This window comes from Gossypium arboreum, chromosome 5 (genome assembly GCF_025698485.1).
Source record: "Gossypium arboreum isolate Shixiya-1 chromosome 5, ASM2569848v2, whole genome shotgun sequence".
Lineage (NCBI taxonomy): Eukaryota > Viridiplantae > Streptophyta > Magnoliopsida > Malvales > Malvaceae > Gossypium > Gossypium arboreum.
In genome coordinates this window covers 10,857,719-10,925,176 of record NC_069074.1, presented here as the reverse complement: position 1 = coordinate 10,925,176, position 67,458 = coordinate 10,857,719, and the positions used below count along the sequence as shown (strand labels likewise).

The window sequence follows — 67,458 nt, the reverse complement described above, 5'->3', positions numbered from 1 at the left end:
ATCTAGATTAAGTCTAATTTATTTTTAACTGTACTTTTAATTTTCGATGGTCTAGGGAAAGAATGCTGCTTGATCAAAATTTGTTTCGCTTTAGCTGGATTTTTTTGTCGTTTTGAAAATTTTACAATGCTTATATGATTTTTGTGGAACTTTAATTTATTATTTTTGCATTTTAGGGTTACTTTTTACTGGCTAGCTTTTGATTTTCTGACCTTTGGTTTGTGTGTAACTATGTAAACTTGTTGTGATCTTGTTTTTTAAGTTCTTAGTTTCCTACGGATTATGGAAATGTTAGTTGCTTTATTGGGGGGTTGCAACCTAGTTTAGCCTCATATTGGGTGGTTTTATGGGGTGGGTTGTGAATTTTCTTATATTGATGCTTGCATCTGATCTTTTCATGGTGATTGTGGGTTGCAATCTGTTATTTTATGTAGATTCATTTTGGCGGTGTATTGGCAGATATTTAGGTAGTTCTTATAATTCTGCTGGGCTTGCTTGTTCTTTATCTCCACTAGCCCCCTCCTGGCCTTTAATTCTGGACTTCTAGTAGGCCATGAGGAAGTTGGTTCTATCTGGCATCTGTTTTTTTTTTTTTTTTTTGTGTAATCTGTAGAATGTTTTGATGAGTTTGGTGTGCCTTAATATGTTTTCCTCAGATGTGCATATGTTCAATCTTAATAGACTTTCCTTGTTGGTTAATTTAGTATCTGATGTTTTAGGTTCTGAATTTGGTGATTCCTACTTTGAATATGATATGGCTTTTAAGTCCATGTGTACAAGATATGATAGGGGGTCACTTTAGGTAGGAGCAGTTGTAAAACATGTAAAAATGAAAGTTTAATGCAGGATTGTTCACATACCTAAACCTCTGAAAAAAGTATGCATTTGCAGAAAAGCAAGCAAATCTAGCCAACTTGTTTAAAATGATAGGCTATCACTGTCTACCAATGTTGGTAGTTCTTGCGTATCAACAAAAGGTTGTATCATTTGCATGGTCAGTTTGATGGTAAATAAATCCTTATATCATCAGCACAAGAATTTAGTTCAGGATGGATTAAATTTTATTTTGATTGCATTATATTTTCTGAGGCACCACCTTCATGACTCAATATTTTTATTGACTGCATTGGTGGCTTCTACTTGTATCTGGTGGTTTTAAAATTATGCACTAAATTCTCATTATTGATAGATGGCCTTTCTGGTCTGACAGTTAATGACTTGGACTACACAAAATATGGTTTAGGGCTTGGGAGTTTTGTGTCTTCTTGAGATGTCGCCAGACCAAAAATCTTGATTTGATTTTCTATGCTTATTTTTAACTAATGATTCTTCCCATTATTCATTTGACTTTTGGAGACTGAAGTTGCAAGTCTCTTTTCATTTACATTTATGTGTGGCCTCTTAATTATTAAAAATGTGGGCTTAATTGATCATCGCTACCGTAGGTTATTGATGTTGGTGGCAAGGAGTTTAGGTTTACTTGGTCACCGGAATTTGGTGATCTGTGTGATATATATGAAGAACGTCAAATGGGTGAAGATGGAAATGGTTTGCTTGTTGAATCTGGGTGTGCATGGCGCAAACTGAATGTTCAACGTGTCTTGGATGAATCGACAACGAATCATGTTAAGATGCGGTCAGAGGAATTTGAACGCAAGCTTAAATCTCGCAAGTATGTTATCTGGATGATTTTCACATCATCATTGTTTCTCTAAGCCTGCATATTTTCTTCCCTTTCTTTAATGTACTTTGTTGTTTATGTCCATTTAAGATGATTCAGATCTAGATACATATTCTACTACGGTTGTTTATCAAAATAGAGGCTCTCTTAGAATAACATGTTGGTAATACACGATATGTGAAGAGACACCTATTAACATTTACTTAGCTGGTTAACACACTACATTAATTGCTATTGTTTTTCTTGTTTTATTTAAGAGTATCTAGCTGGTTTACGTTTTCTGCATCTGGAGTTTCATTTAATACACTTCAGTTAGTTCGTTTAGCTGTTTTTGGGTAAATAAAGATACCATTTGTGGAAACCTCCTAAAATAGTACAAAACTCTGCAAATTAATTACGTAGATGATTTTTTCTCCACATCTTTGTTTGCCGATGAAAATTTGGCTGAAATTTTGTAATCTACTGAACCGGCCTTTTCAGCATTGCAAGATCTTTCCCATACTGAGTTCTATGCGAACCTGAAGAAATGGTAATAGTGTGATTGCTATGCATGAGTGCAATCTCTTGGTCCTTTTTCATTGTCCTCTAAGGAATGCAGTGGAAGGATGTAGGCTAGTCAGTTCCTAAAAAAGCAAGTACTCCATCATCTCTAGAATTCTTCAGAAAACCTCTATCCTCATCTTTTCTCTGACAGGGACTCATCATCATCGTATGTATCGTTATAACCACTGAGACCATGGATTACATTTGATCTTTCTCAGGTTGAAGCTCACCTCCCAAGTTCCAATTTTAAAAATAATAGCCTTAACCTATGTAACCCAATCATCAGCCTCAAGTTAATATCAATAAGTTTGGTGCAAACAGCTGTCTGAAATCTGAAATCGCCTTGTAAAGTATTGTTTCTGTCATCCTCATACCCCAAATTTGTTCATAATCACAGCATATATAATTCTTTTCACATTGCTTATTCTGAAATCAGCATTGCTAGAGTTCGCCATACTATCTTTTGCTGTGTTTCTGATGTTTTAGTGTTTCTTTAAGAATTCAGAATGGACAATAGCTGAAAAAGAACATTCACAAAGATTTGCAACACTCTCCATATTACAGAGACAAGTTAAACAATATTAGAAACCCTTCTAATTAAGAAGCTCTTTATCATATCGAACTTTTTACCGTTTCCTAGTTTGTATTAGAAATTTGAATTCTTCTCCCTGATTATGTTTCATGAAGAAACTCTGGTCATCGTTTTATCTTTTATGTGGTTGTTGTTGTTGATATGTTGTAAATATTTTATTATGCTACATTCTTATGTTCTTCGTCACTTTTGGTACTATGGTTAAGTTAAATGAACATTATTTTTGTCTTTTCACCTTTGGTGTTGATGACAGAGCTATTATATTAGACCATGGAAACCCATCAATGAAGAATCAAATCAAGCAAATGGTTGCTGCTGAGGGTAAGGTTTTCTTTGTGATGTTTGTGTTTGCACCTCAACCCCCTTTCTTCTTCCATACACAGTATATTTTTGTTTTTGCTGACAATAAACATCAGAACAGGGGTATGCCTGGACTTAGGTCTATTTAAGATCTCTTCCCTAGCATATTTCTTAGAATGCTTTATATATGCACGCAATTTTCATGTCATTGTCCTACTCCCAGATTCTTTGATGCCTGTGTTACAGAGATGATATCCAAAAGTTACTTTTTCAATCATGGAATCCCTTAGGAACGAGGATGATTCTTCTTATGTATATTTTTAGCCTTGATCCTCACTCACTTTAGGGAAAAAGGATTTGCATGCACAATACATACAAAAATATATAGAAGAAAAAACCCATTGAAAATGTTTTTCACTGAAAGTAATTGTTGGTAGAGAGCATTTAAGATTAGAGCACGTCAAGTTTTAAAGCATGAATGTTCACTGTCTTATATGTCTCTTGTGTTTGCAGCTAGTCCATGGAAGTCCCATTTTAAAAAAAAGGAGCTTGCTATTAAGAAGCGTAAAGAGACACCTCAAGGTAAATAATTTGGATTTCATTTAATTAATTAGTATGAAATTACCTTTTCTTTGGCATGGTCTCACTGAATCTGTACGAGGTATTGGGATTATACTTCTAATTAGTTGCAGTTTTGGCAGTTCTTTCCTCTTCTGTTTAAGTGTCTTGATATGTGTATTGCAATGTATGTTTTATGCACCAGCTGCTGTTGGAGGCCCTCCAAAATCTGGCTATAGACCTGGATTAGTTTCGGCTGCTCCTGCGAAGGGAAGACGCTCATCTTCACCTTTACCATCTCCACTTGAGCGCTCTGATGCTGCAGTATCTCCAAGTGGTCTTGGAAATACCACCAAGACTCATGCTGGCAGTGAGGATGTTATGCCTTCTCTTGTGAAGAGCAAAGAAAGTATTTCCATCTCTGATAAAGAAATACCAAGCAGGGCTACTAGTGCAGGACGTGAGATGCAAGAACGCAGGGGAAATTTTGGACCTAAGCCAACGGACTTAAAGAGTCTTCTGATCAGTCTACTGAAGGAGAACCCCAAGGGGATGAGCTTAAAGGCAAGTGCTACGGTTTAGTGGATGTTTTAAATTAATTGCCCCCTTTGCTACTAGTGCATGTAGTTGGCTTCAGTCAGCTGCTTTATTTTTTGGATTATTTTATCTCATAGTCTTTCTCTCCCTTCTTTATCTGAAATGGTGACAGGCCTTGGAGAAAGCTGTTGGTGATACAATTCCAAACTCTGCTCGAAAGATCGAACCCATTTTAAAAAAAGTACGTGATGGATACTTGATGCAAAGTATTTTTAAGAATAGCATGTAATCTTATGCCTTCCTTTAAATTTGTGCATCAGATTGCAACTTTCCATGCTCCGGGAAGATATTTCTTGAAACCAGGAGTGGAGTTGGAAAGCTTGAAGAAATCTTCGTCTGAAAGTGGAAGGTACCTGTCATTTTCATTTCCAGTGGGGTTGATTTGAATTGTCTTGTAACTGAATTGAATTCTCGTAATTTATATTTTATCTTTATATTTCATGATTTCTTAATTCTCATCGCATAACTCAGGGCAAGATTTCAGTACGAAAAGAACTTTAACTGAGCTTTGCCGTATATATAGATAGGTTAGCTGTAATTTGCTAGAAATAGACGACTTTTTCTCCTCTGAGATCTTATTGCAATTTTAACTAATAAAATTCAGAAGGACAATTCTTTTATACATTATTCAATATCTATTGTCTATTTAGCTCCTACATTTTAGAGAAATTATCATTTGGGTGCTTTCTGGAATCTCATGTTTTTATAACATACAAAATGAACAAGATTCATTTTCTTGTTTGGTAATCTCATGCCATAAGTCTTTTGCTTGATTATTCAGAACTAACTGTTGCTCTGGTTATTGTTGATTTTCTCATTAGTTTTTATTAATGATTATCTTACATAGTTTTCAGTGAGTATTAGTACATTCAAAGTTGGTTGGTGCCTCTTCTAAGTGTTAAGAACCCTGGGAACCTCATTCTTGGTTCCTCTGCTAAGTGTTAAGAACCCTGGGAACCTCATTCTTGGTTTAGTTTCTTGCTTAGATAAAAGCTTTCCTGTGTTTTATTTGTTGTAGTATACATAGCCTTCACGTTCTTTGTCTATATTTTTGCAGTTCACCTGAAGGCAACCGTCACGAGGCTCCAGCTCCTGAAGAAAACCAAGACCAGACACTGGCTCCAGTATCATTCTTGGCGGAGAAAATTACTCATGATGAAGTAGAGGAACAGACCCATTTAGACTCTAAACTTACGGTAGGATCTGATCCAATGGAACAAATCGACATCCAACAACTTTCACCTGATTTGGGTGGTGAGAGAAAAACTTCTGACAATAGTGAGGGGCAAGCAAATAGTGCTAGTGACAGTGGCAGTGATAGTGATAGTGACAGTGACAGCAGTGACAGTGGAAGCGACAGTGGAAGCCACAGCAGGAGTAGAAGTAGGAGTGCAAGTCCAGCAGCAAGTGGGAGCGGTAGTAGCAGTGATAGTGAAACTGATGCTTCTTCCAACAGCAAGGAAGGGTCTGATGAGGATGTGGATATAATGACAAGTGACGATGACAAAGAGACAAAGCAGGATATGCTGACCTCTGAACCTGGACTTTTGACTTCACCTATACCATGGCAAGCTGAACTTGACGGGTCTCTGCATAACGGAATGGATGGAAATCAAGATGATGATGGATCTTATGCTGTTGATATTGAGGGTCCTGGATCAGATGCTGTTGACATAGAAAAAGACTTGCCTGAAGATGAACAGGAAATTGGAATGGCTGCCAATACTAACAAAGAAGGTGAGAAACATAAGGAAGGAACGAAACCCTCTTCATTTGATCTTGATGAATTCCAGGAGCGCCAAAATTTCATAGGAAATTTGTTTGATGACACAGAAAACATCGTCAAGAATAGCGTCAGGAATGAACAATCTGATTACCCAGAGAAGTCTGGCAAAGCGAAATCTAAAAGGGGATCTGATCTGAAGCACATTGATGAGAAATCTGAGCGTTCTAAAAGATTGAAGTCCGAAAGCATGTCTCAACCACCTGTTTCTGGGAGTAGAGACGCCGAGTTCTTTGCGAGTAGCAGATCCGTAGATGACTCTTACCAAAGCTCAAATAAAGGTGATAGGGAGCATGCTGACTTTCAAAAAGAAAACATTCTGGTGTTTCCCCAAAAATCTAGTACAGATTTTCATCAATCAGGTCGTAGATCATCTGATCAAGGTGCTCGGGCTAAAGCTGTTAATACGGCTGAAAGGCCTTTGAAACATACTGAGAGCTTGGGACATGGTAGTAAGTTTGCTGAGAAGAATGTGCATGAAGGTTATATCATTCAAAAGGAAAACCCTACTAGGGATGCCCAAAATGAGGATGGTGTAATGAAGGAAAAGAAGTTATCAACAAATACTAAAAATAGTGGAGGTAAAAATGCTGTACCTTCTGATTTCCACCACAGGAAACATGGTGAAACTTTTGGAAAGCCCAAGGATTCTGGACAAAATTCAGGCTCTTATATTAATTCTTCCCCGAAGGATAACAGCAAGGTTAATGAAGATAGATATCCAGCTAATGGGAAAAGCAATGTTCTCCAACGAGAGCTTTCACACTTGGAGTTGGGTGAGATTCGTGAGCCGCTGATTGATGAAACTCCTGTAAAGAAGCAATTTGAGAAGAAAGGTTCCTTTAAACAGTCAGGTAGTAGAGCAAGCACCTCAGAGTATTTTAATCCCGATCTAAGCAGGGGAAAACCTGCTGGGAAGACAAACTGGGATTCGGGAAAACCACCTTCACCTAATCTAAGTGGGCTTAAAAGAACCCCAGAACATCATGTTGAAGATTCATCCAGATCGCATCATAAGGTTGTTCAGTCTCAACAGCAACAGCTGTCAAGGTTTGACCGTCCAGAAGTTGGGTCACAGTTTAACAGATTGGCAGATAACAGTAAAACCAAACAAACAGAAATTGGCGCAAAACTGGGAGTTCTCCTGGAGGAGTTTGGTGAAAGCCATAAGAAAGCATCGACTAGTGCACCACAACAGCAGGAATCCAAACGAGGATCAGTGTCTCAGTTCATAAAGGAAAGTAAGATACCAACGTCTAATAAAATGGCGGATATGACTGATTCACGTAAAGATGCATTTTTGAAAGAGGGCAATGTAAATGGTCGAAAGAAAAGGGGGTCTTCTTTGGATGAAGACTGTTTGCCTTATTTTAAGTACGAAAAAGATGAACCAGAGCGCAGAGGTCCCATTAAGGATTCATCTCAGTAAGTAGTCATAGTTGTAGATGCATTTGTTAAATTTAGAATGTCGTAGCTGTGTTGAAATTTAGAGGACTGTGCCATCTAATTCAAACTTTTATTGTACTTGCTAGGTATGAAGAGTATGTGAATGAATTTCGTGAAAAATATGAATCTTACAAGGACTTGGACAAGACCCTACAGACCTACAGGTATTGTTTGGACTTCAGAATTCTCTCTCTTTTATGAGGTTTGGTGGACTTTGTGTTTAATGAACTAACCTCTTACATATAGGAATGAATTCGAAAAGCTGGGTAAGGACCTCGAATATTCGAAAGATAGGGACAAGGAGAAATATTACAAGACCTTGGACCAATTGATGGAGTCTTATCACCAATGTGGAATGGTAGATATTTCTCTCTAATTTCTGTGGTATATCTTCTCTTATTCAGGGCGGAATGGTTTAAGACATGGTGTCCTCTCGAGAGATTTCATTTCACTACTGTTTCCTCATATATTGAATTTCAGTTTATTATCAAGTTTAGGTATTGATGCCTATTTAAAAGTATGGTTCTGCAATATGACTCTGACTTTCTTATCATCGTTTAATTAGTTGATAAATAGAAGTGAACAGTAATTTCTCATTTAAGCAGGGTGTTTAGAGTAGAGCAGAATAAGATCGAGGGATAAGATTTGTCTACTAGTGGCAAAATCACTTCATTATTTTATTGTCTGGAAGAAGTTATGCATATAATGATAATTGGATAATAAAAAGAAATTATTGTGGTAGGTCTCCAACAGTATCCAGTGCTTTGCATCTGTGTATGAAAATCTCAGTACTTGTATCGTTTAGAAATATGCATGGATGCTGAAGGTTTCTATCTGTAATATGCCTGGCTTCTGAAATGTTGCTAGTGTCCATCTTTTAATTGAAAATTTGAAAAAATTGCTGTAGGATTTATGTCCTGACTCAAGTACTGTTTCTTTTGGCAGAGACATAAAAGACTGAAAAAAATATTTATTGTGCTTCATCAAGAACTGAAGGTGATTGATAGTACTGTCAGTTAATCTCACTATCTCCTCTTTTCTTATGATTAGTAACTCAATAGTTTCTTCCTTATTGCAGAACCTTAAGCAGAGGCTCATAGAGTTTGCTGAGTCGCACTCAACGGATTGATAATGAATTTTTACTAACGTGTTATCCAACAGATTGGATCCTCCTTGTTCACACCTAAGGTGCCATCGGCTAGACCTTTCCCTGTTACCTTTCAGATAGACATTCTTACCAAAGTGAAGTGTTGCTTTGCCTCGTTATGAATGGAGCACTTGTAAATGGTTATTGTTGGTCATTCAAGGTGATCGGAATCTGTCGCATTGTGTCCATGGTCCTTGAAGAATTGAATGTGTGATGTGCAAATAGGCTGGTACCCAAATTGGGTGTGTATAATGTCTAGAAATTTGGCTTTTTGGCCCCAAATTTTGTTCTAGATGTTTTTTTGACAGCTTTGTTTCATCTTGCTTGCTACCAACAATTTATTTCAATGTGTATACAAATTATTGAAAAAATAAAAAAGAAAAGAAAAAAGGATTCTCAAGCATTGCTTAGACTTCGGCATAGTTTTGAGATGGGTCAGTGTTAGTGGTCTGGCTGCTGACCGGAGATCAAGACTTAAAGCTTTTGACAACAACATTAGCAGAACTATTGCCAGAAATGGTGTCCGTGTCTTATTTTTTCAAACTAGTTGGAGAGTTTCTCTATAGCACGGACCATAAGAAAATTCAAATTCAAAGTGATTGTCGTAGCAGATTTCTTTTAGGGTCTCTTAGTTAAAAAAAATTAATTGAGCTCTTTGAAAAGAGTTGTACTCAAATGAAAGATCACTACCATAAAAAAAATTAATTATGCCTGTCCATTAATAGAAATTACCATCGATGAATGCAATGAGAAGTCATGCTATGTGGATAAGCATGCAGATGTAGCTGGACTTGGCCACATGGAAATCCATATTTATCCTAAATTTGTTCAAATTTATTATGGATGTAGTTCATAATATTGTAAAAATTATTACAAAATTATTGACTACGGTTAGGACAACTTTGTAATGAAATCATAGCTTAAATATTACTTTTGATAATAAAAAATATTAAATATTAAAAATAGAAAAAGTTCAAGTCTTCAAGCCGAATTAATTAGTGAAGAAAAAGAAATAATAATTCTCCAATTATACTCATGATCTACCTGTAAGATTATATAAAATAAAATTTATTGGCTGCCTATTTTAATTTTTAACAATTATATTATTTATTATTCTAATAAATTTTTATAATATTTTAAACCACATTCAAAATTAATTTATTAATATGAATGTCCAAATTCATATAAACATAACACATTAGCTTGTCCAGGTTGATTATGACAATGTGTTTTTAATTATTTTGTAAGTATTTTTAATTGGTATGTCAACATATCAACTTCCCATTGTTTTTATTAGTCACAACAACATCTATTAAGGATGTAGTCAATCAATAACAATTTCAATTAATGAAATGGCTTAATTATTATTTTCCTTATATATTTGAGAGCCAACTGATTTTTTAATTTTTACTAACAACTTTTTAGATTTTTTAAAACCAAATTAAGGCTGATTTAAGATTATTAAAATAGTAACAATATCAACGAAAATGATAATATAGCTCAATCCTAAGTGCTGATGTACGCCAGTCAACCCCTGTTGACTCACCTTGCCATCATCTTCATTTAAGAAAATAGGAACAGATAAATTATGTAGCAGTCACGCAGACAGCTTTACCAAAGACCAAAATACACAGTGTTCCCCTTTCCCAAAGCTTCATTATTCATTTGGAAAATCCCCTCACATTCTACTCGTGAACCAGCAAAAGGGAAATCCTTGCAACCTCCGTCCAAGCTTCATCGCACCAACAGGAAGCAGCTCATCTTCATTCCAGCGCCCGTTTCATCAGTTCCATATACACAGCTCACAGCTGCTTCTCCTCGAACCAATTCGAACTTGCAATAGTCTGGTCGGTCAGTCCGCCACCTATCCGCCGCGCATATCTCTGCCACGTTTGCCTGAGCTTCCTCTACCCAGAACCGGCTTTCTTCATTATCAAACGCTTCCTTTGCCGGTTGACGTGCTTCCCGATTCCCATCTCCCAAGGTATGTCTTGCTATTTTCATTTCTTTTTTATCCCTTTTTATTATTTTTTATGACAATTAAAATTTGTTTAATCTTTAAAATGGTGTTAGTGACGTCTAATGTTAAAATATGCTGGAGTAAACTAGGAGTGGTAATCAAGCAATGAACAAGCGTATTTGGACAATCTAAAAATGGACCCAATGTGTTTTGCTCACACTGTTTCTATTTCAAGAAATCCCCAAACCCCATTTTTAATATTAGAGCTTTCTTCTTTCATAAAAAAAAAGAAAGGAGGAGGTTGCTTGTTATGGTAACCGCAATCCTCTCTTTGTAGGATACCATTAAAGCACTGGACCAAAGAAGCTTTATTCAAACCTTTAAAGGTACACAGTAAATGGATGTTTATCCCTAGAGATAAAAAATTCTAGGAAAACAGTGCAAGAGATGGAGCAGCAGAACAAAGTTCCTTGATGTAAAGGCCAAATAAGTCAACAACGAAGGGTGGAAATAAGCTATCCAAGCAACCTTGTTTGATCGCTGTTATTGATTTGCAACATGCTGGTCCAACGTTCAGCTCGTTAGTCAAAAACACATTGACAAGGTCTTGGAAGCAAGCTTCAACAGACTGCAACTGTGACTCACATGACTGAATTTCACTAGGCTCAGCAGAATAAGTGGAAAGCATTGCAAAAGGTGGAGATCCATTGGTAAGAGGAAAGAACGGAAACTGAGGTGGCGGCACCGGTGACTGTGTTGCGTTAGGAAAGTCTGGATGACGGTTGCATGTGAAGGGATCTGGTTCATAGTATTCTGAGCTACCACTAGCTGCATGAATGACTACCCCTTGTATTGCCCACAGAACTGAGCTGGCTAAGAAAATCAGCAATGAATCGGAAAGCATTTTCACTTCTTTAGCAACAAAAACCGTCAGAAGCATAAGTCTCAAATTAACGAAACCAGAAAATGTGGTTGGATTTTATGGTGTGGGATTTGAGAAGTTAGAGTTTGCAGCTGAAACTCTACCTGCAATGAAAATTGGTTACCATGAAAATGTTGTGACTCTTAAAGATCATGCACTCTTTTCTTTCCTAGTTGTTTTTCTGTCAAATGCATTGAGTGAAACATAATCTCTAATGTGATCACTCCGATGTTACGGTCCGTGGGCCTCATCCTCGGGTTTAAGAACCGTACGGGCTTAGAACTCAAGTCTCGACACATATCGTTAGCAGTGTCGCTTGACATATGTACATGCTTTTTTTTTCCCTAACACTTTTCTTGGTAAACGTTCTGTGAGTACTTACATTTGACGAATCAGGAATGAGCATAGAGTTTGCAATGCAAAACAGAAATTTGAGTTGCACTGCCAAATAAATAGAAGTTCATGACCACTAAAAAGACATGAAAATTCTGTTTTGATCTTTAATATTAAGCAAAATTGGGTTATATTTTACATTATAGCTGAAGCTTTATAACAGTACCTCAATGATGCAACATAAATTGCTTTCCTTCAATGAAGGTCCATCCTAGCTACTATAATTAATATGTAAAAGACGGCAAGTTTCTAATCAAGAAGCTATAGCTCCCACTCACAATCAAGTTTTCAAAGAGAAAAAAAAAAGGCCCAAAATACATAGAAAATGCAAAACTCCAGTTGCCAGGAATTGCTCCATCATAAGTTTTCAAATAGGAGACATTTTCTCTTAGGCAGTTCTCTTTGAAGAGAGAGAGGATGTATCCGGCTTCTCAGCTAGATAGTGATCAAGCATATCTTCTTCATCATCTGCAGTAATCCAAAGTGATCAGACAGTTTCTTTCTTCTAATTTGCTAACACTTCTGGCTTCAGTTTTACTTGAAAAAATCATAATTATGAAAGCATAAATCAAAATAATGTTCATGGCACAATCAAGTACTAAATAGTCTGGTCTGCCATCACCTTCAAAGTCATTGTTGTCCAAATCAATGTCTTCCTCGTCTTCCTCGTCATATCCTTCTCTCACTGGAGTTGCACCTTTCTGCAGAAGAGAAAGTCACTATATTAAAGATGCACCTTTTATGAATAAAACAGACAAATTTTATCAATATCACCCTGTATTCGTTCTTCATTGAATCATGACTGCTTTCCACCATTAATCCAGTTCATCTTTGTCTGAATAATGTTAAATAGACTTCTCATCATGCATATACATTATATTGTTTAATACTAACATGCCTTCATTGAGTCTCATGTTCTTTTATTATTATTATATCGCATAACTAAGTCTCAGATTCAACATAGGGGAAAGTTATGACTTAATACAGTTATTGATTATGTTATTTTCTTAACGTGGTGGACATATATATTAGAGAAAGAATTATCAATCAAGGGGTACAGAACTGGAAATAGACCATCCAAATCCAACCTTATTTTCAGAGATTATTAGCCAATTGAAAGGAAACAACAATGTTCTTTTATTTCCTGGAATCCCACAAAATACATGGTTACAATGTTTTGTTTCTACAATGTTATAAAGAGGAAAAATTAGGAAGTATAGTTACCGCACTAGCTCTTCCATTTTCAAACCACTGCCTGCCTATGAGCTTCTTCTCTTTGGGTGCCGTGAGAGCAGACTCGGGAATTAGCCTGAGATTTGATGCATACAAAAAATCAAGGAAACTCTTCGTTCACTGAACTATAAGAGAGAAACTAGCACAGGATTATTTCCTAGTCGAAGCTATATGGATGACCCAGTTATGATTGTTGCTATTGTTATTATTATCATACATATCAGAGAACTAAAGGCCCAAAGTGAATGTGGGTATGAGGCATGATCCTCAAAATATAAGGGAAAACTTAGCAAAAAGGCAAAATCTGCATGTTGCAGATGTACCCAAGTATTCCATTAAACCCAAGTTCAAGTAATGCAGTCCTAGAAAAAAAATTATATCAAACTATATGTCACACTCTAATCTAAGTGCCTTTGTTTTTAATTAACCATAAAGCAAGGTTATATGGAAACATCTCCAGGATTTTTTTTCTTCTTTCTCACGTAAGATCTCCATGACGCGAATTGTGTTTCTAAGTGTAGAACGAGGACAGAAACTGCATTTCAGTTATTTCCATTTTATCCCTGGTGACATGGAACCTTTTGTTAAGAACAGGCTTTTTCTATTCCATTTTATTCATAAGACATTACATAAATATTTATACACATAGTAAGCCTAACTTAGGAAACTCTATACTAGGAAATAGACTAACTCTAGGGATGCTGTCTAAAAAAACAGCCTTAAAGTTAGGGATAGTAATCAGTAAAATATTTACAGAATCCTATCTGATACACTTAAATATTCCTTAATTAGTAAATTGTAATCTGACACTCCCCCTCAAGCTGGGAAGTGGATATCATCCATTCTCAGCTTGCTTACTAGTTTCTGAAATAACTTTCCAGACAACCCTTTGGTAAGTATGTCTGCTAGTTGACCATCAGTGGACACAAATGGAGTGCAAATTAAGCCACTGTCCAGTTTTTCCTTTATAAAATGTCTGTCAACCTCAACGTGCTTCGTACGATCATGTTGAACTGGATTATGTGCAATATTGATAGCAGACTTATTATCACAATACAACTTCATTGGACCTTCCCACTTGATCTTCAAATCTTCCAAAATAATTTTTAGCCATAATAGCTCACAAATTCCAAGAGCCATCGCCCTAAATTCAGCTTCTGCACTAGATCTAGCCACAACATTCTGTTTTTTACTCCTCCAAGTCACAAGATTGCCTCCTAGGAAAGTGCAATAGCCCGAGGTTGATCGGGAATGAGAAGAAGTTGCCAGACAAAGAAAAAAAATCCCAGAATTTGAGCTAAAAACCTGGCTCGGATACCATGTTAAGAACAGGCTTTTTCTATTCCATTTTATTCATAAGACATTACATAAATATTTATACACATAGTAAGCCTAACTTAGGAAACTCTATACTAGGAAACAGACTAACTCTAGGGATGCTGTCTAAAAAAACAGCCTTAAAATTAGGGATAGTAATCAGTAAAATATTTACAGAATCCTATCTGATACACTTAAATATTCCTTAATTAGTAAACTGTAATCTGACACCTTTATGGGAACATCGAGTAGATGTACTAGCAAGCAAGACACAGGTACCATTTAAGTCCCATACTGCCAAGATAAGAAACTGACAGCGCATGCACATGTGCATGTACATCTTGTTCCAGGTCAAGCACTTCTTTAGCAAGGCATTTTTTACACAATACTGATAACAAGGAACTTTAACATGTTTACGGTGCCAAACTTGCAGATTTGAGAATAAAAACCTAAGAAAAAAGTAATGTGCGAGTGAACATCCACATATGCACAAAAAACATTCGGCTATCAAACTCACTTGGCCCGCTCTAGTGCCAACTCTGCCTCAAACCTTTCTCTCCATGCTGAAAATGTATCAACAGTAACAGGTTCTCCATGCGGAACAATTACCTGAAAGGAAAAGGTCCGATGATATAGTTCCTCCTGCATAAAGACTAATATTTACTATTAAGAGAAAACCTAGTGATCTCCAACTTGAAGCATTCTGATTTGTGATCATAAATTGTTTTATGTTGTTCTTATTGGGTTTACAAAGTAGATACATTAAGCCTGTATCAAACTGATCCAAACAAAAAATGGATCACAATGCAGCTTTGTTAGATAAGCTTGGGCATTCTTACAGGAATTGACCAATTGGCATTAAGCGTTCTATCTACAGACCTATGCGCGTACATGAGTCCATGGACATAGCATTGCGTGCAACTAGCAGGTGCACAGCAATATAGGAATGCAAATAGTTAGGTAAAATATGCTCAAAATTAAAAGTAATATTTTCTTGAAAACACGATAAATGGTCACACCTCATCTTTGGCAGCCTCTTCTTCTTCAGCATTGTCAGGACAAGCATCTTGGCCATATCTCTCAGATAACCATTCCTTGGCTGATGAGACCAAAGTGTAAATCATGGCCATTCCAAGATTTTCAGATGCATGAAGGCACGAAATGAAGTGAGAATCAGCACAACATGGACCAATTAAGCTGTATTGCCATAAGAAAAAAATTGATAAGAGGCATATGATCTAAAAATAACACTCAAGAAGCCACTAGAAAGGAACACTTGAGCTTCTTTAACGGTTCCCAATCAGTAGGCTTTACATTTATTGGTTTGTAATGACATGGGCTTGGGAAAGACATGATACTGACTCTAGAGAAAACAGAACTTATCGAAGAATATTTCCTGTAAGCTTTATATAGAATCAAAGAGAAAATTAAAAGTTCCAAGGTCACCTCCTGTTCAAGCTTTAGCTTCAAAACTTTCAGGTCACTGGATTGTATTCCTCGTATACTGAAACAGAAAACAGAAAATGCAGGTTATTTTATGAAGTTCATAAAAAAGAACAAGATCGTGAGGGGTAAAGAATGTGTCTTTCAAACAATACCCCAAATGATCAAGACAAAGCCCATTCAATTTCAGTAGATGGATTAATCAGAAAGCAACTAGGAAAAAACTGATTCAGTGCCTGATATCCATGATCATGAAAGATGTTAAACAACGTCAATATTCATAATTAATTACATTCAGAATATGGTTAGTGTATTTTAGTCTGAGTAATTGTATCAGTTAGAGTCCACAATAAAGAACGCACACAAGCTTGTCTGTAAGGATAAAATGCTTATATTGACATGTTACTGCAGCCATTTGCATAAGGTTGCTTGAAGCGAAACCGTGTTTGAAAATAGAAGGACAAAAGCCACTTTTGAAGAATTAATTTCATGGATAACAGAAGGCATGATTTTACAATTCATGAAACATGTAGCTCTAACTGAATATTAAAAACACAACTGAAGTTAGTAAGAAAAAGTCAGTTGTTTGCTGGAACAATCTCAGATCGGATAAGGGAACACCCATTGAGATCAAGGAAACATTAAGATTTTGCTAGTTATGGGAAATTTTAAGGGAAAAAGGATGGCAGACTGTTCTGCCTAATAGCTAAGATTCATAATCACCTTCCTAATTTATGGCACAATTATTGGATTAAAAACTTCTCCATACTCCCCGTGGAGCAATGCAGATATGAGCTTCAAACAAAAGGAACAAAAATTTCTCTCGGATCATTTGGGTGAACGGGGACAATCACAAACATGCTTATAAATGGAGGCATGCATATCAACACATTGCACTGAAAGGACATACTAAACTTTTTACATTCAGAAGTGGAGGCTCATCTGGATATTTTTCTGTATGCGAGAAAATCAAAGCCAGCTGAACTGCAACAGAAGTTTGGGCAATAAGTTCAGATCCCGAACAAAAGGCGGCAATTAAAATTCATAAAAGCAATAAATTGAATCAAATTTGATGTTATAAATTTATTTCTCCATGTCTGCGTATAAATGTGGCAGATGATAAATATCACAAACCACAATTTGTTGGATTATATCAAAAGAATAACCTGGTGTTGATTGATCTGTGTCCTCATCCTGTCAAACACAAATGGGACAATTAGTTGTCAAGTATAAGGATCATGGAAAAGAAATAACCATATAGAAGCAGAAACTAAGTATGCAAACATTCTTAATCATTTAAAGGTGCATTGTTGCCACTCAGCAAACAACTCTACCTCTACTAGTCCATGCAAGTTTAATGTCACCATAAAAGCCAGAATAACAAAAAAAGAAAAAAGAAAAAAATGCCGATGACTTAACGCACCTGAGGAGTTAAATCTTATTTGGAAGCATCTATTGGAAGTGCTTAGTCCACTCTCACCAGAGTGAATTTCTGATATAAAAGCTACAATCATTACAAGTCAGGAGATGATGGGAAGTTTTAGCAGGCGAAAAAAAAAAACATGAGTTCAACAAAGTAAAGGCAGAATGACCTTTTAATTCATACATAAGTATTGCTCCTAGGGGTTCAATTTCCATTTCCTGCTCCTGTACATGGTCTATAAACATAGATAAATGAATTAACGTTAAAGGAAGAATATCATAAACCAATCTCAACACAGCACCGGATTCTTCTATAAGTTGATCGAATAAGGTTTAATCAATATCACTAAACGTTAAGCCGATCATATTCCATACTTTCATGTCCTTAAAGTATTTGTTAGTGCCCTTACAGTTTTGATGGTTGATCGGTGATTTATAAGGTTGAGCAGCTATTATGTGCTTGAGATTCTCTGAAGTCTGTACTTTTACATTTAATTTGCTTCACTACTGATAGTAGCTTAGATTTTAAAACATCGATCATTATGAAGTAAATTTCATTACATCTTACAAAACCTAACCCCAAAACCTCCATATCAATTCCATCTCACCCAAAAAGCAATGCCATTGTTACAGCTGCTGGGTAAAAAAGAAAAGCTTTATCGCTTCGTATTACACGTTAAAGAAACAAAATCAAATTGCATAGATGAACACATAAAAAAAGATAATTGAATACTAAGAAAGAGGGGGTAAAAACTTAATTATGCAATTTGAGATCGTTGAATGAGCACTCTCAAAGACTAGATTGGCAACAGAATTGCAAAATTTTATTTTTTAGGCATTCTTATTGAATCAAAAAAAAAAAAAAAAAACAGTCATGGTTGTGAATTTGGGATAACATTCCTTTTATGCATTTTGTTTTTGGGTTTGCTTCTGCTTTTATGCCTTTGATTCAGCTCGGAAAAAGAACATTAAAATTTAATTGAATAAAAAAATTGTTTTACAACTCTCTTCAAAATATAAATTTTGTAGGAAAAAAAGGGGTAGGCAATCACTAATCAATGCTTAATTGCCTAATAAGAGCCGTTGATCAGAAAATCGGAATCATAAGTTCCTAATCATCATCAGCATGAAGGCACGTTCTTTTAGAGCCGTAGATTTGGGGGACCCACTACATGCAATTAGATTGAAGACGAATTGTAAGAAAAAATAACGTACAACTGTTTGTCCCAAATCAGAACATTTTCCTTTTTCCTCTTCCGGACCGGACATGACGCGGAGTTCAGGAAATGGATCCTTTTTTTTTTTTTTAGGAGGTTCAACGAGTTCAGGAAATGAATCGATGCGCTCACAAGTTACATGATTCATGGCGCCATAGCTTACTAGGCGCATTTCATCCCTTTAGAATAAAAATGTTCTTTATTTTTGGAAAAGTAGGTTTACAAATAAACTAAAAAGCTGGCCAGTGGCTACCCTCACATGTTGAAAACCCTATATATTTTTAAAACCAGACGTCGGATTGGTACCTTCCCACTTAAATTCGATTTTCATTTTTACGAGTACAACATATTTTATGATGAAAAATAAATGCAACAAAAAGATTAATACTATGACTAACTATAGATACTCTAGCTTCAACAAAAAATGTATATTATTTTCTAGGTAAAACACATTTACTCTCATATAGAATCAACAATATTTACTTCTCCTTTAGGTTGGAAGAAAATCTCATTAACCGTTATTATCATAATATCATATATCTATGTATTGTTTATTTTGTTTATGTACTTTTTCCATTTTAATTGCAAAATAATGAATTTTTAATTACATATTAAATTAAATATTTTGATTTTTTCGTTAAATATATATCTGAGTATTTCATATTTATGTTTAATTTAATTATTTTATTAAAGTTGAGTTGAAATCGTTAAATTAGTTTATATAAAACTAATTGATTACCATTATTATTAAACATAGAGTGAAAAAGAGATTGATGAAACATGCAAAAGAAAAAACAAAAAAGACATAAAATCATTTTAAAGTTATTATATATAGTCAACTTTTTTTTTAATAACAGCCCTATTTGTTTACTAAATTTTGGGTTGTTATATAGAGGTGATTTTATATACTTATAACAATATTTGATATTTAAATTATTTTTTAATTTCAAATTTTAAAACTATAATATAGTAATAATGATATTAATTAGTGAGATTTAAATTGTATCTTTAATAAACCTTACTAATGTAATTTCATTTATTAAATATATTTATTTAATAAAATATGATTAATATGTTTTTATATAAAATTTTAACATTTTATTGAAATAATATATTAACTAAATTTTTATATTTTTATTTCACGTAATAATAGAATTAATTTGACTAAAATTTGGGACAATAAATTATTATAAAGAACTAATTTAATAAATAATACACGTTATGGTTATTGTTGTCGATAAAAAAATTGTAATATAGAATAATATATTATTATAAAGAATAATTATTATAAAAAATTATACAATCAAACTAAAATTAATAAAAATATAATAATAATTATTATAAAATTCTTAACTAAATTGATGTTATAGATTAATAAGACATTAATTCAATTGAAAATTATTAAAATACCACATTCATTAGTAAAAGAAAAATGTGTAATTTATGTTTTTTATATAAATTTTAAAATTTTGTATATAAGTTTTAGCAATTATGTAGTAATTTTCACTACTCTTTCTTTTTTAACTGTAAATTATCAAAAACAATATCATTTTATAAGATAATAAATATTAATTGAAGATATTTTTATTCTTATTTTTACATTTTTATATAAAATCTAATAAAATACATCACAACTTAAATAATATTTTTATATTTAATTTTACCATTTCAATCAAAATTATATATTTTTATATTTAATAAATGTGTTGATAAATATATTGGGCCATCATTTAATCTAAATTACATGCCATCTTCAAATGTAATCATCACCGTTTGATTGTTCATTTGTAATGAACAAATCTTATCCCACGGTTAGAAAGATTCCTATGATGCCAATGTGCGTACAGTTACCAAAATAGTTCTTATATTTTATTTCTTAATATAATTTTCATATCTTTCCTCTCACAAGCTTCAACCCAAAACGCCAAGGGAAAAAAAGGGTAAGTTTTCTTATTTTTATTTTTATTTGATGATCCAAGCAGAAGCCTTTCTTTCAGCGTTTTTCTTCTCAAAGGCTCTCTTCTTCACTATTAATCTCATTATCTCTCGCTCTTTTCACTCTCCTCATACATTTTGCCAAATAAAAAAAAAAAAGCCCGTAAAAATCTTTGACCAAAAATGGATAAAAAGTGAACATGCACAAGGAAATCTTTCCAGAAAAGCCCAGAAAAACTGAAATTTATTTAAGGAAAGTGAGCAAGGAACCAAAAACTAATCTTCAAATCAGAATAAGAGAAAAAAAAATTTCCCCAGATCTTTTTTTTTTTTCTTTTTGGTTGTTTAACTGCGTCTGTCTTTCACTACACTTAGATCCTTTTTCGTTCATAAACCCCTTCAAGCGTAGGTTTTTAATCTCTCTTTTACGACTTTCTTTTATGGGCTCATCTTTGTTTGTATTTTTTTTTTCTGGATTTTAAGTTGCATGTGGGATTAAGTTTTTTTGTTCTTATTTCTAATTATTTTTGTTTTTTTTAATTCAGGGTTTCGAGTGCGTATACATTTGTTCAAGCAATCGATTATTTTGGCTGTTTTAGAGTATTGGGTCTGCTTCAAAACGGAGTTTAAGGATTGAATTTGAAAGATCGGATTTTTTTTGTACCATTTATTTTCTTTGGAGGATTTTGCTGGAGGGGGTTTCTGATGGGGAGCCCCGATGAGCCCAACATAAAGGGCATTGATGCGTCGGTGGGTGGCTTGGTTTGGGTCCGACGCAGAAACGGTTCTTGGTGGCCGGGTCGGATTATGGGCCTTGACGAGCTCTCCGAGGGTTGTTTGGTTTCTCCAAGATCCGGTACCCCTGTTAAGCTTCTTGGTCGTGAAGATGCAAGCGTGTGAGCCCCCTTTTTTTAATCTCTTAATAACTTTTCAGATTTCATTTGAAGAGGTTTAATAGCTTGCATTACTATTTATGATTCTTTATAGTAGTTTTCTTATATTCAAGCTTATTTGTTTAGTAGTTTTGACAGTTTTGTCATTTTTATATTGCTTAATCAATAATATGCTGAAAAAAGGGGAAATATTTCACACACAAAAATATATATTTATATATGGTTCCATTTTGAGGAGAAGATTGCAAGCTTGTCGTTACAGCCCATATCTTGCACTTTTATGTTGGTATCTATGGTTTTGGTGGTAACATAGGGTAGAAAGTGGAGTATACATGGTTCTGTTGCATTAAGCTTGATGTTTGTGCTTTTAGAGAACCATTTAACTCATGAGGTACTGTCTTTTGAATAAAATCTTGTGTCTCCTTTTTTACTAGTCAAAAATTTAGCTTTTGGTGACTTGAGACAAAGTTTTTGTCATTTAGCATTGCTGATTTTATGAATTTTACTCTCTAATAGCCATTTATAAATGTTGTAGCTAATAGGCATTGGTTCTCTGAAGATAAATTTCTTAATCAGTTCAGTAGTTGAGTGTTTGTTCTGTCACACTGTAGTAGAGTTTGTAACCATAACTTGTCACAATTGTGGTTTTGAATATATGACTGTTTTTTTCCTTTCTAGATAATGACAAATTAATTAGGTTGAGGGTTTTACCTTTATATCCCCATCATATTTCTTTAGACCTTGTTCCATGCTTTATGATTTATGAGTAAAGCACTGCTGCTGCTGCATTTTTCTTCTTCCAATTTCTAAATGATTGAATCCTCCTTCCATTAAATAAAAGATTTCTTCAGAAAGATTCATCTTTGAAGGCTACAATATGTTGCTCAAATGATCATCACCACGTAGAAAGAGATTACTGTGCTTGGAGCTAGTTTTATTACTTTTTTTTTTTTTTTACTATATTTCTTTCTTTCTTGGTTTTAGGGACTGGTATAATCTTGAAAAGTCCAAGAGGGTGAAGGCCTTCCGTTGTGGAGAATATAATGAATGTATTGAGAAAGCAAAGGCTTCAGCAGCAAATTCTAGCAAGAAAGCAGTGAAATATGCTCGAAGAGAAGATGCTATTCTTCACGCTCTTGAGATTGAGAGTTCACGTTTAGGGAAGGATCATCCAGGTTATTTCTCTAGAAAAGATAATTCTGGTGGTGACCAGGGTAGTTTGGCCAGAGAATCACCAACAAGCATGTCACATTCTGGGAAAGAAAATGAGGATACATCTGATGAAATGAGTGAATCTGAGGATAACTCAGATTCAGCTCCAGAATTATCACAGTCTGGCATATCCTTTGAAGAGCCTAATCACATTAATGGTACTAAGGGGCACTCTAAGCTGATCAAGAGAAGAAAAACCCCAAATGATTCTGAGGATGATGGATCTGAAAGAATCAAGCGCATGAGAGGACTTGAGGATCTAGGTATGGGTGTAGGACCAAAAAGAAAATCACAGGCTGCAGGGGCACCCGAGCTAGTTCAACAAGATAATGGTTCATTCTATGGACCAAATTCTGGACATTGCTTGTCTAATGGAGGTCCAATGAATGGTAGCAGAAATCATTCATTATCACTGAAAAGAAAGAGATCTCAAGTGGCAAATGTTCATGAATTCCTGAAAAGGAAAAACCGTCGCCGACCATTAACCAAGGTTTTGGAGAGTACAGCTGTTGTGTCAGTTCCAGTTTGTGATGAAATTCCAAGCTCAAGTGGTTCACCCCTTAGGGGACTTTCTGACAGCAAGGTTTCTGGAATAGATTCTAATGAATCACCCAAAAGTGCACCTGCAGTAATTAACAACGACAACAACAATAGTAACAACTCAGATAGTACTGGAGTTTCATGCGAGAATGGCATCTCCTTAAATGCTGCTGAACATGCTGCTGATGCTGATGTTGATGCATCTTTAACTAATAATAAGACAAAAGAGAGAGAAATTTCCAGCACACCAGGGTTAGCTGAGAATGAATCTTCTAGCAGGCTATTTGATGTGCCATTTGTTGGAGAAGATAAACCATCTGCAGGTATTCTTGAATTAAACATTTATAAACTGTAGCATTTCTAATTAGGACTGCATCATTCTTGTGTGCATAAACATAATCTTCTGCTTTCATTAACTGTGCTTGTATTAAGTGGGATTTTATTTATGCTTCTTTTGTGTTATTTTTTTTTTTGGAGGGTGGGGTGTGGTGTTGTTGCAGCTGATGTGTAATTTAGGTTGTTGTTGATTGTCTTGTTAAATAATTTACCATGTTCATCATATGTTTCAGAATATTGTTTTTGTCTTAATGATTATTTCTCAAATCCATGGATTTGTTAGATGTCTAGTTAATAGTGAATCGGAATTAAAATAATTTTGGATTTAACAAATTCAAATTTTTGTACTTTTCAAACCATTTTTATATTGAATTCCAACTAATTTGTCCATAATGTATGCACTTCATTCTTACCATTTATGTAAGAAATGAAATCCAAATCAAAATTTTCAAGTTCATGTTCCCAAACTGAGCATTAAGATATTCTCTCCGCATTTAGCTTTAATTGTGGCTTGTGGTGAGTTGTGAGTTACTCTGGTCTTAATAAATAATAACATTTATATATTCTATCTTTGAGAACTACATAACTCATTTTTTGTGTTTGCATGATTTTGTCTATTAATATGCATACTACATGGACACGGACTCATGTTTATTTTTGGTTGTGGTGATCATTTGCGGGCCAACTGTTTTGCCAACAGGTCTAGTCAGGTTTGTTCACCAACCAAACTATAGCTCGAATCCATCTTGTTAGACTCTTTAGGGCTTCTAAATAGCCATAACTAATCAACTGCAGGCAATATTTAGTGACCTGATGACTTGAGGACAGCTGCGCTGCCCTGGCACGACATGAAGTTGATGCTTTAAGAAACAATGAAGGATGAGTATCCAGACTAGAAGCAGCTAACTCTATCCATATGTGATTTCAGAAATACTAATGCATATATATTTTTTCTAGTAACAATTTGTTCTGATACTGAGGGTGTTGGTTAACTAGCAAATTGGACCAATCAGCAGTAGCCTGTTGTATGACTAACTGAGCTGAGGATTAGATGCCATGGATACGAATGTAAACTGTTGCTTCTGTTTACTGATATCATTGGAGATTAGCTGACTTAATCTTCTTTGGGTTTGAGGGTATTTTGTACCCATGAGAATTCTGTAAGTTGGTATTTAATAGGATTGGAAGTTTAACGCATTGATTTTTATGCTCTCACTCTATCAAAGGGTGATGAATTTAAAAACTGCATCGGCATTAAGGGCGTAATTTGGACCAATAACTTGAATGATCCTGCTAGTTCTTTTTGAACCACTATTTGCCTGAAGACTAAGTTGAAATAGAGTAAAGAAATGAGATTCTCTCTGTTTCTAAAGAACTCTTTTCCTTATTTTATCATGCACCTTTTCTACTGGAATTTGTTTCTTTCTCAACCAATAGAATTTGATATGCCTGATTGCTTCTGCATGGACTATGTTGTTATTTTTCATCATCATCATCATCTTTACTATTATGTCAATCTAAGCACATGGTTAATTCTGGTAATATTTCATTTTATGGATTTTTCTTGTAAAAGTTCCAGTTTGTGGTATAACTAGATGCATGCATGCTCTTCCAGCACTACTCTCTTTTATTTTTGCAGCTGTAGAAATTTTGAGCTTTTCCTACTGCTACTGATTAATCATTTGTTTCTGACAGATTTCTCTCCAATATTTGTATCTTGTTCATCTGAGATGCCTGAAGTTGGTGATTTGGGGAAGCAAGCTGAAATTGAGGGACGTAATGAGTCTGTCTGTACCAGATCAGTGGATGTTTATACAACTAGTATTAGCCAGAGGATAGAGAAAGGAACTGCAGAGTGGCAGTTGAAAGGAAAGAGGAAATCTAGACAAATAAGTAAAAATCAAATACACGACTCAAGAAAATACCTAATCGCAGATGATGAACCAAATGCTTCTGTGGCAGGTATAGAGCGTTTGAATGGATTGTCTCAGGGTTCCTATCAAAAAGTTGATTGCAATGGTGGTGTTGATGGTGGATCAGTTGCTCCATACACTTGCAGCTTGCAATCCAAGTCCAAGTCAGCTGTTCAAGTGCAGCTCGATGGTTTGCAGGACTTGAAGTCCATACCCCAGGAGCCTCGTGTGAGAGGGGAAATAGCAGAAGTAAAAATACTACCTGATGAGTCGCTGAGCCCTCAAAGGTCACTTCCATACCGTCAGTCTCGTTATACTGTTCACTCCAGATATCAGATGAAGGATTTTCCGGGCAAAGCTTATTCTGTGGATTCATCATTATACAATGTTAAGATTGAGGTGAAAGCTAACTACCGGCCACAGCATGTTCCATTAGTTTCCCTCATGAGTAAGCTGAATGGAAAAGCCATAATTGGTCACCCTCTAATGGTTAAAGTTTTGAGTGATGATCACTATGGCAATCTGACTTGTGAAGCCCCTATTAAGGGCACCGAAACGTCTGAAATTGGTCATTTAGTAAAGAGAAAATCAGCAGGTGGACGAGTTCCTAGAAAGCATATGAAACTGCAATCACATTTCCCGCCACGTAAATCAACAAAAGCAAAGAAATCTGGACTATTGTCTAAGAAGACTCGGAAGCTGTCTTCATTGACTGGTCAGAAGATAGGTGTAGGTGACAGGAAACCGGTAACAGGGAAGCCCAAGGGTCCTGTAATAGCTTGTGTTCCTATAAAGTTAGTATTCAGTAGGATAAATGAAGCAGTGAACGGCTCAGCACGGCTAACACACCGGCCTCTAACATCTCGCAATCCATGAGTTGGTGGTGATCCATCGTGTTGTGAAAGTGGTGGCTGATTCATTTTAAAACTATTGCCGCAGCTTGCTTGCATTCATTCTCTCCACAGGTAAAACAAACCCCGTTGTACAATTGAAAAATTGCATTGAATTTGTTGTAGAAAAAGGAAAACTGGTAGGAGTATGAATGAAGGACGATAAAGATCAAGAAGGCTTTCCTGGCTTTGTATATATGAAAAATGTAACATGAGTTTGGGTGTAAAGGAGGTAATATCCATGACCTGATATTGGTTTTTTTTTTTTCCTTTAATTTTAATTCATAAATTTCAGGTTGATTAGTGCCCTACTAACCTAAATTTTTGTTTGTGCTACTTGTTTTTTCTTTCTTTTTTTGCATCTGGGACTTTGTTAATTTATTCCTACTTCCCTTTCTGAACTTTGCTTAATATTATCGTTTTCGGTTAACATACTAAAAAAGCTTTTAAATTAGTATATTTTGTTAATGCAAGCTTTTATACACTTCTTTTTTTTTTTTTTAATTATCATTTGATTTTAATTGAAAGCATATAACTTTTGAGGAGAAAATTTAATCCCCAAATTATAAACAAATTTCATGTTAAATTACTAATGCAATAGAAGTAATTTTGGTTTCAATTAAAATTAAATACTCTATTTAATATATAAAAAGGATTATTTAATTAAGAAAAATTTAAGGTTTACTAGGCGTTTTGCTTCACTCCAATTACTTTGCACTCAGCTAATATCTAATTTTTAAATATTATATTTTTAGGTCTTAAACATCCTTAATTTTTATTTTCTAAAATATGAATTGATAAATAAACGAAACAAAATTATTTTAGTAATAAAAAGAATAGATACAAAGAACAAATAAAAGATTGAAATGCTTAGAACATTGAATTCACTAGAAAATTAGATTAAAAGTGTTTTGCAATAAAAATTTAAGAAGAAAATAGAATATATATATATATATATATACTAGGTACAATCACTATGTGAATGAAAAAAAAAGTATTGTACTGAGAAATTTTTATATCTCACTAACAAATTTTAAGGAGTAAAAAAAGTGTGAGTAAAAATTCCCAAATCTGATGAGTAATTGGGCTACAAAAAGCCCAAAAACAAACCTAAAAAGGAACTGTAAAAACCCTAGAGTTGTAGGCCATATATATTTGTTAAATTTGCTAGTTTCAGTCTGCCGCTTCCGTCCTCTTATTATATATAAACCCTAAGGTTCTCTTTTTTTTTCTTAGCTCAATACAGATATTTGGTCTGTTTGGAGGATTTTAATCTTACTGAGTGCATCTGTTGCAGTTAGGTGCAGGGAAAAGAGAGATGGCGGCAGTTCCTGGACAGTTGATTTGGGAGGTAGTGAAGAAGAACAATTGCTTTTTGATGAGGCAGTTTGGAAGAGGAACTGCTAGCCTTCAGTTCAGCAAAGAGCCCAACAATCTCTACAACCTCCACTCCTACAAACACTCTGGTATTCTTTTGATCCAAAAGTTTCATTTTTTTTTACTATTATTTTTCATTTGAGGATATTTGATCTGAAGTTTTATTTTCTGTTTCATTTCTTTTTCGTTTCTTTAAAAGTGAGGCAGAAATGGTATTTTCTGCATGTGCAGCAGCAGCTTATTTATATATGAATTCGTAGTTATCGAGGAAACGTGAAAGGAAATATTGGGTATTTCTTAGAATTGGATCTGGTTTCTAGAAAACTTGAATGGATTTTTCCTTAATCTGAGTACATTCTAGGATTTTCAGGGGAATCCTAATTGATTTAAAACTCTTAACGAAATGTAGAATAAAATTATTATTTTTATCTTCCGAATGGTCAGGATCGGAGAAGATATAATTTATGACTAACAAGCTATGATGTTTTTCTAGTATATTGTATTTTATCCCCTCCATTTCTCATGTTCTGCACATTTTTGTACGTTTTGTTTTTTAATTGAGTTACTCTGTAATTTTAGGGTTGGCAAACAAGAAAACAGTCACCATTCAAAGTGGGGGCAAAGACCAGTCTGTGCTGCTAGCAACCACCAAGACTAAGAAGCAGAACAAGCCTTCGACCTTGCTTCACAAGTCCTTTATGAAAAAGGAGTTCCCCAGGATGGCCAAGGCGGTCAAAAACCAGGTAAATATTTAGTGTTTTCTGAAACTCATTTCTCTACTCTTTTGTTGGGTTTGCTATTGGTAATTTGCTAATGATGAGGTTGTCTTGTGTGGGGAAAGAAATTGTTTGTCTAAGATCATGTTGGAAGCCTTTTTTATTTTGGCTTTTTTTATCTAATGTGTAGTCTATGAACCAGTAAAATTTGTTGGATTTCTTGGTTAAATAATGATTTGTCTGTCTAAAGGTGTAGTTACTTGCCATTCAAGCATAAATTTTCCTGGAAGATCTTGCAGTGATGAAGCAATAACATGTAAGAAGGATCTATTTGTTGGGTTCTTCTATGAAATTTACTTGTTACGCTTGGCTTCTGAGCTTTGAATGTTACAAAATGTCATTTCAATGCTTATGTTGCTAGCTTTGGGCAATAATGTGTATATTTATGCTGAACTTTACTGTGTGAACTTGCCAAGTGTGCACTGTTTTTGTGCTGTTATTACTATAGATTTTCAATGATATTCTGAGATTTTGTTAGTGTATCTTTCTATGATATCCAGATATTCAGATAATCTAGTTTTAGGTGCTTTTCTAGTCGGTTTTTATAATTAAGTGGCTTCTCCAACATTTCAGGTGACAGACAACTACTACAGGCCAGATTTAACAAAAGCAGCCCTTGCTAGGTTGAGTGCTGTGCACAGGAGTCTAAAGGTAGCCAAGTCTGGTGTTAAGAAGAGGAACAGGCAAGCATTGAAGGTTCGTGGCTGGAAGTGAGCTAGACCTTTCAGGTTGTATGAGCTCTGCTATTTTCATTGCCCCAGACAATTTTTTACTCCTTTTTTGAATTTGTCTTATTTTTCATGGTTTGAACTGAGTTGTTGAATTTTATATCTAGATAGATTTTGAAACAACAGAGATTTGGAGCTATTTAACCCTTTAATTTCCCCCTGATATTGAGACATTTGCTTCTGCCATCGCAATTTTATAGCCAACTATTATCACCTTTTCAAGATAATCCTGCAGCAGTAAAACTTTTTAAGTTTCTGTTGATTGTGAAGTATACAACAAAAGGATGAGCCATAAAAACCAGAAAGTAGAATGCTAATGTCAGGATCAAGTGAAACAAAGAACGAAAATGAAGAACCAGGGCAAGGAAGTTCTCGAAACCAAAACAATCATGAATTGATTGATTAATCGAAACTTGAACATTCATCATTGATCTTTCGTAGGCAATACTTTGATACAAAAAACATACATAACAAGTAAAACAACTTGCTGAAGAAAAGTATAAACTATTCCAGAATGTAGTCTTAGTGCAGCTATAATATGGAAATAAGTACAATGTGAAAAATAAAAGCATGAATGTATTAAAATTTAGGTAAATAGTATCTTAATTTTTCAGCAGTCCCTTCTATTTGCATACCGGGATTGTTTTGTCGTAGCAAGAATACAATAACGTGCATTGTATCTGACTCGGGTTCTCAGCAAGTTAATTGTGTTTGATTGGGATATTTAGGACTGGTAGGTGACTGTAAAGAATATTTTCAGAAAGCATTGGTTAGTATAATGGCAGGTTCCAAACAAAGTTAGTTGAAGCATTCATGATTATTAAAATTAAGAGAAAAAAAAAGGGGGGGGGGGGAATCCATAAAAGTGCAAGTTTTAATTTACATTTTTACAGGTTAAATTTTGTTAAATTTAGAAAAGGTACCCTCAACAACCTTTAAATTGCATTTGTTGAAGATTTGACTTCTCAATTATGCATGAGTTGTTGGTATCAATTGGATTAAGTAATATAACTACTAATCAAAGTGATTTGGTGACCAAGCCTACCATATAATTATTCCCAATGTACAGAAAATTTCAATTTAAACCCATAGTTATCAGGAAACCCATTTTATTAAGAATTAGTAACCATTAATCTGCAATCAAAATTTCAAAACTAGTACTGCATAAATTAATCAAACTAGGCTTAAGTTGAAATTTTTTTATGAAAATGCCATTGTGTTTTTTTTTTTCGGTTGGTTAAACATAACATATTTTCTAATCATATAGGATGATTTTACTGTTTCATTAATGTTAAAATGTTCACTAGACTCAACACGTTTAAATAGATGGACCAAAGTTTTATAGGACTCTGGCTGCAAGAAAGTTGAAAAGTCTAGTCAATTGTGCAATGCCGTGTTACTTATCAAAGTTTAATACCCCATACTTGTACATATAAATTGTTTTATTTTTTAGTTTTAGGAATCATTTGCAACATTCTTTGTCGGCCCCAATAGGACGTAGATAACCATGTCTGTGAAGAGAAGAGTTGGCTTGGACAACGGCGACGTTGGTAGTAGTAGCAGTAACACGAAGCGGGGAAGCTTTAACCGATGTTTTTCCTTCATGGAGGTTTCGATGGAACCTGCAGTATCATCATTAGACGAGCTAGATTCCAACAAGTTCAAGGCTGAGATCAAGCGATGGGCTAAGGCTGTTGTGCGATATGCTCGTCAAGTCAGCGGCCGTTTAGGGAGAAGCTCCAGGAAAAGTGATCGATATGGGAGTTCTCGAAGCTCCTTATCTCATGCGGCTTGAAGGACTGGATGTTTTATTGATGCATGGAGATAATTGAGGGTTTTTTTCCTCGTTGGAATTTGGAAATTCATCATCCATTCAAGGCTGAAAACTGTAAATCTGACTCATAAGATTGTGTGAATTGGGTGATGATTATCCAACAAAAGATAGGATCAGAATCCATGGCTGATTGTATGAAGTTTCGATTTGTAGGGTTTTTCAGAAGGAATTACTGCCTGTGATTTCTGCTTGCATTGTATATAGTTTTCTTTTGATTGTTAAAGATTCATTTTTATTTTTTCTGAAACATTTTTGATAAAACCCTGAAGTAGAATTTTTAGAATTGCATGGTACTGTCGTCACTGATATTCATCGCAATTAATCACGTCCACAATCAGAATAAACGTTAAAATACGTTTGTTTAATAGCAATATAAATTCCTGCAAAAAAGCTAACAACCTCTTAATTTAAGTTCAGTCTCAAATAATTTCGTTCTCCTTCCCAACTATAAAAAATAAAAAATAAAAATTCCCTACTACCATCCAGAGAAAGATGTAAAAGAAGAAAAATGATAATAGATATCCTTGGTGGCATTGGTATGTACTACTTTGCTAGTTTGACTTTAGACACCGTCTATAATTTGTAGACACCATCATAACCCCATGTTTCTATTTATTAAATTGGATCAAAACATTTGAACAAAAAAAAAAAAAAAGAAAAAGAAAACCAATTGTGAAAGATTATCTAAAACTTGTTTCTTAAGTTATTGTAATGAAAGGTTTTTCGTAGCATAAGCTTGTTTTGTACTGCTAACCTAAAGATGAAATATTAATATTTAATATTTAATATAATAATTTATAAATCCAAGTAAAATTAATTATTTTTATAATTTTTTGAAGCATTAATTTTCTAATTATATAAGTAGATTAATGGATTATATTTTATTATATATTTATACTTTTATTTAAATATTTTATAAAATGTCACAGATTAATTTAATATCAATTTAATTGAAAATTTACTAAAATATCATTAATATATATAAAGTGAGTTATATTGTTTTAGGATATTTTTATCTTTTATATTTTTATATAAATTCATTAAAATGGATCATTATGAGATTTTAAACATAATAATTTTAAGGATTTATATAACGACCCAAAATTGTGAGGCACCGAAAAGTGTGTTATCGGGATTCTGTCTTAGTAAACCGAGTTAGTAAATAATTATTAGGAGTAATTATGAGTCTAATAGTGTGTTTAATTAGATTTTATTTAGTGAATCTAGCTTAATTTAAAGTAATTAGGAAAAAGATCAAATTGAATAAAGAGTGAAAGTCTAATTATAGATTAAAAGAAAGTAAAAGGGCTAAAATGACAATTAAGCCATTTAGCATAGTTGAGGCGGCATAAAGGGAATAAAATCTAAGATTTTATTTGTTTTAATTATATAATTAATTATATTTAAATATAATTTATATTATATGAATTTATGATAATTAAATTATAATGATATTATATTATTAAATAAATCAAAATATGCCAATTGTATGGATATGATAAAATACATGTGTAATATATGTATTTGTACATTTGTAATATAATTGTATATATTTCCTTAAATTTTAAGTAAAAGATATTTATTAATTAAATTATTATATTCTAAAAAAAATTATTTGATAAATTAGTTAGATTAAGAAAATTGTAAGGTAATGATATGATACAAATGTATTAATTATATTTGTTATTAAAATAGATATTTTATAATTATTAATTAACTTAAATATAAAATAAAGTAAATGAAACATAAAACAAAAGAAAACAAAGCTAAAAGTAACAGAGGCCATTTCGAAACAGAGCAGGAAAGAAAAAGGAAAGAAAGAAGAAAGGGAAAATTAAGATTTTAAAGATTGAAGTTTAATTACTAATATCGAGCCTGAAGGATCGGCCCAAAAAAGAAAAGAAAAGATCGTCGATGATTAAATCTAAAGAGAATTCTGGTTTGTATCACTATAATTCAAACATTATTATTATTATGTGTTTAATTTACTAATTATGTGTGGTAAGTATTTTAAGGTAAGTGTTTAGTAAAATGATAAATTTATGACTGGTCTGAAATTGAGACCGACATCGAATCGAACTATGGAATCTTGAATATTGTTTTGAGTCTTGAATTGAATTGTGAAGTTATGAATATTGTTATGTGTACTGCATTGAACTGTGAAATTACTGAAGTAATGAATTACTGCAATATTATAAAACTGATTGAAATAAGGAATTATATTCGATACTGAACTGAGATGGAAATTGCACTGAAAAGTGAATTAAATACCATATTAACTAGTCGGGCTAGTTGGATATAGTTAGCATGTCATAGGATATGGAAGAGTACAAATTTTTGCTTACATCGATCGGCACTTATGTGCCGACTCATCGTTATTGTTGTTGCATCGATTCGACACTTTGTGTGTCGAAATCGCTATCAAATTATTGTTATAGATTCAAGACTACCGTTATCATATCGCTACCTTTATGTTTATTATTTAGGTATCAGTAATTGTTAAGGCACAATGTGCCGTATTGGTGTGTTGGTTGAAATCCGTGTATCCGCCGAGTCCGAGTCAAGTTAATAGGGACAAATGAAATAAATTTACTGATAAAACTAAATTTGAATGATATGGCATATGTGAAAGGTTGTAGAAGTCAAGTACTAAACCAGCATTCAAAGCCAGACTAGACTTCAGAAAACTTTTGGTGATGCATATTTTCTTTTGGTAATGTGGTATATACATAGAATGTGTATAAAGGTTATTATGTTTTGAATATAAATGGTCAAAAATGTTAGTATTACAAGTCTAAAAATTATAATGAAAGAAGTTTATCCATTTCAATTTAATTAGTACATTGATATATTTAAATTGACATTATATTGATTGAGTTTGATTAGAAGGTGTTTAGAATAGAAAATGAGCATGTGAGATGAGTTGGTTGAATTGGTTATGTTTGAAATGGATACGGTTTTAATTGCAGGGGGTTTTATGTAAAAATAAGCAGAAATCCTGTCGAAATTTATATAAAAAAATAATTTCCGGAGTACTTGAACGAGTCCCGTTTCATTTTTGATACATGTTTTAGACTTTGAGAGTTTATTATAGGGACTTAGTTATTAAATTATACTATGAATGTTATTTTATTTGTGAATTATTCGTAAGTTATCTGATATATCCGATAATGTCTTGTAACCCTGTTCTAGCGACGGTTTGGGGTTAGAGGCTATTACAATTTAATTTTATTATTTCAACACAATTTATTTAATTTATATATAAATTTTAATAAATATATTTAAAGTTAAATATAAAATTGATACCCAAACTTATTTATTTCTCTCAGATTAATACTTATAGTTTTTTTTGTCCCAAGTTGATACCTGAACTTTTTTTTCCTTAACTATATTGGTATCTCAGGCTAACATTATTAATTTTTTGTTGATGTGGCAGCATTGGCCAATCGTGCGGTGCCCCATGGATGGCTATTTGTACCTCTTTTTTATTTTCCCTCTTTTCCTTTCCTTTTTCTCTTCTTCTTTTTCTTTCTCCTACCCTAGCTGCTTCTACACCACTGCTAGGCCACCATCTGGCCTCCTCCAGTGAGTTATCCGACCAACGACGACACCAAAGTTGCGTGGAGATTCCCTTGTCCTCTTCTTTCCTATTCTACTAATATGACGGCTATGGCGACGACGAGATTTCCTTCTCCTTCTTCTCTTCTTTCCTTTCACTTTTTTTTCTAAAAATCCTTGCAAACAACTCCCACCCACCAATTTTTCTCATCCAGATCCAAAAATAATTGTTTAAACCTATTTTATACTTCAATTTTAAGTTCTTTTTAAACAAAAAAAAAACCCATCTTCTACAAAGGTTGCCAATTGTTTTTCAAGGTAGATTTTTTACAATTTTTTTGAGATTAATACTTGCAAGTTGCCATCTATTTGCAATTGGCGCACCGACAAGCTGCCTGTTCAGACTAACCCCATCTCGATTCTGCTGAAGCTCAAATCCGGTCTATCTTTCCAATACTTTTCTACTTTTCCTCTTATCATGTGTCATGAGTGGACCATGATTTATTAGTTAAGGCTAGATAAGTTTTACCAAAACGAAACTAACCTTTTATTATCCAAATACTGTTGAGAATGGAATTTTTCTTAATGGGGAAGAAAGCAAATAAATAAATATTTTACAAAATTTTAATTTAACTAAATTGAAAAAGTAAACAATTTTTTTTTCATTTTCCCTTTTTCTGAAAAAAAAAGAACTTTTTCCTTTTATCATCATGGTTAGATTGCAGCATCTTCTCCGACGAATAACACCATAAGAATATTCATCTTCTTCCCATATTTTGATTCCTCCAATAAATATAAAAGTTACCTAATAAGGGGAAAATATGTAGCTGATTGATGATGGTAAGTTCAACAAATGAATCATATTTACCCTTAATGTTTTTGGAAAAAAAATCACTGCAGTTTTCATATTCTCATACGATAGACCTTTGTAGACCACCCTAAATCCATCTAGGTCGAGCTTGTGAACGGGAGTTCAATTGTAGACATGAGAAAATGTGAGAGGAAGATGATTCAATGAACGTAAAGAGCAGGGCTTATTTGGATATAGATTTTTTTTTGAACAATTTTTCTAGTTTTTCTAGTTTTATATATTTTGATTTTTATATTATTATATATTTTTAATTTTAAATATATTTTTTAAATTCTGACATCATCATTGTCATGTGTCTTCATTTTAGAGTACTAAGTGTCCTAAATTTAACGGCATTAAACCCAAATATCAATTTTCTTAACAGGAAAAAATTTGGGTAACAATCAAGAATAAAAAATTATAAATATCAATTTTGGAGAAATAGACAAGTTTGAGTACTAATTTTATATTTAATTCATATATTTATTATATAAACTCTTTCCATCTATATTATGGTTATGTCATAATCTAATACATATAATGTAACTAGTAGATTTGGTTTCATGAGTCCCTTTAATATAAATTTGATAAAAAAATTATTAAAAATAAAGAAAAATAATATTATAAGGAAAAATATTTAATAGCCTATTAGTGAAATTTTAAACTCCACAAGGTTTGGGAATTGACAAGTATATAATAAAATATTAAAAATAAATTATAAAAAATATTAAACAATTTTTAAGATTATTTATGGAATAAAAATAGTACTACTAGTGTATCAAATATTTAAAATAAATCACATATTTTATACAAAATTTCTAAATAAAAATTTAAAAATAAATCACATATTTATAATTGAACCAAATATGATGGATACATTCATAATTTTTTTGGTAAATATATATTCATAAATCCTTGATCACTCTACATACAAATTAATTTTGAATTAAATTTTTAGTAAATATATATTTTCAATAGTGAGTACGGTATAATTTAATATATTATATGATACGGCTTTGTAGTTGCACAATGTTGGATGCTTATTTCGGAAGAAAAAGGAAATTTTGTTGATGGTCCGCTCTTTACGCGGCTTTTGGTGCTTTCGTCCCGTTTTCCCTAATTCCTAACGAAGAAAGAAAAGGAGAAAGACAGCAAAAGAAAATCTTCAACCCTTAAAGGTCAAATCTTTCTCTGCGAACAACAAAGACTCTGGCCATGGGAAACACCGAGAAGCTCCTGAACCAGATCATGGAACTAAAATTCACGTCCAAATCCCTGCAGCGCCAGGCCAGGAAGTGCGAGAAGGACGAGAAATCTGAGAAATTGAAGGTCAAGAAGGCCATCGAGAAAGGTAACATGGACGGAGCTCGTATCTACGCCGAGAACGCCATTCGGAAGCGCACTGAGCAGATGAACTACCTCCGCCTCGTGTCGCGCCTCGATGCTGTGGTTGCCAGGCTCGATACCCAGGCTAAGATGACCACCATTAATAAATCCATGGCTAATATCGTCAAGTCTCTCGAATCTTCCTTGAACACAGGTTATTTCTCCGTCAATATCTTTTTAAGATTCTGATCACCTTATCCTAATAACTTTTAGGAGAAATTGTTATTCACGAAAATTTAGTGTAAAATTGAAGAGGGGGGGGGGGGGAGGCAATTTTTCGGCAATTCTCTTTTGGGCTAAATTGGCCACAAGTAAAAAGATTGTCTAGATATTAGTCTAAAATAAATTCTTATGTGAATATGATGAAATTTGATTTTTTTTTTCTTTGTTGCAGGCAATTTGCAGAAGATGTCAGAGACAATGGATCAATTTGAGAAGCAGTTTGTGAATATGGAGGTCCAGGCAGAATTTATGGAGAGTGCTATGGCCGGTTCCACTTCATTGTCCACACCAGAAGGTGAGGTCAACAGCTTGATGCAGCAAGTTGCTGATGACTATGGCTTGGAGGTCTCTGTTGGGTTGCCACAACCTGGTGCTCATGCTGTGTCGACCAAGACAGAGGAGAAGGTTGACGAGGATGATTTGTCGAGGCGGCTTGCAGAGCTTAAGGCTAGAGGTTAGAGAAATGATGGAATTGATTTGGATGATCTTGTGATATATAATAGTACTATGATGTTTGGGATTGTAAGTGCTGGTTGAAACATCTCATTCCATATGTAAATTTGTCTGAATTGGGTTTCCCTTTATAATTTTAAATGCTGCATTTGTTTCAAATAAGTTAGCAGTTAGTGTGAATTTTAGCTGTCAAAATTATCGCCTGAATCCCTGTAATAATTTGGTGTGTGGTATGATTGGATCTCCTTGCATGCATTGCTAGAGGTTTACATGTTTGATGTTGGTCTTCGTGGTCATGTTGTTTGATAGTTTGGGCTTAATGAGGTATTTATGCATGCGAGGGTTGATAAGCGGTTTAATCTTTTCCTGCACATCAAGTCAATGGATTAGGTTAATGCTGCTGAGCTTAAGCATGCATTTTTGGATGACCCCTGTTTGGTCGACTGATGATCTTTCATTTTCATGTTTCTGCTTAATGTAGATGATTGTGTGATTTTCCCTTCTCATTGGGCATGTGAACACACAGAGATACTTAAGAGTGATGTTTAATAAGTAGTGTGCTAATTGTGGACATAGATAAACTGAATTTATCATTGAGGTTTACATGAATTAATTTTATGGTTCCAGTTCCCTGACTTGTACCCGTTATATTTCCCTGTATTATCAATGTATATATATATATATTGATATCATGCCCAAGTTCTTCCGTATTGTGTGCTAAGTAGGCCATTTCTATAGTTTCGAGATCAAAGATGAAGGTAAATCATAAAAATAGAAAAAATTGTTTTGAGTTGATATTGAGCTGATCCATGCCGCCAACCTACACACAGAATTTCCATATACAAGTTAACTACATATTCAATATCATTCAACACTAGATGTAATTGGAACAAAGAATGTTCATTATTCTCATTCTATTATGGGCATCATTTTACATATGCAAATCACTGCAACAAATCCAGAGCTTAATTTAATTGATTATTCATGCCATTATTCTAAGGTAATAGTAAAAGTGGGGTCGAATTTGGAAAAAATGATGAGCTTTAATCACTTGCACATCATATCCAAGAATCGCTCAAGTCTGTTTATTCAGCGGTATTAGACAAATTTTGAGTGCAATAAAATAAAGTCAAAATGATAATAATCGTCTCACTAAATTTCCTATGAGATTATTGGACTTTATTTTAACAAAAATATTAAAGACCCAATGATAAAAAGAAAAAAAAAGGTAACAAGTTTGAGAACAACTAAGAACTGCATCTACACCTATGTAGAAGTTACAAACTAAAATCCATATTCTAGTCCGATCATACTCAATCAAACATTAGTCTACCCTTGAGGCCTTGACTAACATGTTTGCTGTGCTTCCAACTTAATCTAAAATAATTAATTTTGAACTTGGATTTAGATGACCTCAACCAAGCAATCCATTCAGATTTACTTTTGCCATTGACAAGGTTCTCAGTTTCAACGTTACCTAGAAAGTGCCGCCAGCATTTGTCACCGGAAGCATTGTATGTGCAGCAGCTGGGATCCTTCTCTCTTGTTATTAGTTTCTTACACACTCGCTGTAACAACGGAAAAAAAAAAGTTAGACAAGTAGAAGTAACTAAAGGATCCAGTTCCAGAAAACAAGGTTATTATTCACCAGAGATTCATTATATGGGTGCATTCATGTAGAAACCTTTAACCGCAAAGGACACCATACCTTGGGGAGCCTGCTTCTGGAAGTTGACAATGATGATAGTGTCAATGGACGCCATGTTCGTAAAATATAATCTAAAAGATCCTCAAGATCTACTGATGATTTCACCACATCAAGTTTGAGATCGTAGACTTGCGGAAGAAAAATTCCCTTTGGCCTTTCATAACTGACGATATTCTTGATATAGGATGACAAGCAAAATAGCAGAAATTTGTGAGGATGTTAAATGTGAATAATAACAAAACAATATAAAAAGTAAAATCGAAAAAGGAAGATACCTTATCAGAGCGGACCACCAATTTCAAACCTCTACTGTAATCAAACTTCTAAAAAAATCCTTGCAATCTAGCAAACCAAGGGGTGTGGTTATCTTCGTTGCCTAATCGAGATTCACCTTGCCCTGATGGTTTAAAATAAAGCTTGGCTTCTTTTAAACTCGAAGGATTCAAGGAAGTAAAAGGCATCTTCTCACCTTTGTATTCGAATGAAAGAAGGTTTGGGCTAATAATATCAGCCTCTTCTAGTTGCTTGCATTCTCTCAAGATAAGTATTTTAACCTTGTAGCTCGATATTGTAATATTTTTCAAGAAATTACACTTGCTTAAGACCAACTTCTCAAGGGCAGGGAAACAAGATAGATGATTTTGAAATGATTCATCCTTCAGTGTTGCATCTTCCAATGTTAAACTCTTAAGGGCGTTGCATGTGGATAGGTCAATTTTGTAGGACCTATATTTCAGCACAACATAGCAAAATGTTTCAAGATTTGGTGCTTGAAGGTTAACTTCTTTCAGCTCAGAGCAAGTGTGGAAATCAATCCTTTTAAGTTTAGCAAGATTTGAAACCTTAAAAACTTTTAACCCAGTAGCATAGATTAGTCTGAAATCCTCAAGCAGAGGGCAGGCGCGGATCATATTCTCAATCATCTGCTCATTGACACGGAGCTTTCCAAGACACAGTTTTTGCAGATTAGAAAGATTTAGATAATTACAAGGTCCCAACTTTCAACCATTAACCCTTAATGCAGTTATCGTTCTGGCAGCTAAGACATATTGAGGTAAACTGTAGCCTTTATGCAGATCCAATGTCACAGCGAGATCTAACTCTTTGATATTGTTTCTTATTGCCAGGTCAATCCACTGGTCAACATGAGTAGTAAGTTCAGATTTACAATAAGTAATATGAAGAACAAATTTCTGTATTCTCCCATCGTTTAGCTCAACATGTCTGTGCAGGGTTTCATCGACATAATTTGCTAACATCTTCATATTTCTTTGTATCCGAGTTCGTACTTCAGAAGATGTTTTTAAACCACTCAGCTGCCCAATGATTTTCCGTTGATCAAAGACTAAACTTGAGAAAGAAGTCCATATGTCTCTCCATCTCTTTGACAGAATGCAGGTTCTAGCTGTGTCTTTGTTACAACGCAGGCGACCCATGATCTGATGGATAATATGATCAGGCAATTGTTTTGCTCCATGTTCTCGGTATCTATCTCGATTCCCTTCCTTCTAGACCTAGTGCTCCCACTAAGGATGTTTAAATCCTCTCTCTTTCGCTTTTTTTTAGAACCGGATCGTGACATTCAATCAGCAAATTCTGTTCTCTCAGTCACTGTGATGGAATTATTTTTTTCTTTCTTTCTTTCCAGATGGTTTCTTCCTCAGAGGCTTCTGCACAACAATTCTATGTAAAAACAAATTGATCCACTATTGAGGAATCCATGGAGGTTGCCATACATTGACGAAGGAAGTTTCTTCCCCACTTTTGGACAATAAATTTGATTGAAAGAGCCAAAATTAACCAAAGTATGAACAAAAAGATCTAAGAATGAATGCACAGATAAAATTTCAGTACACTACCAAAGGGAAAAATTTTCCCAGGATGGAACCTGAAGTTCTTGTAAAATTTGAGAGCTTGTTCTCAATGGTTGAACTTAAATGTGCACGATCAAAAGTTCTTAAGGTTCACTTGCAGATTAGTTCTAAAACAAAAAACTCAGTTCACTTTGCTAAATTCTGCTTTTCTACAAATATCATCCACTTGAAAACTGCATATTTATGTAATTGAGAAAATTCTCAAATTGCTATCAGAGTGAGAGCTCTAAGGTTGCTACATGATTTTCCATTTAGATTGAAGAATGCTAACTAATTTTTTAATTGCAACAAAAAGGGTTATTGACACAAAATTAATCAGCCTCACTATACCAGACATAAAAATAGTTTATTTTAAAGCTAGTTTTGTTAAACCAGATAGAAGAATTTTATTGAGGAGGTGGTAAGTATCCAGAGAGAATAATACCGGTTTATCCAAAGAAACAGTAGTAACTTGTTGGTCGGCAAGTCCTGACATGAAAAAGATAAAGCATAGAATGGTGGAAAATTTACAAGAGAATCAAACAGAAAGTAACATAATTTACAGGGAAAAGAAAAGCAGTGAATGGTGGAAATTTTACCTGGCTTAGCCAAAGCTTTCAAGAACCGCTACGAGAAGAGTCAACGCAATGGTTCATTCACAATTGGGCCTAGGGTAGGGCTATTTTATTTTGATAATAGGGGTAGCGTTTATTTATGCATCATATTAGATAAATAGATTTTGTATTTTTTTAATTTTTTAAGAAATAAAACAATATATGATCCTTACATTTCGTAATTTTTTTTCAATTTAATCTATATAATTTTAAAAAAAATTCTAAAACATAATAAATTATAAAAATGCCATCAGTTAAAGAAAACCGTTCGTCCACTGGACTCCGGATTGATAATGTTTTGGATTCGATTCAATTGATTTAATAATTTTTTTTTTTAAATCAAAGGATTGGTTTAATAATTTAATTGTATTGAAAAGGAGATTTTATCGTTTCGAAGCCTAATTACTCCCTTTGAAACAGTAGCAGAGGAGAAATTTGTAGCACTGGAAGATTCATTCGCGGAGGTCTGTGTTTTAATCATGGAATCCAATAGATTTAACATCTCCTTCTTCAATCCCTTCTCAAAAAGGATCCTTTTTTTTTTCTTCTCATTTTTAATTACCGCAACTCCTCCTGCATGTGTGAATTGGAATCCAACAGTTGTATTTTCATGTTCTTCATTGAACTCATCGAATTAGTTCTCTGAAATCCCCAACGGGTTTCTTGAGCTTTTTGATTGATTGGATGGGGTTATTAGGAGGAAGATACTTGAGAAATCTGAATTGGGATATGAGGGTTACTGGCATTGTTGGCTTCGTTGGGAGTGGTAAACCTCCTTTTTTTGCTATAAGGGTGGACATGGATGCTCTGGCTATGCAGGTTTAAGTAATTTTATTGTCTGCTTTTTAACTAGTGCTGCTGTATGTATTTGAACTTAATATTTCATTCCTCCATTGAATTTGTATTACTTTAGCATGTTTAACAATGATGCTGGTATGAACTTGGTTTTTGCAAACCAGCAAGCATGATTCAAGTTAAACCCTGGAACATCCTGATGTTTTCCCATTCTTTTTTTTTTTTTTTTGTTCTTCCATTACTTCATTCTATCCTTTGCTACTTGTGCATATTAAAGGGCTAAGAAGGATATCACAAAGAACTATTCCTTTCTATTGACATTCTACGTCTCAGCACACTCGCACAAAGTTGGAATTTTGTGAAACTTAACAAAGCATGCAAAATTGCAAGGGAGCGGTGCTTTGAATGTCATTCCAGATTCAGTCACAATCGGTGGGACTTTCCGAGCATTTTCAGAAGAAAATTTAGCACAACTTAAGCAGCGAATCCAGGAGGTATATAAGTTGGACGTTTTATGAGCCATTTCGCAAATCGTTCAGCAATTCATTTTTTAAGTCACCAAAGTTAAAGAAAAGAAAAACCTTGTGAACAACTAAGGGGTACGTTTGGTTCATCAGAATGGAATAAATTTGTAATTGAATAGAATTTGTAATGGAATAGAAATGTAATCGAGAATTCAAATTGTTTGGTTGAATGGAATGGAATAGAACGTAATAAGATTCTTGTGTTTGATTGAATAGAATGATATTGTAATAGCATAAGGAAAAAAACTAAAATGACTAGAATACCCTTAATAGAATTTTTTAAATAGATAATTATTGTTATTGTTATTAATTTATAATAGGATTATTATTAAATATAATTTAATAATAAATAATAAATAATTTAATTATACTTTAATATAATTATTATTAAATATAATTTAATAAAGATAATAATATATAATTTAATAACATTCTTAATATAATTATTATTAAAATATGAATGAATAAAATCATAATATATAATATTAAAAATAGTATATAACTATTTTATTATTTTTAAATTACAATACATATTTAATATGTTAAAATATTATTAGCGAAACAAATAATTTAATTATGTTCTATAAATTAATCTTCCTATAAATTAATCTCAATTTTATGGTATCATCTAAAGTTTCATTTGGACTATAATAACTGGTGTCATTATATTCCTATAAATTAATCCCAAATTTATGGTTTCAACTAAAATTTCATTTGTTATTTACATAATTTTTATATAATTTTTTATTTGTGTTATTATCTAAAATTGATAAATTGTATTAAACATGAAATTTTTATTAAAAGAGAAAGTCACAAAGCACCAAAAGAAAAAGTGTTATCTTTTTATTTTTCTACTTGTCCACCATTGGTATTAGTATTGCTGAAACATTTGTATAAATAGTCTGAAATTTGGTACCAACATAATAAAATTATATAAATAGTCTGAAATTTTTATTTTTCTACTTATCCATTGGTATTAGGATCACTGAAGCATCGAAAAGAAAAGGCACAAACATTTTATTTCTATTTATTCAACACTCGGAATATTGTCAAGTTGCAATATCTCCTCTATTTCCAAAGAAACCAATTGGGGACAATCCAAAATCATAATAAAATGATGTCAAAACTTAACCCATATTGCGATAAAGATTCTAACTCTTTCTAACCAAATATGTCAAAATTTATTGAGTTTGCGAATCTCAACAATGCCTTCTCTGCTGAATCTCAACAATGCCTTCTTTACTGAAATATCAAATTTATTGAGTTACTCGGCCTTGCATTTGCTAGTTTACCTGTTATTAGTAATTTAACACAAAGGCAAGGTTAGAACATCCAAGAAAAGAAAATCATTATTTAAGGTAATTAAAACGAATACTATTCCTAGCAGCGGCAGGTTAACATCCTTCATTACATCACTTTTAATATGACAGAACAAAATACAGCTACATTTGGCGAATATGATCGTTAATTTGTTAAATAGCCAGCCCCAGCCAATATGTCTGAATATGCTATTCCCCCCTTCCCTCCCTACTCTTTTCTCAGATTAAAACCGGTTGTCATTGATTCAGATTAAAAAGAATATGGTTTATCATCATGGACTTAACTGAGACAAAGAAACACAAATTAGGGAAAATAAAACAATTAACAGGTGAAAGGCTTACTAGCTGATATGAACAAAGAAGCTAATTTATCAGCTGCTTTTGGAGTTGAACCCAGTTGCTGTAATCTTGCACTAGTTGCTGAAGAAGCAAAGGAACAAGTCTATCCAGTAGAGCTTGTATCATTCTGTATTAATAACAAATCCATTTTATAATATATGCATGGAAAAATTAGAGAGTGAAAAGAAACAGCTAGAACAGAACAGAAAGATGAGATAATTAAACACGTTAACATACTAGAACAGAAATACAATCACATTATCATGCTGACATTCAAAAAAATATGACTAGAATCAAGATTCTACAGAAGTAAAATATAAATCGAATCATATGAGCCAGAACTGTCTAGTCAAAGGGGCTCTCAAATTTAGGTAATGCACCAGGAGCCTGAAAACTTTGAAATTCATACAGACCATAGATCTCACTTGTTCAGGAATTAAAGGACATCTCTAAACTCTTTCTAAAGCTGATACAGAAAATCTGAATGATGCACCCACACTCAAAAATAGATAAACAGCGTAATCCATTTGAACCTACTAAGGTACTATCGATTTGAACATTAACCTAAAATAATAAGTAGACCATGTTAAAGCACTAAAAGAGAGCATGCGAGAATCAAATAGCAGAGTTTAAAACATTCATATGTTTTTCAGTATTCAAACATAAACAAATTCAGACACAATCACTTATACAGTACTCAAATTTAAAATTTAGTCCAAAGTCTACAAAAAGAACACATAAAAAAAAGGGTACATAGCTTGGTTTTTACTTCAACTTCACAACAAATTTTGACCAAATTCCTGAGAGAAGTAAAAAAAAAAAAACAAAGGTATAAATAAATCAACATTTTGTTCAATAAAGACAAAATCATTTTTATAACACAAACTAATAAAGCAGCTGCCAGAGGGGTTGTGAAAAACTCACTAACATGTTGCTTTATTTAAAAACACTAACAACTAACAACTTGCTAGCATAAAAAACAATCGACAGCTTTGATTTTCTACCATCAGAATATATAACATCCACGGCATGAAACTTCCTGGCTGCAATTCCGGGAATTAGAATCTTATTTACCAGTGCAATTTGCCCAGAAAAAAAAACTAACAATTAAAATGTTTACAGAAAGTAACATTAATTTCACTCAGAAATCAGTTGCAATTCAACTAATTTGAACAGATTTGCAAATGATATAGCCTATATCTATATAAAAAGAACAAATCAGTTAATACCTTACCACCGTGCTGTTTTAGCTCAGACATATCATCAAAATATCCTCTATTCAATTCATCAGCACTGCCCTAAATCAAATTAAAACAATTATTTATATCAAATTTCATGGAAAAAAGAGAACGTAACAAAATTTCAATAAACAAACAAAGCTTAAACTTACAGTCTTGCTCGTTCTTTCTCCATTTTTTCCTTGCTTGCAAGCTGCACACAGAAGACAAAAAGTTAAAAAGAACTATAACTTTAAAAATCAAATATTTTAGAGTTAAAAAGGGGGCGATGGAGGAATTGCCGTGTAAATATCGAAGAATCGAATGGATGATTTTGAAGCAAAATGTTGAGGAGGTGAAGGGGAAATCTTTGGGTCATGTCTTAGGAGGTCTTGACTAAATGAAATCGAAGCTTGTGCCCTGTTTATCACTCGGTTTACCCTCAACATTCTTGGTTTTCGATTTAGATTTCAATTCCCCCTCTAAGAACCCTCTTGCTCTTTCCAGCAATAGATGGAATTTTACAGATCAAGAAAAAGAAACGGAAGAGAGGAAAAGAAAACTCTATTGAGAGAAAAAAAAAGAAAGCAGAAAAAAGATGGCTGAAAATTTGGAAGAGAAGAATATGGAAGGAACAGAGGGAGAAAATGTTTTACCTGACCCTGCGATGAAGGATTGTCCGTCTGCTTTTTTCAAGTGAGAAAGTGGGAGAAGGGGAGAGGGCAAAGTGGGGAGCGTCTTTGTATTGAGCGTTTCCTTAAACACCGAATCAGTAATCGGTGCTGATGAAACGGAATAGAAATAATACAATTTCTTTGCATAGGAGCGTAATGGAATAAGCCCGTAATAGGGCATTCCATTGAACCAAACAAGTGTTTAGTGTGGGCCCACGGAATAGGCTTGTAATGGCATAGCCATTACACTGAACCAAACATGCCATAAAGGTTTTGAAAGAGGTTCACAAGTTACCTTTTTCTAGATTTCCTGTGTTTTGAAGATAGTACTACTTAGAGCCACTGCATATAGGTGCAATGCAACTGCTGATTTCAATTAAAAAGAGAATCCGGCTACCGATTTCCCTCCAACTGTAAACAACAAGGACTTGCACAATCACTTCTGGGAAGTGGCAGGGGATATGCTTGGTGCAGCCAGTGATGGGATCCGAGGACTTTGCATTTTACCAAGAGGCAATTCCAGCGTATCATTCTTCATGCCTGGTATGCAAGATGTGACCAAACCGCTGCTCGTAACAGTCTACTCTCCCTACCTTATGATCAATGAAGATGTTCTTCCTTATGGTGCTGCACTTCATGCATCATTGGCTATGAGGATCCGCAATGGGATTGACACTTTTATTAATGCTGCTTAGGATACAACCTTCTTAATTCAAGTTCATCAACATCAGTGCTCCAAATAACGAGTTGCCATCTATACAATCAAATGTGTAAACTATATGATCATTGTACCAATTCAGTTGGTAATACCCGGAAAAAGAACTCCAAGAAAGTCGCATAAATTGGAGCAAAAAAATCAAAAGCAGTAATGAACGAATCATACCAGTTCAATAGTTGGAAAATATTATATCCTGAATCCAGAGAAGAAGTTCAATGGCTACTTCTTTGAACATAAACACCATCGAGTCTAATGTTCGGAATGCGAGAGATGTTGGACCACTCTTTTTGGCAGTATTCTACAAGAACGGGGCACCAATCAACGCTCAGTTCCTTTAGGCTTGTCAATCCAAGAAGGTAGTGCGGCAAAGCCTTTAACATCCCGCATCTCTGAAGGTCCAAGGACTGAAGCCGTGGCATGATTGCGTTATCCATTTCTGCAACTCTTGTAGATGGGATTTCACAATTAATCCAGTGTTTCCACTTTACCATGTTTGAGAAGCGAAGAGATTTCAAATTTGGGAAGGCAATCATAGGTGATGAAGATGGAGGAGTTGATGTTTGCCCCTCTTCTTTTCTTAATCCCAGAAATTCCTCCCCCACTTTCTTCACTCCGTTCATGTTTAATATTTGGAGTGATTCTAAGGAAGGCAGTTCTCCTAAGGGAGGCAAAAGAGTCCAGTTTCTGCAATTGCCGAGTGTAACATGCCTCAGCTGGGCCAACGCTGATGAGTTCAGCCAACTGGGGAACAAGATGGGTCCATTGAAGCACCTTATGTCCAACCTTTCCATGTTACCAGGTGGCTGTAAGGCTTCAAGAATCGTATCTTCATCACACATTCTCGCAGTACTGGAATCAAAGTTCAGAGTCAAACCGAAGAGGTCTTTCTTGCTATGCAGTTTTGCTTTTCTAGCCTCAGTCACATCTCCTGCATTTCCCAATCCTCGTATCTTTAAATCCCCTCGAAGGTAACTCAAGTTGGCCAAATCTCCAAGGGTAAATGTTTTATTGCCATTGGAACCATCGCTCACCACTACCTCCTTTAATGACCGAAGGCCTGTTAGTCTTCGCATTCCTTTAGGCATGGATCTCAACCCGAACGTCTCCCAATTATCAAGGTGCCTCAAATTCATAAGCTTTCCAATCCCAGAAGGGAGTTTTAGAAGACTTCGACATCGCGTTAGGTCTAAAGTCTGTAGATTATACAAATCACACAAGGTTTCTGGCAATTCTAGCAGATCATGGTTATTGCTGAGCTTCAGGTATCTCAAATTTATCAATTTCCCTATCTCTTTTGGTATTTCTTTAATCGAACCCCAACTCAAGTCCAAACTCCTTAGGCATTTCAATTGATCAAATAACTTAGGCAAGGCTCCGCTGATCAAACTGTTTTTGTTATATGACTTGATTAACAGGCTACGAAGCTTTTCAACGTTACAAATGTAAGAAGGAAATGGACTCTCCTTCTCAAGCACCATAACCAGATGACGAAAATTTCCATTGTAAGAGTCTATCCTTGAAGGCTCTTTTACAACTTCCATTGCCAGCATAAGACATTCATTTTTGGTCAAAAACCGTGCAAAATCGTGCACTATATCATGCATTTTGCATTTCATGACACTGTTGTTGTTTTCATCTTTTTGGAAGTCTTGAAAGAAGGAGCGCATGGCTAAGTCATCAAAGCATTCTTCACCAATGAGCTCCATCTCTTTATGTAACATTCCCCTGAAGAAACCTTGGGCCATCCACAATTTGATCAACTTATCTTTCTCTATCACTGAATCTTTTATAAACAGGGCACAATATGCAAAGCACTGCCTCAAGGTTGAAGGCAAATCATAGTAGCTCAATAACAGGGGAGGGAAAAGACCTTTCTCTACTTCTTCAAGTTCCCATAGCTCGCTGTCCAACACACTCTGCCACTGTTCTTTGGACTTTTTGAAGCGTAAGAGTCCCCCAAGAACCTTTGCAGCAAGCGGCAAGCCCTTGCATTTTTTTGCTATCTTCTTTCCAATTTCCTCCAAACCTTTGCGGTCCCCACTAGGTCTTCCGAATAATGCAACCTGACTGAACAACGACCAACATTCCTCCTCATACAGTTGCCCTAACGGGAACAGCATCGTGCTCCCCATGATTTTCGCAACATTCTCCTTACGTGTGGTGATCAAGACCTTGCTTCCCGGAGTTCCGCACTTGAGAGAGTGTTTCAATGATTCCCACTTCATGGGATCTTCGGTCCACACATCATCCAAAATGAGAAGGAACTTCTTCCTCTCGATTGATAGATGTATCTTCTGTAACAAACTCTCTAGTTCAGCCACACTGGGGGCCTTTCCGGTTAAAGCTTCAAGAATGGCTTTGGCAACTCTAATCTCATCAAAAGGATCCGAGACGCACACCCATATTCTTTTCTCAAAGAATGCTTTCACCTCCTGGTCATTGTAGGCTAATTGGGCAAGAGTTGTTTTCCCGATCCCTCCCATTCCAACTACAGAGATGATAGGAAGGCCTTGTTGTTGACTATTTTCGAAGAGCAACGTACGAATTATAGCATTCTTTTCTTGGTCTCTACCATAAATTTCGGACACATCTAGAAACGAGGTAGTAACTGGCCGCTCAGATTCTCCACTGTCCCTATTTAATTCAAAACTGAACATATCTTTTTCTATGGCAATCGCTTGGAATCTTTTATTCAGATCCCTTATGTTGACAGCGAAATCATGATGAAGAACAATTTTGCGGAAAAAAAAGCACGGGGATGGCATACAAAAACAAACCTTGTTGTTTGAAACTTGGAATTTAAGAACAAAGGTGTTCCAGTCATCAATCAGATCATCCATGTCATATGAGGTGGCTTTAAGCTTTTCCAACCAGAGTTTAACAGCTGCCTCCTTAACTTGCCTTTTCTCCGCATCCATCAACACTGCTTGGAGAGTCTGGAGAGTTGTTGTCAGCTTCTGGGCTTCTTTCCTTACATCCACAACAAGGGTCACCTCTTTCTCAATGTCTCGGTAAACAACGGCTGTTAGCTGCTGCAAAACTGCTGAAACAAGTGCATCGGCCATGGCTTTGCGATCAGAAACAAGAAAAATAGTTGGTTTAGATGGAAATGTTGAGTATCCGTTTGGGGTTTTACTTTTTAGCTTTGATAGTGTTTGCCTTTGTTTTTCCTCGAACCTTGCTTACTTTCGACAAAACCAAAATTCCAGTCAGTAATGCACCGGTTTTGACTTCTCCACATCCTACATTAAATAGCTTAGCGCTAATATCCTCCAAAATCATGAGGTAGCTTTTCGAAATTTACTTGCTCTCTGATTTCATTCCCTACAAAACTAAAAAAAAAATGTCTCTAAGATATGATTAATACAAGAACGAAAATAATGATTGGGTATGCTCAAGTTTTTGTGACCGATGGCAACTATTTTGGAGCAGTGCAAATGTCATGGGTTAGACCTTTCGCCTTGTAATATGTGTAGCTTTAAGCGATTCACTTGTCAAAACTCACTTAAGTCAGACATTACATCAAAAAATGAGGATTCTTTAAGGATTTCTTAAGAATTCCTTCAAGGTACCAATTTATATAGTTGTACAGCAGAAGCGATTGTCCCAAAAGAAGTTACAAATAAGCAAAAGAAAGCCAAAGAAAGAATGCACACAAGATGTCTGAGTAAATGCCTAAGAATTCTATTACTCTTAAAAATTCAAGATCAGTTACAAATGAGGGGAGGCTCTGCGTTGAGTAAAGATATGATTCTAACGAAAATTAAAAGTATTAATAATTATCATATTTTTATTATTTAATCGAATAATTCGAATAATTGATTAAAATTAAAATTAACTAAATTAATTAACTAACGAACACAGTAAAGAAAAAAACACGAAAGTAATCGATTAACAACCAAAAAGAAAAACAATACTCAATTAAAAATTCGTAAATTATGCTAATATCTCTTTTGAGCATAAGAGCAACTGACTCTGGGTTGATAAATTAAATTTTCTTTCTAATTAAAACTTCTATTATCGCATTAACTCTGCTATGGATTCTCCTGTTAGATTTGATTCTAATTCGATAGATTTATATCGTCATATTTCTAAGATTGCATGCAACTCCACTCAAGCAATATTTACTCTTAAATAGGGTCTATTCAACCTCCGATTTAACCACATCAAACGCAAATTAATAATTTAGAAATATCAAACCAAGAATTAAGCATACATAATTAAGAACAAGAAGCTAAATATTTATTGCATAAAATAAAAATTAAACGACACAATCTATCATACAGTCTATCTCTCCTAAGTATTTAGAAAATTAGTTTATAATTGAAAATAAAACATCTAATATACAATATAATTGAAAAAAAGAAACTCATTATAACTGACTAAGAAATCAACTAAGAGTCTTCAATCTTGACGAAAATCTGCTTCAAAGTCGGTTTCAATAGTATTTTTCGAGTTGTTTTTTTTTTTATATTCTCTGGCAGCTCTCTTCTATCTTCTTATTTTTGTTATATATATGCCTCAAAATGTCCAAACAACTTAAAAATCGTGATTTTTCGCAATTCAGGGTGAAATCCCGTGAAATCGACAGTCTACCACACGTCTGTATGGTCTAGCTCTGTGAAATAGCTCAGCCCATGTGGCTCCTGTAGCTTACTCTAACACTCCAGTTTTTGCTCGTTTTTCGTTCTACTTTATTAAGCATTAAAATATGAATTTAAAATATTAGGGGTATAAAATTCACAATTAACATCGAATAATAACTCAAAAACACAATTAAAACGAGATTAAAACATGTTAATTCTAACAATATGAAAACCAGCAACATTTAATAACGAGTTTAGCTTAGCACAAATTTGGGTTTGGTGGCCAGAGAGATGAAGTAAACACCATGGAAGCTGGATGGCAGGTGAGTTTTTTTCCCATGGAAAATTTCTCATTCATATCATAACCCTTCCCTTGTTTTGAATCACTTTGGCCTGGCTTATCAACTTACTATAATCACATTGGACAGTAAGTTTACTTGATTCCTCCTATATGTATCTCAAACATCTTGTTAAATAATCAAACTATCACGGTTCATATTGTTTGGGGAATGTTTAGAGCGATGGCTATCAAAGAACCGGTTGCTATAACCCTGAATGTCCTGGATTTGTGCAAACCAGCAATAAGTTGGGTCTCGGCGGGAAGATAGAACCTGTTTCCACCTATGCAGGCGAGCAAATTGAGATGAGCATTTATATGCACAAGGTAAAACACATTTTCTTGTTCAAGGCTATTGCTGTTTACTCAGTTTTTTTAGGTCGAAAGTTGTTTTTCGTTAAGATTAGTCATTTCCAAACATAAAATGACCCAATGGAAAACGTTTCAGGACAACCAAAGTGGAAACTAGTGGCTGAGGATACAGGAAATAGATTTAGGTTACTGGCCAGGTTCAATCTTCAACAGATTATCTGACAGAGGAATAACTTGGGGTGGGGAGATTGTTAATTACAGATTACTAGGCCCTCACACTCTACTCAAATGGGAAGCGGCCATTTTCCTAATTAAGGCTTTAAGAAAGCAAGTTATTTCCGAATCATTAGGTACATGAATGAGTCTGAAGCTATAAAAGATGCTGAAAATGTTCTTCCAAATGTGACAAATCCTGAATGCTATGATTTACAAATGGGAAACCTCAACAACTTTGGTACCCATTTCTTTTATGATGGCCCTGGATATTCTGACAAGTGCTTGTAGAGCCATCGCAAATCAATAAAATTGATGCATAATTTCCATTTGCATGCTTAAAAGTTTGTTCTAACCATCCTTTTCAATAATCCCAAGTCCTAGCTTCATGAATCCAGGTGGTTGGATTTTATAATTGTAAGTTCTATTGTTCATAGGCTATCAAGAAATGCTAGGTCTGGGCAATATTTCAACATCAATGTGAACATGAAAGCTACTTCTAAGATTGCAGAGTATTCAAAGCACTCAGGTGTCTGAGGCTAAAGTTTTTGAAGCACAGACTTGCAATCCTTGATAATTCCAGGAGTTCGGTGTAGTACATGCTTGATATATGATTTCCTAACACGGCCAGTATTTGCAGCAAAAACTGCATGTTTGGAAAAGGCTGTTGACCATAAAATGCAACTTTTCAACCTTAAGTTGCCTATGTACATGTTATTAGCATATAAGAGTTACAGATAGATAAACATCAAATATTTGACGAAGAGTATGCAGTCATTTTCCGTGTGAAGCAGGTCATATTAGATTCAAAAATCTAATCTAACTGTTTTCTTTCTTCTTGTATAGACTGGAAGATCCGAGCTGCTGATTCGGTTGCTAATTTGCGGTTATGCGGTACAACCTTAATTACCCGTGTTTGCTGCCCACTAGTATCAGCTTTGTGAGTACATGCCTGAGTTGTGGGTTTGGTTGGAAAAAGAGGAAGTGCATCCCCTTTTGTCCTCTCAGAGGGACTACTTGCTGTACTTGCCTGTATTTCGCTCTCTTTCGACGCAGGCAGTTTTGTAACACAAAATGAGATCGCTTGACTCATCTGACTTGATATGTTGCAAGAACTCTGTTGAGCTATGGTGAAGTTCACATCACCTGTTGATAATCGATTGCCCATTGATTTGACTCCAGTAAACGGGCTCATCTGCTCAACTACTGAGCCGGAAACGGATGGATTCCTAACTGGCGTGCCGTAATGTGGAAAATAGGTCTGACCTATGGGAGGGTTGCCAGGAAGAATCCCAAATCCCTGCTGGTAAGAAGCAGAAACACCATAAGTTGAGCTCAGAAAGTCCCCACCTCCCGTGGCTAGGTTCAGAGGACCACAGCTGCCATAAACCGGTGCCAAGATACCTGCAGTTGGAGGACAAGGCCCTGCGTATGGCTTGTAGACAAGTCCTTCGGAAGGAGACATTACAGGAACTAACCACTGACTTCCAGGTGGAGAAAAACCCCAAGGAGATGATGATCCGGTATTCGTGGCCCTTGATGTTGACAAGACATTTGCTGAGTAAGGCCCATATTTTGGCCGCTGTGTAAGAAGTCCTTTGTGGGTATCACCATTGGCAGAGGGGTGGGGAAGCTTTGCAACTGCATTCTCATCTGCATATTCAATGCCAATCTTTGGTTTTTGAGAACGATCTCTGATTTTAACAATCAATGGAGGTTCAGAAACATTGTCAGATGACAACTTCTTGAATGGAGAAACATCTAAAGATAGTTTGCCCATATAATAGGTATCTTCAAGCAATATCTTTGGTGACGCAGCAATCAACCTCTGAACCTGTGATCCAAATGAATGCAAAGTTCAAATTTGTTTTCTCCAATCAAAGAAACAAGAAACCAGTGCAAGGTAATTTAGTTTTTTATTTTACACGGATGGGGTAAGAAACTAAAAAAAGAAAAAGAAAAAACATAATTTGCTGAAATGCCTAGCAAGTCCAAAATATATTGATCTGTTTACCTTTATTAATCTATGCAACTCGAAGACTTGCATGGCAAAGATTCTTTGTTGGCTGAAAATAGTGACAATTCACAGCAAAAAAGAGCAGTTACATATAAAAGACATAAAAGTTGAACCGAAATTACTTGAAATGACATGAACAGCGATATGTCAACCATTTAAAAAACGGTATGACCGAAGGGTATCTGCAGGGTACACACCTAGTCAACAATTTCTTATCATGAACTGAAAGACACCATGCACATACTACAAAACTTTCACAAATTCTTAGAGTTCATTGTCTCCAATATGCAAAAGCAGGGTAATCGAGTCTGCATTGATTTATGGAGAAAGCTAATGAAAGTGACTTAAAATGCAGCTGTGTAGAACAAAATTCAACATTCCACATACTTCTGATGTTCATTAGCAGAGGTGCATGCACGTAACAACAGAAGTGGGATACTTACTCGATAATAGCTATTCGTACTTTCCAGAAATGCTTTTGACCTATTATTCCCACAATATCATCAGGGCACATATTCAAACAATATACAGACTCCAGCATGGAGGTACTTGGGACCTTATTATGTCTGTTTAGACCCCTGACTTGCGTTGTCCCAGCATTTTTTTCTTCATGAGTTTTATATCTGGTTTCAAGCGCATTCAGACTGCCATTATCAACTTCAAGTGATTGTCTCGAGCATGACTCGTTTCTCACATTGGAAGCATTTTCCAGAGATCTGCCAGATTCATGATGCAACCAAGCATTTGCACGAACCTCACCGTTTAGTATATCCACTGAGCTGATTTTGTTTTCTTTGTTACAGGAATTATGGGGACGTTTTAACGATTTTGAGTTCTTCATTTTGGTTGACAGGTTGGATGATGTATCAGCCAAGTCTTGATTGCTTCGAAACAATCTTCCATTCTCCTCAGCTTGGTTCTCTACATATCTTTTAGACTTTGGACCTACAGAAATTTCATTAGCACTTCGAAGTTGCATTGAAGAACTCAAGTTCAATTCTGGGAAACGTTCCTGATTTTCACCGTGCTTATTGCAACTGCAGCTTCGATCTATTCCGGACAGAACAGAGGTAGGAACCCTAAGGTCATCATCATGCCCTAGCTTCCTTGGAGAAAATTTCTTAAAGTTGGAGAAGTGGGGAGATAGAAATGTACTTTTACAAACTGCAGTAGTTGATGGAGTGGTATCCAAACTATGGTAATCAGTAGCTTTGGGGAATTGATTATGTTGATTTTCTTTTGTGCTACTTATTTTAGCCCCATGGATGGAATAGGAATGGAACTTCTCAGCCAAACTTGAAGGTTCATGGGAGTTTTCGAATGGCATAAACATACTACTTTCATTACCTTCACCCTACAAATATGAATAACCTTCTGATTAAGAAAGGAAGAAAACTATTGCATCATATGGTTTAAGAAAAATCAGCAAACTTACATGGCTTGATGATATTGAAGGAACCAAGCTATTGGTATTATTTGGTGGAAGTGGGAGTGCTGAGTTGAACCGTTGGGAAGGGATACTGAGTTGCTCATAGAGAGCCATTTTGTTCCTTGGAGGTGCCTTTGGCCCCCCTTTCTCTGTATCATTCACATGAAGCCTAGGAAACATTGGACTCATGACCTTTGCCTCATCTTTTCTTCTTCTCATCATCATTTCAAAGCCGTTAACTCACCTCATGCACCATCAAAACAGTAATCCTTCTTCAATCCGAGCTCAATAAAGAACAAAGCTTTGATCACTCGATGGCAACTAAAATTTTCTCAAGGAAACACAATCAGACAGGATCATAAATCTTTTGGCTTTGGCTTTGGATTAATTCAAGAAGACTTGAGAACTCTACCCATCCAAAGATCTTTTCACTGAAAACTCATGGAAACTGCTTTAGAAACAGGAGTTTTTGCTAATATCCAGAACCAAAACACCCCAAAATGAATTTGCTCCAAAAATCAGTAACACAAATTTTCACCAATATCTATCCTCTTACTATATAATAATAATAATAATAATAATAATAATAAACCCTGACTTTTAGCTCAAACTCATACCCAATGCCACCACCCCCACAATATAACATTCGACATTCCTTTTCTTTTTACAACAAAGGAACAAAGCCTATTCGTAAAAGTTCATAAAAAAAGGAAAAAAAGGGAATATTTCCAATAAAAAGTAATAAAAACAAATAAATAAAAGCAGTATATATCAAATAGAAAGCAGAAAAAAACAATAGGGAAGAAGGAAGATAGATTCTTCTGCTAGAGAAGAAGTGTTGCCTTGGAATTCCACAGGATAAGGATCTTTTCTCTCTCTTATCACCCAAAGCAAAAAGCTTTAATCACTGCCATGGAAATCGATTAAAAGACGTATAGACTAAAAAGAAAGAAGGCAATTTTGTAAATTGTGGGTCCAAACTCCTTAACTAAATAATTCACCCTTTGGCCCCTTACCCTTACCCCACACTTCTCTCTATCTTCCTTTCCTCATATAACCCATTTTCTCCATTACCAGACAACAATAAAGATCCTCCACGTCACATGGCATATGTGATATGTCATGTCTTCATTGGGTATTCAGTACATGAAAAAGGCCAAAGAATTTTCAAGAAAAACAAAAACAGATTATTAAATTTAAAAGAAGCAAATCCCAAGGAGGTAAAAAACATGAAAAAGTGACCGAGTTCCTTCCTTGACATGTGAGTAATTAAAGAAGTGGTTTGCCTTTTAATGGCCACATGTTATTTGTTCTTTTCAAAAATCTTGGCCAATCTTTTAACTAAACATACGTTAAAGATCGTCTCTTTTCGAGCATATGTTTTTTGTTTTTTACCTTATTTTTCTCTCATGCTTTTGTTTTTGTAAAACTGGGGGGAGGTTGCGGGGTGTCCCTTTTCATGTGGGAGATTGGACCGTGAATTACACGTACTAATTATAGTGGGTTTGGTGGGCAAATCACAAATAAATGGTGTGGCGTGAAGTTCACGCTCTCTTTTGGAGTTTGGGGTTAAAATATGATCTCTGGTAGTAAGGATAGATATTTCACAACTCGGTTGAGGAACAAAGATTTCTTTGACTCGCTTTGGCTTGGGCTGTAAATAAAATAAATAATTCAATCAGACGTGATTAATTATTAAATATTTTACCTTTCAGAAAAAATTAATAAATATTTTAAATTTCTTTTATCATAATTATTTTTCCAAGTCTAATTATCATTATTTTATTTCATATAAATCATAATAAAATATCATATTTTTAAAATATAAATTTATTTTTATTTATATTATTATATAAATTGTGATATAGAAATGTATTTATTATATATGTAAATTAGTTTAAATTCTATATGATTATATATTTGAAAATGTATAACAACATACATTTTTTAGGACTTTACTAATATAATAAGAGTTACAATTATAAATAAAATACAAATTACAAATAATATATTCCAGATCAATTAAAATTGAAATTAACTTAATACCATACACAATAATGTAAAAATCGGAATATTAATAAATAAAACCTACAAATGAATATGATAAAATATAAACCTAAAATTATTCAAGAAGAAACTAACATATATGGTATTTATTAATGGTGGAATTTGAACATGTCACTCGACATCTTATAACATCAACTTTTACTAGTATATGTCATTTGCAACATGGAACTCTTATTTATTTATAAAATATAAATTTTAAAATAAAATTGAGTCAAGCCCACTTAACTTCTTATTTATTTATTTATTTATTTTAATTTTTTAAAAATTAAAATATGTGTATTCTTTATTCTTAAGAATCTTAAACAACATGGAACTCTAAATTTAACCATTTTAAGTTTAAAGTTTGAAGAAGAATGAACACTAAACTTTTAACTTTCGTTGATTGGATATTAGTTCGATTAGTATGAATATTATTGTTAATACATGAATATATGAGTTTGAGTGTGTTGAAACTTATTTATGAGTTAGGAGGGGTTATAGGTAGTTCTGAATATTGTGTCAAAAAAAAAATATAATCCAAACCTATACTGAGATTATAAAAAATAAAAAAAAAACTTTCAAACTCATTTCAATTACCTGCTTCTTCTTTTTTTAATCTGGTGGTAAGAAGTAACAAGGCAATAAGCTTTTAATATTTAACCCAAGTTGGTAAACAATATTTATTTTCATTTCACAATTTTATTTATTTATTCTAGGTGAAGAACAAATAAATTTAGGTGATGGTCTATTTATTTATATGGGTATTATTATTTATTTAGTGTATGGAAAAAAACTGTTGTTTGCCCAAATAACGAATTGCATTTCAGAATTGAAATTCTTCTATGATGATTTGATATTATATATCAAAAAGAAATAGCTAAAATATTTAATGTAGATTCACTTATACATAATTTTTGTGACATGAAAAAAACCACATGTATTATGTCAATGTTTTTCCATTTTATTAGATTATTTATATTTGAATTTAATATTTTATTTTGATTCCGTCCCACATATAATTAAATAAAGGTTGTGGTTAATTATTTAATTGTCACATGCATTATACTTTAATTAACATTTTCTCTAAATAAAATTCAACATAAAATTGAATCAATTAGGTCTATACCTAACAACGTACAATTCTCAATTTCTTTATATATTTTGCACATTACTAATTTTCTTTTAAAAAAGGAACTTGTCTTTGACCCTTTAAAAGTCCTCTCTAAGTTTAAGATTTTTCTTAAAATGGAAATTTACATTTTCATGCTTACCAGCAACTGTTCAGAAAAAATAATTTGTATTTTGAATATAATTGAATCTCATCTGATAGGGCTATAAAAGTTTAATAATTAAAATTTTAGTCTGATTGAGAATGGAAAATTTTAAAGTCTTAATTATTTTTAAATATGACGTTTGGGTTTTCTTCCAAATTTGTTTTTGTGATGAACTCTTAGTAGAAGTTTGACCTACATAAAATAACCCCCAATCAGGATTTGTTTTTGGTATCATAAATTAGAGGAAGCTTTCATATATACCTCTGCTTATAACCTTGAACTGATGAATGAGATGGCATTTTTACTGCTGCTTGAGTGTCATCCAAGTATCCACTGAAAACGGTACCGAATCCTCTTTTCCCGAGAATTCTTTCCAAGTTGTTAGTCATTCTCTGCACCTCAGCAAACGTGAACCGCCTATTCTTTGACTCCAGTGACGGGGATGAGTTTTGGCGTTGATCATCATCCATATTTGGACCTGACAAAAATCATCATATAGGTTTATAAGCATAATAGAGCATGAAGAAGAAGGTTCAGTATGACGTTCTAAATCCAGAGGTTTTGTTAATGCTGAGGGCAGTTGAGCATGCCAACTCAAGGTTTTCTTATTTTAAGCCACCATAAAGTAGCCAATGCAATTATGAGAACAGCGAATAGTTAAGCCCAGTAGTGTCGAGGATTTTACTTGAGATAGAAACTCTGGCACTGCTCCAGTCAAACTATTATTTGACAAGTCCCTGACATTTAATAGTAAATAGTTAAGCTAATCTCCCATAGAGAGCTAACATTTTAGACTTTTCTTTCTTTATAATTTAAAATAAAAACAATTATAAAAAAAAATGTGAAAAATAACAATTAGATAAAAGTTATTTAATATTTTCAATTAATTATATTTTTATTTTATTTATTTTAATATTATATTATTCTATAAAAATTATTTAAAATTTAATTTTGTTTAGAATAAGATAAAATGTTTAAAAATTAAAAGATAAAATGTAGAATTTTATTTTTATAATTTAAAATTTATAATTATCAAATAATCTAATAATATTCTATAATTAATTTTAAGTAATATATCAAAAATTATAATTTAAATTCAGTTAATTATTCGACTTATTAAACAGCTAATTAAGAAAAAAACCTCAATTTATATTATTCCCTAAACTCCCTCCCTCTGTTAATAAAATCTTTGTAGTATATGTAAATAAAATGCTTCCTCATGTCCACAACAAGAGATTTTTTTATGGAATATACCATGATATTTCCAGATGTGTATATGCAAAAGAAATTCTGAAATCTCTATGCTCAGAAAACTAGTTAAATAAAACCAAATTGTCTTTGATTATCCACGACTCAATCCCAATTTCTGGGTCAAATTTATTATGATACAAAGGAGCTATCGACATCGTATACCTAACACATAAACCTTAACATATTCACATAACCAGTGGAGTTGACCCAGTTTCATTACCAATAGATTTGGCATCATCAACCTTGGATTAGGTGAGGGAATTATTTTAACAAATACTATAATTCCTGTCGATTTCGGCTGACAAACACCTGTTCAATTCTATGACAACGTCATTCATAGTTGGCCTTTTCGTGGAAGTTGAAGATACACAAGCCATTGCCACTTCAACTTCTTTTTTCATTGAGGCAATCTCAAAGTCTCCTTGCGTTCTTGAATCAGCAATGGCTTCCATATCACCATTGGATAACATCAATCTAACCCATTGGCTTATGTGTGTAGCCTGATTATAAGTTTTTGTGGTCACTGGTCGGTTCGTGATTATCTCCAACAGAGCGACCCCGAAGCTATCCTATACACATCGCTTTTCTCCATCAACTTGTTTGATGTAGAATACCCGTGAACTTCAAAGATTATTTCAAGGCAAGACTTAACAAAAACATTCAATCAGAAAAAAGAAAAACATCCGATTAATTAGTTGAGTGGCAAAACCAGCTTTACTTACTCAGGGTCGACGTACCACGGGGTACCAGCAACCACCGTAATGACATGAGTGTCGCCTTCAAGTGGAAACGCTTTGGACAACCCAAAATCAGAGAGCTTAGCATGCAGGCTTTCATTTTACAATAAGTTGGTGCACTTCACATCTCTGTGGATTATAGGTGGTGTGCAACCGTGGTGCAAATACTCTAGCCCTGTATTTCGTTTTAATTTGCTTTATTATTAGTTCACTTCCAACAAAATTAAATGGATGTATATTATTTATCTGCAGTATGCTTGCTGACCTTGTGTGCTGCTTCTAGGGCTATGCCAAGTCTACCTTTCCAATTCAAAACACCACGGCTGCTATCTACAATGATTCAATTAATATCCTAGTTAATATTTCATTATTACTTATTTTTTAATTTGATGCATCCGCTTGTCAAATATAAACTCTCTAGAGTTCCTCAATAATCCAACCTTTGAGATACTCGGCTAAGTTTCCTTTGGCCATGAACTCGTATATGAGTCCCATGTTGCTGCCATCATCACAATACCCTACAATTGTCGCCAAATTTCTATGATGAACTCTGAAAAGAAGTTCCACCTGTTAAGAATTAAAACCCAGATTTCTTAATCACTTTTGTTTACTTCTCGAATTGATGAAGAATTAGGTTATATTTCTTACAAGTTAAAGAGGATTTCATATCAGATCAGATAAATCTCTTATACCTCTGCTTGAAACTGCTTATACCCTTGAACTGGTGATGGAGAAAGCATTTTGACTGCTACTTGAGTTTCATCATAGCCGTGGTAAAGTGTTCCGAATCCTCCTTTACCAACAACCCTTCCAAAATTGTTTGTCATCCTTTTGAGCTGAGCATGAGTGAACTGCCGGTTCTTTGATGAACCCTGCAACTGGTTTGTTTTTCTGGAATCCACCACATCAGTCTTCTGATCCGATGATGAAACTGAAACAAATTCAATACTATTGAATATGGGGAAAAATATTAATTTGGATCCACCAATATTTTTTTTTTTTGTTAATACCGATCATATATTTTAATCTTCCATAAGATGGCTAAAGCAACTACAAGGACAAAAACTACAACTGATGCAACTGATGCTACAACAGGGATAACTTTTCTGTTGTTCTTGTTGCTGCTACTCTTGCATGAATCGGATTTACAAATAGGACTAATTTCTTCATCCATACTTCAATCAATTTCAGTTCACCAACAAAAAGAAGTAATAAGATTTGGAACAAAACTGCTAATTATAGCTAAATAGTTTGCTGATTCCATGTTTAAAAATACGATATTACAAAAAAAAAAAAAATTCAGAATATTGCATTGGACCACAATTTAAATCTGAGAGATGTCTCTCTTACCAAGCCATAGGCATATGAACAATAAAAAATATAAAAAAAAAGGAGAAGAAAATCATAAACTAAATGTAGCTGACCCTGGTTTGCCCTTTCCATGAGTTCTGCTGGAATTGAACCATTAAACATGTTTCTACTCAAATTTCTGCAAAGAACGATGCATCACTTGAGATCATGCTTGATCAGTTATCGTTCTTTCTCAATCAGTCTTAAATTTGTAAAAAACTTACAGCACAGTCAAGAGTTGCAGGTTAGCGAGAAATTTAGGCACTGGTGCAGTCAAACTGTTGTCTGATCAGTCCCCGATAATATATAGCAATAAGTGAGCTTTAAGAAATTTCTTCATCGCCATAAATAGGAGTACCCAGAATTGACACATGAACATGGAGAGTGGAGACATTTACAGATGCTGTAATTGAGAGAGACTGGCTACAGCTGGAGGTACCTTTCCATTCAAATTGCTGGATGACAAATTCCTGATTTCATGGCCCAATGTTTTGCCATTTAACGATAATCGGAAAGAGTAAAAAAATAAATTGAACGAAAATCTTGGTAGGTTGGCCCTTATTAAGGGCGCATGCGATGCAAGACTTACAAAGATATGATTTTTGGTGGATTAGTATCATCGTTGCTGCAATTTAAATCCTTCCCACAAGAATTTTTGAGGAACACAAGGATCTCCTCCCCAGTTTCTCTTCAAGCCATAGATTGATTTTATGTTCAGAATAGCATCAACTATATCAGACGTATAACAAACGAGAATTTGAGTCAGAGGGTGAAAACGTCTATTTATATATAAACGCGCACGTTATGAGTTTTACACAACTTATCATCTTTTTTACGGGTTTGAGATTGTGAGAAATCTTTTACCTCGTAAATCTCAAAGGGATTAAGGATGGGCGGAAGGGTTTAACCACCGGTTCTTTTGATTGTAAAATTTAAATCATTTAAAGGCAATTGGTTGTATACTGTTGTTTTATTCAAATAGTTAGGACTAAAAGGTCTATACCACTGTTCCCCACTATGATAGATGGTGAACACCCCTGGATTCGTTGGCTTGGAGTCTTTCAACTTCTGCAAAGTGCATGTACACATAAAATTGGGCATTGGTCCTTGAACCGAAGAATATAGTCATCGGCTGACTAGCATTTATGGGCGTGCCGGCAGTACTCATCAAAACCAATGGAATAAGATTTCATCATTTGGTACATAAGACAACCAAATTCGATCATAAGTATTTTGTAGAAATCTGTGATAGTGTTAAATGTTGATTAATAAATTTATATTAAGCAAAAAAATCTCATTCAGTTATTTAAAATGTACAAGTTTATATGACATTATGCAGTAGATATTCATCACAAAAAAATACAACGGAACACAAAAGCACAAAGATTTCGCAGTTAAGTTATAACCAGAATTAATGATCATCGACTCACTTTATCGGATGACAAACAGACGCCGCGTTTTGTGTAAAGATGGAGCGATTCTTTTTGTAAGCGAACTGGATAGGGCATGTTATCCAAAGGAACCAACTGTAGATATGATATGAAAGCACCCCATTCCCAGTATTCACTAATTAAACATACAAATACTTGGATTGAAGAGTATTAAAATAGTGATGGCAACATCCATTCGTGATTCAAGTTGAATGACTGTCCAACAATTTCAATATCATATAATTTACATCTTATAAAAGATTTTGTTTAATAAGAAATTGCAGGCCTTAACTAGAACTAACAAGGGAAATCCGACCAGCCCCTCTATCAGCAGTTCCAACTCCCCGCCAATGTTGCATCCAGCAGCTGCACAATAAACGACTTCATCTTAAAGTGTCTTGCAACAAAATCAGCTACCTTGTTCACCTCTCATGGCACATATTGGATCTCTACAGTCCATAACCGACGAAGCACCACTTTAACGGTTTGATTTTTTATAAATTTTTTATTAAAAATAACAATATTGACCTAGTAAAAGAGTATGGTCAAAAAATTTTAAAACTTTATCACCATTACATTTTATTAGGTCGATATTGTTATTTTGTAATAAAAATTTTAAAATTTTATAATTATTTTATAAATTTTGTTTATATTTTTTATGATTTTTAATAATTTTTAAAATTTAAAAGGATTTAATTGATTTTTAGTTTATTTCTAAGGCCTTTGATTTTTAGCTTTATTGATTTCAAAAATTCTAATTTACTTCCAATAGAATAGTAGGGGTCAAATTGAATAAATGTATAAAGGTTTAGAGCTAAATTTGTTATTATACCTTAAATATAAACATCAAATTTTAACAAAAGGGTTGTTTTGCCACAGGTCAAGAGTTAATTTATCCTTTTTTTTGGTAGAGAAACTAAAATGCAATCTAGAATACAAAATGTTTTGTGATACTTTTACTTATCATACATATGATTTTTGGATAAGGTTTCGACTATTGGCCTAAATCTTCTCTTCAATCCAAAAATAAATTGACTTTGCCAACGGTTTTTTTTTGTAAAACTTCTTTTTATTGATTTTTCTATTTTTTTGGGAGTTTACTTAAACATTAATGTATATGGCTTATTTTGAAGGTGAAAATTATTTTCATGATTTTATCCTTTTAAAAAAGTGCATCTCAAGATGAAAATATATTTTTTAGTATGTGTAATCACAAGTCAAATTTTATATAATGCAGGTGAGAATTTTTTCCTGTCAATCGAGTTGATATAAATGAACCCTAAAATCATCCTAAATTTATAAAACAAAGATGAATTAGAAACAAGCGATGAAATCCCTTTTGAGGTTGAAGTTAGATTCATTGTTGAAGGTACATAGATAAATATTTCAACAATTGTACCGGATTTTTGTCTTTAGTTTTAAATAATTATTTCTAAATTCCAATAATTACTTGACTTAATTGAATTGTATTCAATTTAGATTTAACTTTAGGAGAATTATACATTTTCATATTTTACAAGAATTCAACTCCTTCACATATTCAAGTTTTGATATGTATACGAATATGATGAAAATATGTCTCTAAAAAAACAATGTTTAACATCTCCTTTAGCCTTTGTAATATACACAATTTTTTTGTTTCATACTTTAAACTTTTTTTTGTCACTTTTAACTCCTATACTATCATTCCGTTTACTTTGTTAGTGCAATTAACATTTCCTTTAAAAAAAGTACTTGTCATGTGTTTAAAAATCAAAATTAATTTAAAATATCAAAATATGGACAAAAAATCCTAAAATATCTGATTTTTAATTAAATAAACAAGTTTTTCATGTTAATAGTTTTTTCTTTAAAATTATTAAATATATATTTAAAATACATGTTAAATGAGCTTGGACATAACGTTCATTTATTCAAGTTCATTTTGAATATGTTTTTTAATAATTTTATAATTTTTTATATTTTCAAAATAATAATTTAATATATGTTTAAAAAATTTAGATTTTTTTAATAGGATGAAGTTGGATGTGCATTTTCTATATTCATACTAAACATGTATTTTTAAAAAGAAAATTCTTTTTTTAATTTCAAAACAATTAAAAACTCAAATTTTTAGATTTTTTGAATTTTATGATTTTTAGAACTTTCAAAAATTTAAATAAATTTTGCATTTTAATAATTTTTTGCATTTTCGGATTTTTTAGATTTTTAGCCTTTTTTACACGTGCCTTTGTCTATTTGGATGAGGCATTTTTTTAACAAAAAAAATGTGAAATTGGGTAAGAAGATAGACATAATGATAGCACAGGGGACAAAGAAAAAAAAAGGAAAAAAAACTACATTGATACAATCAAAAGGCATTAGCTTTGTCACTTTCAAGAATTATTAGAAGACCTATAGGAGCATATGTCAAAATATTAATTCCCTCCATCTCTACAAGTACTATTTTGACAATTTGATTTGCGACCATATTAGTTTTATTTGAAACATGTCAATATTTGAAACTTTATAGTTTTTGTTAGATTTATCTAACTATTGTGGAACTCAAATTAGTTGTGTTACTCCTTTACAAAGCATGAACTACTTCAAAACTATTTGTGTGAATAAATGTATAAACTATATGTGGATTTTTTTAAATAAAATTAGTTGGAGTTAGTTATTGTTTACTTCTATGGTTGTAGTGATTGTAACTGTTAAATGTCAATTCCGTAATACTAGAGGGCTGAGGCCTTTCCAGACCTACCAATCATAATTGTATATGTATCATGTTAAAAGATATGATAAAATACAAAGACCAAATGTGAAATTATTCCTTATTCTTTGTATGCCTTCCATTCTTCCACCCAACCACCCACGTGAAAAGAAAAAGGGTAACTGCCAACATTGAGGACCCAGCGTCTACTGTGGCCTTAACGTATGTTGTTTTTATATATGTTATAAATAAATTTTAAAATAAATGGAGAGTGTGTGGTTTTTGGAATACATCAGTTTAGGAATTAGGATACCGATTTTTTTTTTTTTTTTTTAAATAAAGATACAAAGTAAAAGATTTAGACTCTCAAACGAAGATATTTAAACAATTAGTACAATCGATTTGAACACTTATTTATTTTTAATTAAATAAATTATTTAAAAATTAATTAAACTGTCAATTAAAATAAATTTTATGTTGATTCAATCGGTTATTGGCTATTTATAATTCAAATGTTTTAATTTTTTTATTTAAACTAATATTCTAATTGATTCCAACAAATATGG

General features: G+C 33.8%; 8 protein-coding genes, 2 long non-coding RNA genes, 1 other non-coding gene and 1 pseudogene across 23 annotated transcripts in view; 6 read left to right on the top strand and 6 right to left on the bottom strand.

The window, feature by feature from the left end:
* LOC108453326 (uncharacterized) overlaps nucleotides 1-9,050 on the top strand; it is a 9,979-nt gene extending 929 nt beyond the window's left edge. Inside the window, exons 2-12 of one of the 2 annotated variants that reach the window (XM_017751359.2) lie at nucleotides 1,446-1,672; nucleotides 3,070-3,137; nucleotides 3,630-3,698; nucleotides 3,880-4,238; nucleotides 4,384-4,452; nucleotides 4,532-4,620; nucleotides 5,329-7,479; nucleotides 7,587-7,664; nucleotides 7,747-7,858; nucleotides 8,446-8,496; nucleotides 8,579-9,050. In XM_017751359.2, the coding sequence (XP_017606848.2) occupies nucleotides 1,446-1,672; nucleotides 3,070-3,137; nucleotides 3,630-3,698; nucleotides 3,880-4,238; nucleotides 4,384-4,452; nucleotides 4,532-4,620; nucleotides 5,329-7,479; nucleotides 7,587-7,664; nucleotides 7,747-7,858; nucleotides 8,446-8,496; nucleotides 8,579-8,629 (3,324 nt within the window). In that variant the 3' untranslated portion in view covers nucleotides 8,630-9,050. The remainder of the gene's footprint in view (nucleotides 1-1,445; nucleotides 1,673-3,069; nucleotides 3,138-3,629; nucleotides 3,699-3,879; nucleotides 4,239-4,383; nucleotides 4,453-4,531; nucleotides 4,621-5,328; nucleotides 7,480-7,586; nucleotides 7,665-7,746; nucleotides 7,859-8,445; nucleotides 8,497-8,578) is intronic. The other variant, XM_053027780.1, reaches the window with a different exon arrangement.
* Nucleotides 9,051-12,041: 2,991 nt separating this feature from the next.
* LOC108451205 (uncharacterized) lies at nucleotides 12,042-18,726 on the bottom strand (annotated as a pseudogene).
* A 1,599-nt stretch (nucleotides 18,727-20,325) lies between these two features.
* On the top strand, nucleotides 20,326-26,594 carry LOC108453390 (uncharacterized protein At1g51745). Of its 3 annotated transcripts, none has more exons than XM_017751461.2 (4): nucleotides 20,326-20,494; nucleotides 21,035-21,385; nucleotides 22,367-23,457; nucleotides 25,166-26,594. In XM_017751461.2, exons 2-4 carry the CDS (start codon nucleotides 21,195-21,197, stop codon nucleotides 26,257-26,259), a joined length of 2,376 nt encoding a protein of 791 aa, XP_017606950.1. In that variant the 5' UTR covers nucleotides 20,326-20,494; nucleotides 21,035-21,194; the 3' UTR covers nucleotides 26,260-26,594. The 3 variants fall into 3 exon arrangements, with proteins under 3 accessions (XP_017606950.1, XP_017606951.1, XP_017606952.1); XM_017751462.2 differs by lacking the exon at nucleotides 20,326-20,494 and adding an exon at nucleotides 20,502-20,894; XM_017751463.2 differs by lacking the exon at nucleotides 20,326-20,494 and adding an exon at nucleotides 20,502-20,898.
* A 777-nt stretch (nucleotides 26,595-27,371) lies between these two features.
* On the top strand, nucleotides 27,372-29,317 carry LOC108453866 (60S ribosomal protein L28-1-like). The gene is made up of 4 exons (XM_017752217.2): nucleotides 27,372-27,489; nucleotides 27,571-27,739; nucleotides 28,230-28,393; nucleotides 29,000-29,317. Exons 2-4 carry the CDS (start codon nucleotides 27,592-27,594, stop codon nucleotides 29,138-29,140), a joined length of 453 nt encoding a protein of 150 aa, XP_017607706.1. The 5' UTR covers nucleotides 27,372-27,489; nucleotides 27,571-27,591; the 3' UTR covers nucleotides 29,141-29,317.
* On the top strand, nucleotides 28,659-28,748 carry LOC128293616 (small nucleolar RNA R24). The gene has a single exon (XR_008283796.1). It is a non-coding gene; the product is annotated as a small nucleolar RNA R24 (small nucleolar RNA).
* Nucleotides 29,318-36,398: 7,081 nt separating the features above from the next.
* On the top strand, nucleotides 36,399-37,619 carry LOC108489925 (ESCRT-related protein CHMP1B-like). Its single transcript, XM_017794673.2, has 2 exons — nucleotides 36,399-36,936; nucleotides 37,177-37,619. The coding sequence occupies exons 1-2, from the start codon at nucleotides 36,612-36,614 to the stop codon at nucleotides 37,461-37,463; spliced, it is 612 nt and encodes a 203-aa protein (XP_017650162.1). The 5' UTR covers nucleotides 36,399-36,611; the 3' UTR covers nucleotides 37,464-37,619.
* Nucleotides 37,620-38,021: 402 nt separating this feature from the next.
* On the bottom strand, nucleotides 38,022-39,782 carry LOC108489926 (uncharacterized). The gene is made up of 4 exons (XR_001872059.2): nucleotides 39,441-39,782; nucleotides 39,166-39,339; nucleotides 38,935-39,025; nucleotides 38,022-38,277 (listed from the first exon to the last, which is right to left on the bottom strand). It is a non-coding gene; the product is annotated as an uncharacterized LOC108489926 (long non-coding RNA).
* Nucleotides 39,783-40,682: 900 nt separating this feature from the next.
* LOC128293073 (uncharacterized) lies at nucleotides 40,683-41,730 on the bottom strand. The gene is made up of 3 exons (XR_008283115.1): nucleotides 41,618-41,730; nucleotides 41,464-41,507; nucleotides 40,683-40,835 (listed from the first exon to the last, which is right to left on the bottom strand). It is a non-coding gene; the product is annotated as an uncharacterized LOC128293073 (long non-coding RNA).
* Nucleotides 41,731-43,859: 2,129 nt separating this feature from the next.
* Nucleotides 43,860-50,636, bottom strand: LOC108453426 (putative disease resistance protein RGA3). 10 transcript variants are annotated; one of them, XM_053028266.1, is made up of 6 exons: nucleotides 47,384-50,635; nucleotides 46,483-47,254; nucleotides 46,000-46,040; nucleotides 45,839-45,907; nucleotides 44,613-45,409; nucleotides 43,860-44,243 (listed from the first exon to the last, which is right to left on the bottom strand). In XM_053028266.1, exon 1 carries the CDS (start codon nucleotides 50,281-50,283, stop codon nucleotides 47,431-47,433), a length of 2,853 nt encoding a protein of 950 aa, XP_052884226.1. In that variant the 5' UTR covers nucleotides 50,284-50,635; the 3' UTR covers nucleotides 43,860-44,243; nucleotides 44,613-45,409; nucleotides 45,839-45,907; nucleotides 46,000-46,040; nucleotides 46,483-47,254; nucleotides 47,384-47,430. The 10 variants fall into 10 exon arrangements, with proteins under 10 accessions (XP_052884226.1, XP_052884221.1, XP_052884229.1 ...); XM_053028261.1 differs by having other exon boundaries at nucleotides 44,613-44,736; XM_053028269.1 differs by having other exon boundaries at nucleotides 44,613-44,736; nucleotides 45,844-45,907.
* A 1,473-nt stretch (nucleotides 50,637-52,109) lies between these two features.
* LOC108451204 (uncharacterized) lies at nucleotides 52,110-53,203 on the top strand. The gene is made up of 5 exons (XM_053027465.1): nucleotides 52,110-52,127; nucleotides 52,322-52,433; nucleotides 52,590-52,650; nucleotides 52,804-52,947; nucleotides 53,104-53,203. Exons 1-5 carry the CDS (start codon nucleotides 52,110-52,112, stop codon nucleotides 53,201-53,203), a joined length of 435 nt encoding a protein of 144 aa, XP_052883425.1.
* On the bottom strand, nucleotides 53,134-57,257 carry LOC108453427 (protein HEADING DATE 3B). The gene is made up of 4 exons (XM_017751526.2): nucleotides 56,119-57,257; nucleotides 55,127-56,037; nucleotides 54,681-54,732; nucleotides 53,134-54,500 (listed from the first exon to the last, which is right to left on the bottom strand). The coding sequence occupies exons 1-4, from the start codon at nucleotides 56,335-56,337 to the stop codon at nucleotides 53,481-53,483; spliced, it is 2,202 nt and encodes a 733-aa protein (XP_017607015.1). The 5' UTR covers nucleotides 56,338-57,257; the 3' UTR covers nucleotides 53,134-53,480.
* A 2,426-nt stretch (nucleotides 57,258-59,683) lies between these two features.
* Nucleotides 59,684-63,518, bottom strand: LOC108451203 (probable LRR receptor-like protein kinase At1g51890). Its single transcript, XM_053027463.1, has 7 exons — nucleotides 62,995-63,518; nucleotides 62,845-62,909; nucleotides 62,113-62,351; nucleotides 61,861-61,987; nucleotides 61,686-61,750; nucleotides 60,961-61,252; nucleotides 59,684-59,910 (listed from the first exon to the last, which is right to left on the bottom strand). Exons 2-7 carry the CDS (start codon nucleotides 62,891-62,893, stop codon nucleotides 59,684-59,686), a joined length of 999 nt encoding a protein of 332 aa, XP_052883423.1. The 5' UTR covers nucleotides 62,894-62,909; nucleotides 62,995-63,518.
* Nucleotides 63,519-67,458: the final 3,940 nt, after the last annotated feature.

Bases quoted from the DNA above. Each gene is read 5' to 3' on its own strand.
- LOC108453427 (XM_017751526.2), bottom strand. From the start codon at position 56,337: ATGATGATGAGAAGAAGAAAAGATGAGGCAAAGGTCATGAGTCCAATG. The intron at 54,733-55,126 runs GTAAGTATCCCA...CACTATTTTCAG, and splicing joins GTACGAATAGCTATTATCGA to CCAACAAAGAATCTTTGCCA. The intron at 54,501-54,680 runs GTAAACAGATCA...TTTGGATCACAG, and splicing joins AGTTGCATAGATTAATAAAG to GTTCAGAGGTTGATTGCTGC.
- LOC108451203 (XM_053027463.1), bottom strand. From the start codon at position 62,893: ATGTTTAATGGTTCAATTCCAGCAGAACTCATGGAAAGGGCAAACCAG. The intron at 61,751-61,860 runs GTTGGATTATTG...GAATCATTGTAG, and splicing joins CTTAGCCGAGTATCTCAAAG to ATAGCAGCCGTGGTGTTTTG. The intron at 61,253-61,685 runs GTCAGCAAGCAT...CGATGTGTATAG, and splicing joins CCCTAGAAGCAGCACACAAG to GATAGCTTCGGGGTCGCTCT.
- LOC108453390 (XM_017751461.2), top strand. From the start codon at position 21,195: ATGGGGAGCCCCGATGAGCCCAACATAAAGGGCATTGATGCGTCGGTG. The intron at 21,386-22,366 runs GTGAGCCCCCTT...TCTTGGTTTTAG, and splicing joins GGTCGTGAAGATGCAAGCGT to GGACTGGTATAATCTTGAAA. The intron at 23,458-25,165 runs GTATTCTTGAAT...TGTTTCTGACAG, and splicing joins AGAAGATAAACCATCTGCAG to ATTTCTCTCCAATATTTGTA.
- LOC108451204 (XM_053027465.1), top strand. The intron at 52,651-52,803 runs GTTCAATCTTCA...CCGAATCATTAG, and splicing joins AGATTTAGGTTACTGGCCAG to GTACATGAATGAGTCTGAAG. The intron at 52,948-53,103 runs GTGCTTGTAGAG...TATTGTTCATAG, and splicing joins GGCCCTGGATATTCTGACAA to GCTATCAAGAAATGCTAGGT.
- LOC108453866 (XM_017752217.2), top strand. From the start codon at position 27,592: ATGGCGGCAGTTCCTGGACAGTTGATTTGGGAGGTAGTGAAGAAGAAC. The intron at 27,740-28,229 runs GTATTCTTTTGA...CTGTAATTTTAG, and splicing joins CCACTCCTACAAACACTCTG to GGTTGGCAAACAAGAAAACA. The intron at 28,394-28,999 runs GTAAATATTTAG...CCAACATTTCAG, and splicing joins CCAAGGCGGTCAAAAACCAG to GTGACAGACAACTACTACAG.
- LOC108489925 (XM_017794673.2), top strand. From the start codon at position 36,612: ATGGGAAACACCGAGAAGCTCCTGAACCAGATCATGGAACTAAAATTC. The intron at 36,937-37,176 runs GTTATTTCTCCG...TCTTTGTTGCAG, and splicing joins CGAATCTTCCTTGAACACAG to GCAATTTGCAGAAGATGTCA.
- LOC108453426 (XM_053028262.1), bottom strand. From the start codon at position 50,283: ATGGCCGATGCACTTGTTTCAGCAGTTTTGCAGCAGCTAACAGCCGTT.